This window comes from Octopus sinensis, unplaced genomic scaffold (assembly GCF_006345805.1).
Source record: "Octopus sinensis unplaced genomic scaffold, ASM634580v1 Contig15467, whole genome shotgun sequence".
NCBI classification, from domain to species: domain Eukaryota; kingdom Metazoa; phylum Mollusca; class Cephalopoda; order Octopoda; family Octopodidae; genus Octopus; species Octopus sinensis.
The window spans coordinates 71,477-143,217 of NW_021833744.1; the positions used below are offsets into that span (position 1 = coordinate 71,477).

Consider the following 71,741-nt stretch of genomic DNA (forward strand, 5'->3'; position numbering starts at 1 on the left):
GGGTGACCATTTGCCTGATTTTTCTTCTGGAAAAGTTATTTCGAGTAGTTATTCGAAGTATGATACATTGTCTGACGATGTATATGTCCCTCAGTCGAAACGCTGTGGGTATTAGTTTGTTTTCATGTGAGACTGAGTGCGTGTGTAATAATTGTGGATCTTTAATATTTTGTTCTTTATTGTTTCTGTAGTACTGTTGAGTTTTGGGGGTAGGATTCTACTCGTCAAATCGATCTAAATTATGTCTAGTTTTTTTCTTATCGAACTTTAAGTTTATTAGTCGATATAGTCTGATTGTTTGTTACTTTAATTATATATATTAGAGTGGTACGTGTTTTTGATTATGTTATGGATGGGCGTCAATGATTTTAAGAGATTTTTAATAATTTATGCAGCAAATTATAACTTACAAAAATATCTTATTCATCCAAATTTGATTAAGATTTTTTAGGTTGTCTAATTGAATTTTTTATGGCATTTTTTAAACGTGTTCTGATCCTAAGTTTGTGATCATTCAAGAATATTTCCAGCAAAATTGATTAGATATTTAAAGTACCTAAATATGCTTTCTAAATAATGGATTTTTAAAATAAGATTTGCACTTTAAATTATTTTTATTAGTAGGTTTTATTGTAAGCAGTCAGCGAAAGGAAAACGCTGAAACAGCCAACAGGACTATCTGGGGCCGCACGTTCATTTTGAGATAAGATAACCGACAAAAAATTATTCACATGCTTTCACTCTAAAAATACCGCTGATTTTTGATTTCTCGGCGCATTCCGCGAAATTAGTTATTGTTTATTAGGTTAGATTTTCCAAAGAAGTCTACATAGGTGACATCCCAGAAAATGAAAAGTGACCCACAAACTCGAGAATCCCGTCGGGACGTTTCCTATCTCTGTGATCGAGGCACATAGCCTTTAAAATAAAACGAAAGCCTGTTGAGTCTATGGCTTTCCTTACAATGTCGTAATAATAAATTTAAAGTGTCAATTGTGTGGCTAAATATGACGAAAGCCATGTTATTCAAAATTTTCAACATCATTTTAATTTCGACAATTCATTAAATTTAAGCATATTTAAAGTTTTTAAAGCATGGAATTTAGTCTTAGCTCATTTATTGAGGTTATATTACCAAAACGGTTTGCCCGATGTTTTATTTTTACATTCAAGACAAAGTGCATTGTGTTCTCTCTACAGAATCTATTATTAATATACAAGCTAATGTTCATTCCATTAATTAATGTTGATCTAATTAAAATTTAGCACAATGCTTTTTCAGAATTTTCAACACATTCATTTTCTTTTCTCATTTGAGAAGTATGTTATCTACATGTGGAGAAAATAGAAATGCATATTAAGAATCATTTCTAAAATCTTCTGACTTTTTTTGAAAAATATGACGACATTGTTTGAATTCAAACCGACTTTCTTCCTTTCCAATTTTTTATTAGATGTGAAAAGGGACTTGGATTCGCAGCATTGACCCAATCTAGATTAAATTGGAGTCTTTCAGTGGCCTTCTGGATGTCCCGATTCCGTGAAGCCAATAAAATGTCATCTTCATAAAACAGTAAAACATAATTATTGTCCACAAGAGACGGAAGGTTTTTCAAAAAAAGATTGAAAAGAATAGGGGATAAGGGGGGACTCTTAGGTACTAAAAATGATTTTGTTAATAATATTAATATAAAACAAATAACAATAATAAATTACTTGTTTAAAATATTTAATATATTTAAAAAAGAATGAATGTGGATCGTCGTAAAATAATTATTTTGGGAGAAGGTTTTGTAGGGAAGACATCACTAATAACCTGCTTAATGAACAATTCATTTCAAGACCAGACAATATCGACAGTCCAAGTTATATGATTCCCTCACTTGGTTAGGCAACCTTTAACTGTAAGGAATTCCAAGTCGGTTCTCGGAATATAATTCTCGAAATCTGGGTTTATATACCCAAATAGAATAATAGGACACTGCCGGCCAAGAACGGTTTCATGCACTCGTTCCTTTGTACTACCGAAACAGTGAGGCAGCAATATGCGTTTATGACATATGCGATGTGGATTCCTGGGAGAGAGTGAGTTTGACTGTTTTTATTTTCAGGCCAAAAAGTGGGTCAGAGAACTAAGAAGTATCGTAGGGGAACATATTTTTATTTGTGTGGTTGGGAATAAGGCTGATCTTCAATCTCAGAGAACCGTCCCAGTCGATGACAAGTATTTTGTGTTACTTATAACAGTTTTTGTCAGATTAACAAACTTTCTCACTTTTATACATCTGCTAAAACTGGTTTAGGAGTACATGAGTTGTTTCAGAAAATAGCCACTGGTATGTCTCCCTCTCTTAGTTATAGAGTTGGCCAACATTCCTTCTCCCAACACTTCTACTCCCCTTCTTCCAAAATCTCAAAAACAAGGGTGTTGTCGCTCTTAACAAATTACTTTTTAAATTTCCGATATATTAAAATGCATTTCTTTTACATTTTTAGTTTTCTGATTTTAGTTTCACAATTTTAAGATTTTTGATTCTCTTGTCGGTTAGTTCAGGAGATATTGATAGTTTTAAAATCAATTAATGCTGACCTAATTTAAAAGTTTAACGTAATATGTTTTACTTAAAATTTGAATCCAAATTTGATACCAAAAGAGTGAGTCATTGAAATGCATTTACGCATTTATTTGTAATAAATTTACAATATTGAGAACGTATCAAAGTAGCAAATTTTTGCCAGTTAATCAATGGTACGATGACACGATGACGTAAAACTTTAATAGTGTACATTATCTAACCTGCAATTGCCGATTTGTTATATTTTTCATGTCACATTCAACAGTGGAAGAACTCTATAAAAGATATACTTGCAATATTCGAACGACTCGAAATGATTCCATTTCTTCTAATATTTCGCGTGCAAATGAACATATGTGTCGATCTGAAATCTTCCCTTCTCGTTGTACATCTTTTTATTCAAATCCTCTAAAAATCAAGAAACCTTCCTTCGAAAATGAAGTAAAGTTTGCTGAGAAAACTTTCTCAAAAAACACAGAAAATAATAAATTAACAACAAACAGTCATAAAGTGAACACTGAGAGTACAGTAGCGGAAATATGGAATAAATTGTTTGAAATTGTGGAGTTTATTTTGAGTATGAACTCATCCAAAAAACTAAAAGAAAACCTCAACGAACTGAAATTTTTATTAATCAGACTCCAAATAAAGTGTGGCAAAGACTTTGAGGAGACTGACGAATCCCAAAAAGTAACAAAAAGCGGTCGTAAAATAAGCGCTCTTCTTGAAACAATCAATAAACGCAAAAACATGTTTCAATCCAAAGAAAAAACGGCAACTCTAAGAAATCAAGAATCAACAAAAAAGAAATCCAAACTCCTATCCTTTGTCAGGGTATGTACATGTATGCTTGTGGTTGTTGAAATGTTATCTATATTAAACGCAGCGTTTTGATAACGTTATAAAATAAATTTTTGATGGTAATCAAATACTAGAGATTTTGTATGTTTAACTTATTCACTGTTTATGTTATGTATCCTCAGAGAACTATATTATTAGAACATATTTAATAAATTTAGAATCCAATGGACGACCACGAAATCAGTCGACATGATTTTAAGTTAACCAAAAATTGTTCATAATTAAGGAACGACACTCCACCTGAGAATGCCGAGGATGATTTTATTGTCACAAGTTCTCAACTAAACCGACCAGTTGATAACCCTCTCAAAGACGGAGGCGAAGGACAAGTCAAAGTTGTTCAGCAAATTCTCGAACAAGTAAGTTATATTTTTTTACTGTAAAGACAAATATATCGCCTCAAACTCAAAGAACCGACAGATCATCAGATTTCATATTTACTCAAAGTAGATTTTTTTATAACAACCATTTAGCCAGCCAGATTTCTGCGACAACACCAGAAACTGAGTCCCCCAGTAATCTTAAAAATATAATTTTAGATCCTTTGTATCAGATTACAAATTCTTTTGAATCTGGATATATTTCCCAGTACGAAAACTGTTCTACAAGGTACACTTTGGTCAATACTTTAAGTGAAACTAATCCACAACTCTCATTTGATGAAACCGAAAGTCTAATAAGGTTAGATTGATTAAAATAACACATTTTAGTGCCCAGGAATACGGAGAGAAGTCCCAACAGGAGGTGATTAGTTTTTAAGGTTTGAAAATTTAGAAAAATTTCCGAGACCAATTAAACAACATGGTGATAAATTCCTTGGCAAATAAATCTATCCCCCTACAAAAACAGGAGAATATAACCGAGATAACCGTCAACCAGAAACGCCAAGCCAAAATTGAAGAACTAAAGAAACGTCCATTTTGTATTTTTATTGACGGGGGAATCAAACTGGATTTTAATGACTTGGTTGATTCAGAATTGCCAGAAGAATTGGTCAAGAAGGATATCCTTACAAATGGTGAAAGCAATGAGAAGACTAAAATTCCCCCTCCTCCCCCACCACCCATCGGACTGAGACGGGACTTGAGTAATTCACAATCGAACACACTGAGACTTCATTGGAAAGAAGCAAAAAAGAAAGTGACACTTATGAATGTCAAAAAGTCAACAATTTGGAATCACGTTGCACCAGAAAGTATTTCGATTGACCGAAAAGTGATTCAGAACATGTTTAAAATCAAAGAGGTCAATTCGAAAGTAAAAAATGCCTAAAACATGCCTAGGTTGTCAAAGAACATTCAATAAGGTGTCTACTGCCTGAGAAGCGTGCACACGTGCTTAACATTGAACTGACGAGATTCCCTCGAAACGACCTTATTAAATTGGCTATTTTAGAAATGGATAACAAAATATTGACAAAAGACAACATTGAAGTATCACTTTGGTACTTCAAATTTAGCAACTTTCAAAGAAAATGTTACCAACTCCCGAAGAAGTGAAACTCGTCAGTTCGGCCAAGAAGGAACATCCGGATATTCAGTTGGGAATGGCAGAGGAGTTTGTATATTGTCTCTCAACAGTCTCCAATCTCAAAGAACGACTAAACATATGGCATTTTCTCCTGGAATATCCAATAATTAAACACGTAACTCGGTTATGATGTGATAGAAAATAGGAGTTGGCCGAGGCATTTTACGATTTCAAACTTGGAATGGTCCAGTTACAAAATTCTGAGACGTTTACAAAAATACTTACAGTCATATTATGCATCGGAAATATTCTCAACGTCAGGAAAGTATGTGGAAATTAGCAACGTTTTGATAGTCCGAAGGATTCAACCTTTTCTACTTGATTAAGGTCATTGACGTGAAGGACACACAGAATAAACAAACCCTGTTGTATCTCGTCTGCGATATTATCTATCAGCAATACGGAAAGAATCAGATAACAAATTTGTACTCAGAAATTCCGTCTCTCGTTCGATCATGTTCTGTAGTCTTCATGTTTCCGTTATTCTAGACAAAATGGGAAACAGTGTCCAATCGAATGACTGAGTTGGAAGTTAGATGTAGTAACTGCATTGAATGGGGGAGTCTGATCAAGCACAACGAACACCCTTTATCAAAACAGTAACCTCTACTGGCTAGCTCATAGAACTCGGGACACACTCGACAAATCGTATGATGAAATTATTCAACTTCAAATTGTTTATGAACGGCTTATTTTAAGGTTGGTTTAAGTTGGTCAATTTGTGAGTAGATTTGAGAATTTTTTAAATTATTTTACTTTTTATGGGGAAGATTCAACTCACATTATGCTGGATAAGTTTTGTAAAATTATCACCGATTTTTCTTTGGAGTTTAAAAACGCGTGGGAATTGCTTTTGATTTCAAAATTAAAAAAAACCCGACCTACCATAAATGAAACAAAAAAAATAGTCATAGAACAAAAAAATTGTAAATCTAATGAAGAGACTGAGTTGATGCGCATTCTTAACGAAGAAACGAGAAATAATCCAGCCAGAATCAAAAGAAGGAGATTCAGTATTAAAAGTAATCCAAACTCAATTTATTTGCGTAGTGGACAGTACTGATACTATCAAAAAATTGGACACTCAAGTGCGAAAATTTAATTCGAAAAGTTTAATTTCTAGGTCTTTTGACATTGAATACTCTAAAGGTACCAAATATGGTTTTTTTATTTTAATAGATAATAAGATGAATAGATAGATCAATAAAAAAACTTTGATAAGCTGGAAAATGTGGATAACACTTGCACTATTTTCATATCAATAATAAATAATATTTACATTTCTATTACTATAAGTGAGAACTAGTGGGTTTTTTCTAAAAATCTTTGCTACTTTTTTACTTAATAGTCACAAAATGAATTTGTGCCACTGACTAAATAAGCGAAAGTCTTTTTGTCTTTATTTTTCTGGAAGGGTTTTTTAACAAAATTATTTACAATGGGCTCAAAAAGTCTTTGTTCCAGTTAATAAATTTTGATATTCTGCATGTTTAACCATAAATATGAAATATTTTTATCTTTAATTATTTTTTACAAAATTAGAAAATTTCAAGATATAGAAAATAATTTTAAATCTCTAAAATGTTGATAATTGGTCAAGAAAGGACAATTTTTTAATTTATTAAATAATGTTTGAATATTATTTTAAAAACCTGAAATACCTTATTAGACAATTTTTAATCAGATATTTTAAACCTATTTAATCAGTTCAGATAAAATTAACAGTAATATATCTAACCCTAACGATTCTTTAAGTCGGAATATCGAAAAATTAATCAGTCCAAATTAAATGAAATTTAATTGGAATCAATAAAAAAATATTTTGTTTAATGTGAAGTAATATTTTGAAACGAAAGAAATTGTTTTGTTTAAAATACTAGTAAATGATAACTTTACCAGATTTTTTTTGGAAATTTAAAACTTGCAGACAATAGAGAAGTTAACTAAATTAGATGAGTCGCCGAGCGGATGGACAGGCAATTTCCACGTAATATTTTGTGTAATAAAAAAGTTTATTTCGAATTGAAATATCAAATTTTTTTAAACAGCCTGTGATGCGTTTCGGCTTTTTCCGAATAATATTGTCAGTATATTCTCACGTATTCGTAATAGATTGTATTATATTTGCGATTATTGAAACAAGATTTTGCGAAAAACGATTTTCAACAGAACTAAATACCTTCTTGATGAGCTATTCATATCTCTTGAACGCCGCTAATCAATGTTTTCAAAACAACCTAAAATCTTTTAGCGGTCACGGAACAGAGAAAAATACGCTATGTATCCCACGTGGTATATGAAACAAATATGACTCGTAAACAATATAACCTTTGTGAAGATTTAATCTTATTTTTTTGAAGTCCAAATACCTGCTTTCTTCCTTTGCTGACTAATTCTAAACTACAAAATTAATAAAAGCTATTTTAATTATTTGCACTTCCCCATGTATTAAGGATTAGTATCTAAGAATATAGTTTTCCATCGTTTTATTAAAGGAGCAGGGTTTAATTCTAAAAAATAAATTATAATTGAAATATTCGGAACAAAGATTATTGGCACGACCCCTCTTGATCCAGACAGATGGAAATCCTTAGAATGCGATATTATGTTTTGATTAAAAATAAATGTAAAACGCCACGATATTTTAACATGTGAAATAAAATGTTATCATTTGAGAGTTTAACAAGGATTTACTTCTTCAATCGTGCTATTCCCTCCTATCTTCAATTCATGAGAAAAAAACTAGATAATTTACGTAATTTTTATTTGATTTTTGAACGTGGTATTTTCAACACAGAGTCAGTGCAATGAAGATTAATGAAGTAAATAAGAAAAACACCCATCCGTGCGAAAAATGCAACATAATTAACACGAGAAAGGAGTTTCTAAGAAGGCCCTTACTAACATCTCCCATTGGCACTGTCATCTATGTCTTCCAGCTGGCACTGCTCCCTTCAATCAAACTGCTTGCACTGTCGAACGCCTACTTGACACGATTTCTAAATGGTCATCCTCAAGACACATCCCCATAAGGATCCCCAGAGGAGCTCGTTTAACCGTTGCCAACTGCCTTTTAGCCAGCATTGAAAGCGCGTTATCACCCAACGACATCAGTTACTGGATCCGCCTGCTTTGTTTTGCCCTTTGTGTTTTGGGCTTATCTTCTGGTTCTACAATTCGTGGTAGATCTTTGTCATCGTCCGTCAAAAAAAACATACGCCTGTTCGATTCCGGACTTACGGTGATTGATCCCCCATTACAACCGGCTACTGTGAAGAGTCATCGAAAGATACCAAAGGATACACTTTCTGAAGAGGACTATTCATTCTAAATTATTGGAAGGGGGAATACGCTCGGCTTTGAGAGTGCTCTTCAGTGATAGTCCATTCCTGAAGCTTTCAATTGAGAGTCATGAAGCTCTCCTGGATCGACATCCAACCGCTCCAAGCGACTCACGAAATCCACCTCTCCCAGGGATTCTTCAGCCATTGTCTGTTTCGGACGACGACATTAAAGCCGGAATTTTATTTTTCGATCCAAGCAGCGGGGCGGGTCTAGACGGGCTGCGACCAGGACATCTTAAGGACCTAATCTCGCCGGACACTGGAAACTCGGGATCACGGCTTCTTTCGTCGATCCGTTCTTTTATCAACAGAATGTTTTCGGGAGATCTTCCAGAGCTAGTCCGTCACTTTTTCTTCTCTGCAAAACTGATCGCGCTAGAAAAGAAAGGAGGGGGTGTTTTACCCAATTGCAGTTGGATTTGTCTTCCGTCTGCTAGCTTCAAAGATGGCTGTTATCCCAACATTAACCCCGCTAATGTGCCCTATTCAACTTGGAGTTGGTACCCCAGGAGGTTGTGAAGCTGCAATACACGAAATCCGTGCATTCAACCACATAAACAACAATACCCCCATATTATTGTTAAATTGGACATCCGTAATGCATTCAACACCATTCGCCGCGACTCTATATTGAAAAACTGTCTTTAATTTTGTCCCGAAATATACAACTATGTACTCAACTCATACGCGAAACCATCCACCCTCGTCCATGGCCCTTACCATATTTCCTCGTACTCGGGGGTTCAACAAGGAGACCCGTTGGGTCCTGTTCTCTTTTGCCTTGGAATTAATCACATTGTTAAGAGCTGCACCCTCGGAGGTCATTCCGAAACTGTCTTCAAGACGCTCGTTGACCTAATTCCGAAACTTGAATGCGTTGGTCTTATATTGAACACTTCAAAAAGTGAAATCATTAATTTTGGGTTCCGTCGTGATGGATTCGAGGTTATTGTTTCCTTTTTCAGTGAGATAATTCCCGGAGCGTCCATCACGCCTAGTATCAGTCTGGAGATATTAGGCTGCCCATTGACAGATGTTGGAATCAAGGACGCTCTTGAAACTAAGGAAATGCTACTGGAAAAGACTTTGTTCGTCTTAATTTGTTGACCCACATACAGCCTTCTTCCTGCTCAAAATGCCCTTGGCATCCAAAAATTAAATCATGTGCTACGAGGGTCACCCTGCTTTTTTTCCGGAAGACAACCGAACGCATCATAAACATCAAATTGGAAACAAGTTTCCCTTCCTGTCTCCTTTGGAGGTCTTGGCATAAATCCGAAATCCTATCGATTTGTCTCGCCCCGCATTCCTGTCTTCACTGTACAGCAGTCAAACTCTGGTTCAGAAGATTCTCCATCTCCTCCCCGAATCTTCAATACCTAAGATGACTGCCTACTTTGACAGTTGGAGCGCAAACGAATCGAAGCTGCCGTCGGACTTCTCACTACAGAAGAGTTATGACAAGATTGTGTGCGAAAATCGGTTCGAGAGTCTCCTAAAGACATCGAATCAACATCGTAGAGCATGCTTGCTTGCCGGGAGGTCCACGGAGAGTGGAAAATGGTTGGAAGCCTTCCCGATCGGAAGCTTGGGGACTCTCTTGGATTCTGACACACTGCGAGTTGGTATCTGTCTACGTATCGGTCTCAAAGTTTGTGAACCACACAAATGCCGCTGTGGTGCATCGATTGATCAATTTGGACTTCACCCTCTTTCCTGTAGAAAAAGCGCTGGTAGATTCCCAAGGCATTCAGCTCTCAACGACGTTATAAAAAGAGCTCTCGATTCAATCGGATTCCCATCAGTGCTGGAACCACCTGGATTGGACCGAGGAGATGGAAAACGCCCAGACGGGATGACCATCTTTCCGTTTTTGGAAGGAAAGCCTCTCGTATGGGATTCAACATGTCCCGATTCCTTGTCCAAGACAGACATGTTGGAAAGTGCCTGCAATGCCGGCACAGCTGAACGTGTCCCAAGCAATAGTGAGGGGAAACAGGATCGCCATCAGTTCTTCTTCTCTACATACATTAGATTAATTGAAGTACTAATTCAGCGGTTCTCAACCTTTTTTAGACTGGGGACCACTTTTGCACTATAAAATTTTGTGGGGACCACCTTAAATAAAATAAACATTTTTTGGTATTAGCGCACAATTTTTGGCCTCGTCAGGGCCAGGTTTAGACATGTTCGAATATTTATTATAAAAATAACATTAACATTATGAAAATAACAGAAAATTTAATAGTAATTTAGTGAGATTTCTGATCTTGTTTGCTCAGAATAATTTTACTTATATCAGGCTCTATGTTCGACAAAGCTACTCGCATATCATCTTGTACCCGTAGTCTATTTCTATATTTTGTTTTTAGAAAAGTCAGACACGACATCGCCATTTCACAGTGATAAGTAGTGGGGAATGCAAGTATTGATTCCAATGCAGTTTTACTCAAAATGGGGAAATTGAATCGTTGGATAATGGTATGTCCTTAAGTTTGGTAACTGCATCCGGACCAAACAAAATTCGAGCCATTTCAAGAGCCGCTGGTTTGATTAACTTTTCACCAGAATTGTGTGCAGCTTTGTTTTTTGCGATAATCATTGAGACCTATTTGTTTTAGATATAAATTAAAATTACAGCATATGATGCTTCTAATCCCGGTTTATCTTGAGATTTATTGTCACCGGCTGGATAATGCCCTGGGTTGGATAATGCCCACTCAACGTTATTTTAAAAAAATAAATATTTTTTCAAATTAATTTTGATTAGATTTTTTGATTTTCTTAATTATTTTAGTAATTTATCAAAGTTTTTTTTCAAATTAATCTACCGTGCAAATTTATTTTGGTTATCTAAGTTTTCCAATTTGAAAAAATAATAAGTATAATTGATCAAATCTATATTTTAGAAATGGTTTTACTCAACCTTACTAAAGATGAACTTGAAGTAATCAAAAATATTCAAATAGATGTTTTTTATATGGACCGATTGCAGATTTAGTGGATTTAAGAAGGTATGCTAGCCTTAATAGCGATAATGGATGGGTATTTCTTTTTGTATAAATTGTAGTTGGTTGTGGTTATAGACTCATTTTTTAAATTCGCAGTTGCCAGGCGGAAATCAGGGGAGGAAATTACTAGAAAATTAAAGAATATTTTTTACATGATTGGTCCCCCATTTATTCTAAAGACGGATAATGGGAAAGAATTTAAGAACAAATGTATGGAAACAATGTGTACTGATCTGAAAATCATACATATAAGTGGACGCCCTAAAGCACCATGGATTCAGGGTCATGTAGAAAGGTAAGTTATATGTAAATTTATCTTTAGATTCAATCAATCGATCAAAAGGTGGATTAGCTCAACTAGTGCCTCAAATGGGTCTTTTGGAAGCTATAAAGACTTCTATCAAGAAATCGTTTATAAATATAACATGGCGAAGCATGAAACGACCAAGAGGACACCTTTCGAAATTTTTATGGTAGGAAATAATTTAATCCCGGAGGAAATAAGATTGGCGTTATTGTCATTCGATGAAAATGAAGCGGTTGAATCAAGTCAATCGGAGATAATTGGATCTGATTATTTCGAAAACGAGGACGATTGTTTGAATCAACAAAGTGTGTATGAAAGCCATGTTTTCGCCGGAGAAAAAATGGAAAAAAGGCGGAAATGGAAATTTAATGAAGATTTAGCCGTAGGAGAGAATGTCCTACTGAGGCATGATATTGATGCAAATCCAAATAATTTTTTATATAATAAAAATTCATGAATTTTTAATATTTGTTTTTAAATGGTAGACCTAAAAAACTGTATAATTATAATAAAAAACGTTATTGATTCGGAAAAATTGGTGATGTCGGTTTTTGCCGACTCTTGGAAAAATTCATTTAATCAAAAAATTGATAAAAAAATTGAATAAATCGACTTAATTTCATTATCAAGTTATTTTTAATTAATTATCAGGTTATTTTCGTTTGATTTTAATAAAATTTTTAAGGGGGTATTATCCAACCCAGGGCATTATCCAGCCTGTGACATTTATTAAACCACTCAAGCTTTGGCTGTGAATCAAACTTCGTTCTTTTGACTTTAAAATATTCATGTGAGGAAGAATTTTCTGGGTGTACAGACTCTTTGTGGCGCCTAAGTTGAGAAGGTTTCAGTGAATTGTTTCCCAAAATTTTATGGCAAATCATGCATTTTGCCTTTATTTCATTATTTGGGGCAATGAATTTAGTGAATCCAAATTGTACGTAAGAATCCGACCAAAGACGACGATTCTTGTTAACCATAACTAAGAATGATAAACCACGCTAATCAAATCAGATTAATTTCAATGTTTTTGATTTATACTTAATTGTACAATTAGTTTTAAATTTAATATATTGTTATTTTTCGAAAATTCCTGGGGACCACTAAAAATTTTCTGGGAATCACGGTTGAGAACCGCTGTACTAATTGATACAGTTATCAAGAAAATAATTAATATTATAAAAAATTTATAATTTGTCTTGCTTAAAAAATTTTGTTTTGTTTAAAAAAAAAATTTTTTTTAAAGTAAACCTTTTTCTTAAAAAAATCAAGTTGATTTAAAAAAATTATTGGTAAATTAATTTAAGTCTGGAAATATGTATTCCATCATCTCTATTTTTGGAATACAGAAAAATATTGCTAACACACTAAATATGGTTAACATAAAATTTTAAACAAAGAATTTTCTTGTGTTAATCCCATTTAATTTGCTATTATTCCCATATTGTTTGGTATTAATTCCTTTTAGTTTGATGTTAATCCCACTTAGTTTGGTGTTAATCCCATTTAGTATGGAAAATAGTATAGACCATCATATAGTGGATATCTTCGAAGATTGGCATCATTATCTGTTCTAAAAGTTTAAATAATTTAAAAAGTACCTTAATATAACGTAATTTCCAATTTTAATATCTATCATATCTTCATTCACTTCGATTAGCTATTTTTCCACCGGAAATTATTAAATTCATGTAAGCTTCGTCAAGAGCATTTAATTAACCGTTTTCGTCACAAAGCATGAAAGCATTCATCTTCTTACCTGTAATGGTAGGCGGATAATTAGCCCCCATAAAAACATATTAGGGATTTTTCTTTGTTTTTTAATGAAGAGTGTTATGGGGGTTTAGATAAATTGGTTAAAAAGTTAGAAATGCGAGAATTACCAGATCAATATCCTCAAACTTTGTATTTGCACGACTTTTGATTCTTACTTTTACGTTGCACGAAATTGTTCTCAATATCTAGATTTACTTGATTTTGCTATCTTTGTCGTCAACACTTCCAGGAAACGATCCCAACGCAGCCACCCATACATCTTGAAACATTCATCGACATCCTCCATCATTTTAAGACCACTGTATTCTTTCACAGTAATTATTTTCAGCTCGGCAATAAAAAACAGATGTTTTGTTGAGTATGAAGCCGCAAAAGAAAAAAAATAATAATTTTAGTATGTAAAAAATTGTTAAAAACAGATTTATGGAAGAGCAAAATTTTTGAACCTTTACTCTTTAATAAATTAAAAAACTAAAATTATTATTATTTAATTAATCCACTTTACATAATAAAATATTTATACACTAAATTATATTTCCGATCTTACATGCTCCTTCTGAACTGGATATTAATTTCAACTGTTTTATCTAATTTTCAATTCCAGTATCAATCAGGATTATCAATGAACACCAAATTATTCGACCAGTAGTTTTTTATATGCAATTATATTATTAGAAATTCCGAACTTGAACCAATCCTTGAATCTCGATTTCCTTGTAAAAATTCAGGTTATTTAAATTCTCTGATGAAATAGAACTAAGAACCTCACACAGTCATTGTGGAAAAATTAAAAATAAAGTCATTGAACTGGATAACACAAATTTTACAAAATTAGTATTAAATGGAACAAATTACTGGTTTGTCGAATTTTATGCAGACTGGTGTCCTTACTGTAAAATGTTCACTCAATACTGGGAAACTGTATCGTTGAGGTTGGCAGGAAAAATACTAGTCGCACGAATTAATTATTTAAATAGAGAAATTATGAGAGAATTTAAGGTTTGAAATTATATAAATAGTTTAAATTCAGATTAAAAAGTTTCCAACTTTGATATTTTTTCCAAAGATCAACAAATCCGAAGAGTCAATAAAATAAAAAGGAACAAAAGACATTAAAATTTTGGTCGAATGGGCAATCAAGCACATTTTTGAAATATATTAAATAGTTCACATCAAATGTCATAACTAAATCTGGTTAATAACATAATTAACTGCAAATATGAGAACAACCCTTCTGATCGGGGAGAGTTATTCCCATATTTCAGCCACGTTGATGACGACGATACGTCAATGTGCGGGTTGTCCAGGCTGCTAAAGAGAGTCTTGCGAAGGACTTTTAAGTTGATCTTTTTAATTAGCGACTCCTTTTGAAGTTTGATCAACTCCTGTCTGAATGTAATGCTGACCGAGTTTTGCATAACATTTCCGCCCTACTACGCACTACACACTTTTTCGTTTCGAGTGTGATTAATATACCCGTGTTGCCTCCTCAAGACTTTGACTAGGTCACCCCAAGTAAGTCAACTAACTACGACTAAAAGGTGTATCAAGAGCCTAAGGGTTGCGTACAGAATCGCAGTTTCCGCGAGGTACACGAACAGAGAGTCGGTAAAAAAGCCAGCTCGTCTCCCTCCGGTCGTTTTTTTCAACGAGATCTTCGATCCTACCAACAATAGGAGCTGGTCGCCACCAAGAAACAGATCTCTCAAACTTTTCAGTCCTAAATTTTAAATCGGTCGATGACGAAATAAAACACTCAACATTTGCATAATTTCTGCAGACCGAAAATAAATTCCCAAAGGATTCATTCGTTCAAAGTTATTTGTTTCTTTCTTTACTCCTTATTATGCATAGCAAGATAATTTTATATAAAAAAGTCTCCTGATTAGATATCCGACCCGTTTTATCACGTCTTTGTTTAATTTGTAGAGACTTCTCCAGTTTCCGGATCGCCTCTCTCTGTAATTCAAGCATATCACTCTCCATCTTGGCAATGGTCTGCCACGATTGTTCCATACAAACAAACTATAACCTCAATACGAGAGAAATGAGAGACAATATGCGGATTGGCTCCATCTTATTCTCGGACAAAATAGTGCATTTAGCAGTATCTTAGGATTAAGACAAGTCTTGTGAGACAATGTGGTTGATCTACGACTGGCAATAATTTTGTCATGTACCAATTCCGCTCAAAGAAATAGCAGGAATAAGAGAGAGCAACAACAATGAGAGAAGTGGTCACCATTTGCAGTAAGACAGGATGTTTGTTGAACAATTTGGTATTCCTTAGACCTTCCATTGTTCTGACAAATTAAGAATACTCAGTGAACTGAACGTACAGGTACAAACAGTTTAGTAAAGTCGACCATTCTCACAACGAGATATCTCATTCCCTGTGTCCACGTCTATTCAATTAGTTTTTGTGTGCCGTATTCCTTTCGTTTAAGGATCATTCCTCTTATTAAGAAGAGGGAAAGACACTTTAATGACATATGTAACTGACTGTGGCAAAACCGATGGCTACAAAAGATACTCCGGAAATTATGTCAAATTCAAAAGAACTTTGATTATTTTTGAAAAAAGTAAATTTATTGTTTGTTTCTCTGTAAATTGTATAAATTATTACCATAACAAATAGTTTGGGAAAAAATGCATTTTGATGAGAATCCCGAGCACAAATTCTTCTCTCATTGATGTTCGATAATTGAGTAATTGGTTAAAATTCGTCAACAAAAAGTCCAAATCAAACCTATTTTTACTAATAAAGATAACTCTGTTTTGGATTTTTTGAATTTCCAGAATTTCAGTCGGCATTCCTTAACTATATGTGATAACTCAGAAGTGATCGAACTTGTTTTGTAGTCAATAATGAGCTAAGAGTAGTACTTTCCTCAAAACTGTGTTTCAAAATGGGAAAAAACTTACCTCAGAAACTTTTTTGTGTTAAAAATTGTTCTCTTAAAAATAATACCTGTATTATATCATGGAATATGACGGAAGTCTCAAGATGGGAATAAAGTCGACCTGTCAAAGCGTTTTCCGTCCCCCCGGTCTAGTCCTATCGGTTCTAACAGATATTCTGGCGATTAGTTAAAGAAAATGATTTATAGTCTCCATTATTAACATTAATTTTAGACAGAATTTTGAAAATGTGAAAATTGTTTTAAAAACTTGCTGATTTTTTTAACAATTATTTTTGCGCACAATCAGAATGATTTGGCTTGTTTTAGAAGTTCAAGACAATCTTAAAATATTTAGTGGATAAAAAGATCTTTTATTTATTTTTAAAAAATAAATCAGGTAGAAATTTCCAACAATGTCTGCTTTAAAATAAACCACAGTCATTGACATCCAATAAATCACTATCGTGCTCGAATTCTTTTAATTTTTATTTTTGAATATAACTAGTTATTTTACTAATAAAAAAATGAGCGATACTGCCAAATCAAAAAAATGAAATGCAATTGGTAAAATCAACAAAAATTGTTCAAATATTGCTAAAATAATCCTTAAAATACTTTAACAATAACTATCGAGTAGCAGTGTCATGACAATAATTTACATGGAAACGAAATTGTGAAAGAATTATTAAACAAGAATTATATGATTAGTAAAACCGAAAGGAAAACGAACAATGAATTAATATTCCTCCCCCTCATCTTCTCCCTCGTTGTCGACGGAATCAACACCGACCTCCTCATAGTCCTTCTCCAATGCAGCCAAGTCCTCTCTCGCCTCACTGAACTCGCCCTCCTCCATTCCTTCCCCGACGTACCAATGAACGAATGCTCTCTTGGCGTACATCAAGTCGAATTTGTGATCAAGTCTGCCCCACGCCTCGGCAATGGCAGTGGTGTTGCTCAACATGCACACAGCCCTCTGAACTTTGGCCAAGTCACCTCCGGGGACGACAGTGGGGGGTTGGTAGTTAATGCCGACTTTGAAGCCGGTGGGACACCAGTCGACGAACTGGATGGTCCTCTTGGTCTTGATGGTGGCAATGGCAGCATTGACGTCCTTGGGCACCACGTCCCCCCGGTAGAGCATGCAGCAGGCCATGTACTTGCCATGTCGGGGATCACACTTGACCATCTGACTGGCTGGCTCGAAACAGGCGTTGGTTATCTCGGCCACGGACAGTTGCTCGTGGTAGGCCTTCTCAGCCGACACAATGGGGGCATAGGTGGCCAACGGAAAGTGTATTCGCGGGTAGGGGACCAGGTTGGTTTGGAACTCAGTCAAGTCCACGTTGAGTGCCCCGTCGAATCGGAGGGAGGCAGTGATCGAACTCACCACCTGAGCCACCAGCCTGTTCAAATTGGTGTAAGTCGGTCGTTCAATGTCCAAGTTGCGTCGACAAATGTCGTAGATGGCCTCGTTGTCCACCATGAAGGCACAGTCCGAATGCTCCAAGGTCGTGTGGGTCGTCAGGATCGAGTTGTACGGCTCAACCACCGCCGTCGCAATCTGCGGGGCCGGGTACACTGCAAACTCCAGCTTTGACTTTTTCCCGTAGTCAACCGACAGTCTCTCCATTAGCAACGAAGTGAAACCAGACCCAGTCCCCCCGCCGAAGCTGTTGTTATGCCAATGCCTTGGAAACCTGTGGAAAATGAGGAATCCCTGCAGTCCTGTGCACTGGTCAGCCAACTTGCGGATTCTGTCCAACACCAAGTCAATCACTTCTTTCCCCACTGTGTAGTGTCCTCGCGCGTAGTTGTTGGCCGCGTCCTCCTTCCCTGTTATCAGCTGTTCTGGGTGGAACAGTTGCCGGTATGTCCCTGTTCGCACCTCGTCTAACCAATCAGCCACATTCCTTCACTCACCCACCACTGTTGGCTCAAGGTCCACAAACACTGCTCGAGGAACGTGCTTTCCTGCACCTGTTTCCGCAAAGAATGTGTTGAATGAGTCGTCCCCACCTCCGATCGTTTTGTCCGATGGCATCTGTCCATCTGGCTGGATTCCATGCTCCAGGCAGTACAGTTCCCAGCAGGCATTGCCAATTTGTACTCCAGCTTGTCCAATGTGAATTGAAATGCACTCCCTCTATATGTCTATTAGCAACAAGCAGCCACTAACCATTTAGTACTGTGTTACTATGTGCGCGAAATTTTATTTATTATGATTTTATGGCTTGCCACTCAATATCTATTCATGATTTATTTCCTTTATTATAATTAAACATTTTAGGAAAATAGCATCTTATTATCATTATTTACAGAGAAATTTAATTTACATTATTTTTATATCCTTATATTATCTGGCCTAAATGTCAAGATACGAATGGAAACTTCAATATTGAAAGTACCCAAATTTGTTATTCAGTCTACGTCGTGTTCTGACTTCGCGTCCCACCGGCCGAGTAAACCAATTGAAGGAAATATGCGTTCTTTCCTGACGCATACAACTTCGTTCTAGTTTCAGTGGAGAAAAGTCATGTGATTGAGCCAACTGGGAAGAAGATACTGTCTATAATTGGAAAATCGATCGGAAATAAGACCTTTGACGTGCCGGGAAATTAGCTTGCTGTACCAGATAATATCTATAGCAATCTTGCGAAATAACTCGTTTGTTATTCGCAATGCAGCCCCTTCTATACTTGAAATGGGAATTACGTCGCAGGAGAAACTCAAACAAATCAAAGTGAAAAATTTACATAAATACGATTTTCTAGCTAGAGAACTAATGATACTTTACGCTGAATGAACTTTTAGTTTTAAAATGAATAATTTTGTACAGTATTTGGAGGTTTGTTAGGCTGTCAAATGTCCCCATTTCAAAACTGGTTAATAAATTATTATTCAAATTCCTTCGATTAGAAAAAATGACTACAATGATGTTAAATTTTGGAGTTTGTCGAATGTTCTGCGTGTAATTGATTTTATCGAGTTGTGTTCTAAATTTCTAGAAAATACCAAAAAATTGTTACAAATCAATAAGCTGTGGCATTTCAGTAAAAGAATTATCATCGAGAAGACGAATGTTGTTGTAAGAAACATCTCTAACAATTAATATAAACAGTATCAACAAAATTTGAACTGTCGGAGCATCATCAAGGAGAGGAATGTTCAAAAGTTGGCAATTTTTGTAAACTCTATCATTCAAATTAATTTCTAGACTTTTGAGATGGATTAAATGACGGAGATGGGCACTCATTTTCAGTCTGGGAAATTAATGATAGCAAAAGAATTAGCATCGGGAACATTACGGGAAAAGATTTTAAATAGACGAATTTAACGAGGCATTAATTAGCGTCCCAGCATTCCTGATCCTCGAACAAAGGTCCTCGATTTTGGTGAAGGTAAAAGCTCCATCATTGATGAGTGGGACGATGGTGTTCTCCGAATCTCCACACACACTCGTGCTAGTTACTGCAGAGGGCTCAATTCTCTACAATACAAATAAACCAAAAGTAATGAACCAAAGTCTCAGAAACAAACGTGACAGTTCTTTGAACATCCAAAGTCGTGACCCCGAATTTCCGCCGTTATGCATCTATTCCCAGACGATCCATCAGTTTGACTGCCATGGGGACTAATGAATTGACCTGCAGAAGTCATTGACCGGAGTACTGGATTGGTAATAATTCCGACAATTGCAGAGGGGCAGTAAAGTGATATTCCAGTGATTAGAAATTCCATTATTTTAGAGTTGGGCACAAATAAATCAGCTCTTTCAGCTACTAATAAATAGAATTAATGAATCAAACCAGGATATCTCTTCCCTGCAACACAAATAACTAAATCTATTCCTGTAAGGGTTCCTTCTAATTCTTCTGATCCTTTAAACGATTTTACTAAACAGTTTTTCGGAATATGAGACAAATCTTCCGCAACTCCGGAGGGGTCAATAACATCAAATAAGTTCAGTTGACTTATTAGATCACATTGAAGTTTAAAGAGAAGACTCAGAGCTTGTCCGATTCCTCCATTAGCACCAAGAATAGCAACTTTAAACTATTAAATGCCGAACCATGATTATCTATTTTAGGAATTGAATAATATTAATGAATTGGTCGATTTTATGGCAATAAATTAACTAAATTGTAAAATCAAAATGAAATTAAAGAAAATCGCAAAAAAGTTGCAACAAAATTAATTCCATTCTAAAAACGGTATGATGATTATTCAGGCCTAAAAATAAATTGATACAAAAAATTGGAAATCTGAAGCAGACCATATAAAAAAATGTCGAGAGATTTTTCAATCAACATTTTCCTTTTAGAAAGATTATTTTTTTAAGTGAAAACTGTTTTTAAAGTAAATTAATAAGAAATGGAGAATTCTTGCATTCAAAAAATTAAAGTCCAAATGGCTAGGATAAGCACAAATTCTAACACATGTGAAAGTGCGTTTATACAACGCAATTGTTATGCCTATACTACAATACAATTGGAAAACGTGAAACCTGAACGGAAAATGCACGATGAGTCTGAATTTATTTGCACAGACAACAACAAAAATCCCTATTGGAAATATGTTATCCAAACAAGATCAGGGACAAGAACCTATATGCTACATGTAAATCTGAATGCTTAAAGACCACTATAAGAAAAGCTCGTTGGGGTCACACTTTTTAACTGCTTTCGAGGCAGATCACGCACAGGCTTGCTACTATCCATACAAAATGACCTATAAATGCTGGAGTGCGAATATAAATGCCAGTGACCTAGATGACTTTCCAAAAATTACAATCATCCAGACTGCGACAAGATACAAACTTGACGTGTATAATAATGCTCAAAAAGCAGTATTTTCATTTTGTGGCCATTAAAGTAGATGAATAGGGCGATATACGCAATCCTAGACGTAAAAGAACTCAAGTCTCAGAGTGAAAGTCAATAAGGAGTAGCTGGACTAAAATTTGGAATAAAATGGTGCCGTTTGTTTTATTAGAGTGTCCAAACTTGATACTTTTTATGAATAAGCAAGTAGGTAAGTGTATTCAAGACAGTTTGTAGACATTAAATTCCTACTGTAGAATGATTGTCATTTTCCTAAAATACTTTCAGTTACCTGAGCTGACTGTTTACCTCTCTATAGTAAAGACTTTCAGCTCTTTCGAAAACTAAACGGTTGCCTTTAAGACCAACAATAAATAACAAAAATATCTATTCGTAATAAGAAGATACTATTTTAATTATTTGCATCTGACTTTTGTACGGACTCCTCTGGTCCGTTATTGCTGACAAGAGAGTATGGATCAAAGTAGACCAAGTCTGTAAAATAAGGACAAAATCCATTTGTAGGGAAGTAGTTTACAAAAAGAGGGTTTTGTCCGATAGAGCATGGGTCGATGTACGGTGCTGTTCCAAAATACATTGTGGGCAACGAAGAGACCGAAGACTTTGAATAAATTGCAGGATTTGTCTGATCGTGGGAATTGGAGCGTCCTTAAATAAATAAGTCAGAAAAACACCAAGATAATTTTTGGACTCGTCGCGATAAGTCCCATTCAAAATGGCAAGTTCAATCAATTGGTTCTTTTTGAGTTCGTCTTGTCCCTCTGGCTACAGGAAAAATAAAAAAAGTTCAAAAATCTATATTAAACGCGCCTATCGACTCGTGTAGCATTTCTATAGTAGCAGAGGAACCAAATGGCAGCAAATAATGCCCCAAGTAACCATGGAGTTTGGAGTGTGTGCATACCGATGGCAAAAGTAGTTTTTTAATTTCATTTGTGGCCTTTTTCAACTTTTTTTCCGCCTTTTCCAATATGTCCTCGACGGTGATCAAAACGTGGAGTTCTTCGTTCAAATGTTCCCAATTCGGTTTTCCACGGTTCTGCTCTTCCTTGAATGTAACGAACGTGAAATTGACGTTTTCTAACCTTAGTTTTATCTCTCATAGACCCCCTTCCTCGAATCATTATTTTGCAGCCTGTGTTGTACTCGATTTGCTTGGCAGTCATACCCCGAGGTCCGAGAATTCTCCCGACAAAATTGAACTAACGGAAGCCATTAGAGCACCACATACGTCGGGATATTTCTTTATAGGCACAAAAAGTTTTTCGGACAAAGTGACCAAACATTCCTGAGCTTCTTCCAATGAAAATTTGTCTTTGATGTTTCCGAATTTACTTCTCACTCTGTTGATCTCTAAGTTTATTACAAAAAAGGTTAGGACCATCCGTTAATATTCTAATTACATGATTGAAGGCAACCGGCAAGTAAGTGACGTTTTGAAGGTCATTAAGCAACTGTGCGAGATATTCGTTATAATTCTGATCCCAAAAACAAAGCTGTGAACAGGCGGAATCACTGTTCTCCTTAGAATTTGGTGACTCCTCTGTCATTTATTGCGCCTATTAAACTAAAAATGTTTTATAAGTACTTGTTTCAATCAATAATGTTACCTAAGTGACGATTACGGACCAGTTTAAATCTAACAAAATATTCTAAATAAATATTCTATCTTTATTTATATATACTTTTCATGTTAATTTTGACTCATTTACAAAGCTTAATGTTCTATTTACTAATAGAAAATAGAAAATTTTATTTTAACCAATAATTTTTGCTGATAATTTGCAAATGCAATTTGTGTATTTTAATTCGTTCAAACTTTAAATTTTTGTATCGAATATTTTTTTTTTTGGAGAGACTTAATTGTTGGACAATCAAATTTATAATATGTTGATCCTATTTATCATTCCGATGTTTCAAAGGAGACCACATAAACCACGTAGCCTAGAAACATGGAAAGTTTGGAGTCTTAAAAGTGCCAATATAAATTTTTAGGAACATTGATTTATTAATGTGATATACATTAATTAGAAAATTTTTTTATTTCAATTCAATATTTTTATTAATCAGCTAACATTTATTTGAATTTGAAAATTCAATTTTTGGACTAGTTACTAATCTATCATTTCCGAACAATATTGTATCCAAGAAACAATTTACAGTAAAATCTCTTGAATCCGCCGATTTTGGGACCGGCCAGAAAATCTAAATAATTTTAAATAATTCATTCTAATTTGAAAGTTACAATCTTTAAAATCTATACAATCTTTAGAACTTCATTTATTTTTATCTTTTTTATTTGATTTATTTTCTAAGCAGTTCGCCAATTTTCATAATATTTTCGTGATCATCAATATTTGAATTTTTGATTTGAGAAATGTAAGTTTTAATGGTCTCTAGTGCTCTGAAAGCTTCCAAAGCTCAACTTTTTTTTCAACATAATCCTCCTCGCTACTTGTTTTCTAAATTTAGTCATTAAATAAAATCAAGTACTGGTTGAGGTTTTTCATCTTCTCGAGATTGCCCTTCCAATAATTCAATTAGTTCTTCATTTTCAATATAGCCATATTCAAGAAATCCATCCTAAGAAACTGCATCATTGATTTCACATTTTTTAATTAATTATTCATAACTATTCTCATAATCTTTGTTAATTTTACCTATTTTTCAATTTTTGTTGTATTAAACCTCAGTCTGTATGAAATGTGGCCAGCCGCCCGGTGTGATCTTGTGTGGGCTCATGGAAAGATCACCGAGCAAGTATGAGGTCCCTGGTTGAGTGCACGCGGATCACGTGACGTTTGTTCGGCTTTTGAAGTGGTCTTGGTGATTAAATAAATAAGTATCTGTACATGTTTTTTTGTAACATACATGGATTTTTATATTTTCAAATAAGCTGAACATCAATTGTTTCGCGACTTGGTCTTTATGATCCTGACGTCAACTATAAAGAGAATGAAACAAATCTAAAAAGTAGATCTTATGTGCCAAATGAGAAGTTCGAAAAGGGAAAATATAAAAAGGCCATTAGGAGTAGTCTGAATTGAGTTACAGCGAGTGTTATGTACATCGGACTGCACAGCCCGGTCACACCATTTCAATCCAACATTCACAGAGTGAAAGAGCACTTTCTGGTCGGTGTGTACGAATCAAAACGTCAACCACATGCGTTGATTACACCCCGTTCTCAGACCTTCCCGAGAGAAATTATAGCGACTGACGCTAGTAGTGTCTCCCCGTACATACTCTAACGGCCTTTTTTATTAATTTACTAACTATTTATAGACCAAATTAATATTTATTTTAAAAATAATGTCTTTAGTTATGCTACAGTATATTTTTTCTTTTTAATATAAATTAATAAATGGATAATTTGTTAATTTTCTTGATTTTAACAAAATATAAACAAATTAATCATTTGGAGTATTTAAAAAAAACACAAATAAAGATGCAATACATAGATAATCTATTTTGAAAAGAACACCAATCAACTTCTATCATCTTGTTTATAAAGGAGTTCTTGAATCTCTTTTTTAACTTGAGTTTTTCTGTTTATTCGAATGACACTTTTAAAAATAATCAAATACAGCCAATTCATAACATTTACAAGAGCTACAATGCCTCCAGGGGACGTTAAAAATAGTTTTATTGCAGTATTAATTATAGAAGAATAGGTTTTTAGTGAAGAATATTTTTTTAGCATTTGCCAGTCCTCAGTAGATAGATAAGGGAAATGCTATCAGATTATTTATTGACATAAATTTCCGATATCGGATTTTCGTTTTTTTAATTTGAAACAATAGTTTAAATTAGATAGTACCATTATACTCCACAATAATGTTTCCTCGTTATTCATTTTATTCAATAACCGCACTCTATTGATTATTGTGATTAATGTTTGATTTAACTATAGGAAAAATGTTTAAAAATGTCACTGATTCTGTGTGATAGCAGGTTTAGAACGATCGTACTAAATCTATTTACGTCGCTTGCCGTAGCACCTAAAGTTGACGGTATGCAATATTTGGATTTGTATATTTTCAAATAGGCTCGCATCGATACCTTCTCGACCTGCAATATAGATTAATTGATTGATTTAGTTTTCACATTCAACAAGGTCAATTGCACGCCTCAATGAATGCTCGATTATATATCGTTGATAACATGACTAAAAATGAAAAGTAAAATAAGTGACCATAAAATAAAACCTCTTTTATATTTTTAAAATTTCACCACAAATAAAATTGACTGTTTATCAACAAGAATATATTTTTTAGTATCTTAATACTCATATTAGACAGATTTAATGTTAAAAAAGTTTCAAAATCGACAGATCAAATATAAATCATGTAAAACCCAAAACTATTCTCTGACATCGGAGAAATCACTTTTAAGGACTCTCCGAAAATTCTTATAAATCAACTAAAAATAGTTGTCACTAGGAATTTAACCCACAGCCAATAGAAATGCATAAGTGCAAGAATACCCAGCAACGTGGCAATGACATGGAAGGCAGATCGAACGTGGAAAGACCACGAATGGACGACAGTGGCACTGAAGCAGTGCAACACGAAACGAGGGAACAGAATATTCCTGAAGGCCACCCTAGACTACTGGGAACAAGAAAAACCAGATTATGATAAAGAGACCATAACATGCCCATTGCATGAAGAAAAACGCAGAACTGAACTTATTCTCCATTTTATTCAAATATAAAAAGATTTTTGACATACCGAGCAGAATGTCTGTAAGATCGTGGAGAAAGAGTACGACAAGTCCCATCCCATGAAGTCTAAGACTATCAAAAAACAAGGACCTGCCCACGTCGGATATGTAGAGAAGGGATATAGTGCACATATGATGAACAACCATCAGAAAACAGTCCGAACGAATAGTCTCAACAAAGAAGGACATCCAGCAAGAACTGAGACAGTAGGACAGACGTATCAAATAGAGCAGAGACGTGGCAGAAGATACAGGATAGAGAGAACGAGAATAGTCTGGAATGTGTTATTCACATGACCAGATAATGCGCTTAGTGGGTGGTAGAAGTATGGAGAGTTGTCTGAATTGAACACAAGAAAAGTCGTAGAAACGAACATGGCGAACATCATTAGTGCTTTTGAGATATTTTCGGCCACTTTTTTGGCAATTTTCGGGTCCAAATATTTCTTCAGGATGCCCTGAATTGACATAAACGTGGATAAGTACAGTTAATCGAATTAGGAGTACAATTCGCAGGATAGTCCAGGCAATTAACAAAGAAATTAAGCTAATGATTTTTATCTGTGTATATTTATTGTTTTTCAAATCGATAAGGTGAGTTATGCTGCTGCACACCACGGATAGGGAAAAGTGCCCATTTCTCCACATGTCTACAAAACTCATTCCTGCGTTCTGAAGTAATTGCAGGATTGTTTGTGGGTTTTTAATAATTGCTTCAGTTATCATTAGGGCAACCAAAAGTCAATAAAGTCAACTCAACAATAAATAATTATTCTTTCATAAAAATACTAGAAATACAATTTTTATTTTAAAAAAACTTTTATTTTGAAAATTTTTTAGGTCAACTTTGTTAATTTTTCATGTTTTAGGTCAACTTTGTCAATTTTTTCATTTTTTAGGTCAACTTTGTCAATTTTTGTGTCATTTTCAGCCACGCTGACTATTATTTCATTGTTGTTGTGATGCCTAAGTCGAAAAAATCTATCTACTCGAAAGCCTTGAGAATTATCCAAGAATTTCCCAATGAATTTTCAATTACTCCGGGTGGAGCATTATATTGTAATTTATGCGATATTTGTGTAACATGCCATAAAAAATGGTTTGTTGAAAAACACAGATTTACACAGAAACATATTTCACATATAAACGAATCTAAAAAGACGATTCAAACGTTTCTTCCCACCACTGTTAATACGAATGATTTTTCACTAAATCTGACTGAAGCATTTGTTTCAGCAAATATTCCTTTATATAAACTAAGGAATCCTGCATTAATCAATTTTTTCAATACTATCGGATTCGAGTTACCCTCAGAATCCAAATGCCGAAATAATGTCAAAATTTTGGCCGAAAAACGTGTCGATGAGATAATCAGCTTGTTAATTAATGAAAAAATTTTTTAATCGTGGATGAGACTGACGCTGGTAATGAAAAATATGTAAATATTCTTATTGGGAAAATAACGGATCCCCAAATCAGCTATCTTATTGGTTGTGTACCATTAAATTCTTCGCTTAATGCATCAATTCTATGTCAGATTGTGGATGATACGATTCGATGTGCAAATGTTGAGAGAAAAAATTTTTATTTGTTATTAACCGACGCGGCAAAGTATATGATTTCAGCCGGAAAAACACTAAAAAATTTGTATCCTAATTTATTCCACGTAACATGTATTGCACATTTAATTCACAATTGTGCATTAAGGATAAAACTAAATTATCTTGTAGTGGATAACTTAATTGCCTCTATAAAAGGACTTGTTTTGAAAAATAATAGTCGAAGGCAACTATTTGCTGAAATAGGCAACTATTTGCTGAAATAGGCAACTATTTGCTGAAATGATAACTTATCATTCAAATGACGTGCTATAAATCCTTTTATACTTTTTATTAATACTCAAAGTATTTATTAATAGAACATACATAGATTAATTAAGTTAATATTACTTTTCTCACACTCTCCATATTATATTCGTACCTATGACTTGCTTCAATTTAGAGGCTACTGCTTATTATCTCCTTATCAGTGATTCTGATCTCGTGCCTGTGCTCATACTCTCCAGTTAATATCCAATATAATATATAGTTATTATTTTTTAGCCATTAAATAATTGGAAGACTTTCCAGCCTGTCAAATCAAGCGGTGGAAGCATACATCTGTATTTATCAATGTAAAAGAGTGAAGGAATCTCCAAGTAGTATTGGAGTCCTCATTAGTTTATTATGTGTCCTTATTGCACTCATGTGATCCACAATTTTTAATCAATATTGGAGTATCAGATCACTATTAAAGTGGTGATATCGTTCCGACAGACAAGGTGAACTCCGGTTATTTCAACTTGTGAAATTCAATGTCTTAAAGCTTAATTAAAATTGTTCTTATTTATCAAAGTCAAAACATTGTGAGTCATTGTTGTAAAAAGTATGGTTTGAGACAAAAATCTTATTTAATTTTTGTTTATTTCTTTTATAATGCATATAGATTTATTGAAAACTGAAATCTAAACATGCGATAGACTATTTGATCAAATGAATAAATTATTTGCAACCATAACATATCCATGGACACCTCAAATATTAAGGCTGTTATAACCCTACAGGCCTTCTTGAAAGGACTGACCATAAGGTAATCAGTTCGTTATTCCATCCACAGAAAAAAAACAATGCATATCTATAGACCCGAGATAAGAGGACTGGCCAAATTGTACGTTCTGTATTTGCGACGTCAAAAAAGACGGGAAATATCTCTCTATACGCGACATACAATGAGGTATAGTCAACAATAATTGTAGTTTCGTCACTATGGCTGTTGTATTGATACAAAAGTGGGCAAGGAAAATAATCAAAAGGAAAAAAAGGGAGAAGAGTGCCATGATAATTCTCCGAGCTTGGCGACGTTACACGGTCTCTAAAATATAAACAAGTCCCAGGACTTGCAAGTTTTTGAATTTTACAAAAAACTCTTAAATTTGGTAAATAAAGGGGAAGCCCGAGATTTACTGAGGTCTATCAACCCACAGGAAGCTCAGCTAATGGACAAGGCTTTCGGAGGATTTGTCCGAGTCAGACTTGGAGGGGTAAGAACAACTCAAATATTAAACAGGAGACCTTTCCTCCGACAGTTCTTTACAAAATCTACACATATCGTCCTGTGGAAGACATTGGAAACAACTCCCCTCGGGACTACACAGCCACATGTAATAAACTCTGCGATATGCGACTGACCAACACGAAAGGCTGGGGTCTGTCTATCAGCTTTCCTGAACTGCAGAGCTCAGACAAAGTCCCCAGCAGTGGTATACCAGAGAAGAACACAATGAGTGGAGACGAGTCACTGATAACAGTATTTGGACTCTCTACAACGAAGGACAACCAGCAGTGAAGGTTTCAGTCATTTAATGAGAGGAATAGAAAAGGCAGCCCAATGTGAACAGGAGAGTGAAATCAGTTGATACTTTCTAGTCCAACTTAGATGGGTACAAGGGACGAATCAAGCGAGTTAATAAAGTGGACGACCGAGCTTGACTTTGATGAGTATTTTTGGAGTTGACTGAATTCAGGTATTACAATAAGTGGGCTATATCCGCTACCAGTGACCTTCAGCAAATTTTTCTGAACAAATTAAATTTTTAAAGAAATAAATAAAAATAATTTTTTTAACATTTTTTGAAACTTTTATTCATTAGTATTTGATTAATATAATTAAATGGTTGCTCTTTGTTGTGTACATTATTTAGTCCGATTTGAGTGAAAAACAGATTTCAGGTGTTAAATAAAGACAATAATTAAACAGACATAAAAGAAGCGTTTTCTCTATTCGACAAGCATGGAAACGGGACAATTACAACCAAAGAATTGGGCACTCTAATGAGGTCATTGGGACAGAACCCGACCGAGTCAGAACTGAACGAAATGGCAACCCAACTAGACAAGAATGGTAGTCAGGACTAATCACAAAGGCGACGAAAACATCGAAATGGACACATTCATAGAAATGATGCGAACAAAATCACAATTCACAGACACCGAAGAAGACATTCGGGAAGCCTTCCAAATATTCGACCAAAATGGGGTCATCAAAATGAACGAACTGAGATGTATTCTCACCAACCTGGGCGATGTCCTCACCGACTCAGAACTGGACGACATGATCAAGGACGCCGAAATAGACGCAGATGGCAATATCAACTACGAAGGTCAGTTCTCTACACATTTCTAGATTTCATGTGTCTAATGACTGGGAAGTAATTATATTTCCTTATTAACAAAGATGCTTAAACTTCATTTTTGAGAAGAAACAGACATTCGGCCAACACCCGGCCACAGTCACACCCACGGAATATCAAATCCACCAACATATCCTCGTATGGACGGATTAGACTAGCAATATACAACACACCCACTTTAGAGCAGTACAACATGTGCGACACATTGATAATATTATCATCCCCGATGTTATCCGAATGTGTCTAACCAGCGGGTCCTCGATCTCGGTCTGTCCTTGGAAGTCGTTGATGGAGGAATATGACCGGGATATTCCCCACCCACTACTCCCATTCCCGTACTCTGCCTGTCCTCCACTGTCTGAACACAGTCCAGTACAGTGATTGGTCTGGACATGAAGGAGGGACATACAAGGATGTGGGAGATCAATGACCACTTTTTGTGGGGGGTCAGACTGCAGTCATTCCAGGGACAACACCCACCACTCTCCGGGAGTTGGTTGATGTGGTCATTCACTACGTGGCCACTCAGACCATCCGAATTGTCGAATTTACTGGACTATCAGCACAACACAAACATTCCACATTTATCCCACGGGCATTCCAGAGGGGGAGACGTGTCGATCCGTCCATTGGAGGACACGACGTTGATTACTCTCTTTATTGGCACTTGTCTCTGACTGATATGTTCGGCCAATAACGTGTCCAACAACTCAGGCCGCCCCACTTTGAGTGGACAGTCCGAACTGAGTCCAACAAACACGGAATTGGACATGGGGAGGTGGGGGAAGAGTGACCAAAGGAAGGCAATGAACAGGGAATAGGACATTCCTCCCTCGCAGTTCTCCTGATATGACTTGAACAAGTCCAGTCCATTCGTAGAACAACCCTCCTTCTCCCGACAAACCGACAGAATCCTGAATTCATGACATATTTGTACCACAAACGAGTCATCTTGACACAGGCCACCATGTCATACCCCTGAAATGCCCCTTCAAAGCGGACTTGGGCTTCACTAAACTTTATGTTCCCAAAGTCACAGGAGGACAGAGCCGCCTTGCCAGTCTTCAAAAAATCGAAAAAAATATCTAAAATAAGCGAGAATTCAGAAATGACCAAATGGACTGTCAAGCTGAGTAAAAATATGAACAAAATGGGGAAAGAGGGCAGAGAGTTGGTTGATGAGTTCCAATGCATTGATAAGCACAGCCACATTGTGTTTGTGTAATGAAAGATTAGAGAAAAGTGTGCCCACAAAGGAGGGGGTTATCAGTTTAGTAATGAACTCCCTGTTGTGACTACCAGTGCATAGTCCGCCCACAATTTGCATTGCTGGAGTATAAATAGTGAGAATACACTTGACTGAAGTGAACAGACTGCATTCTTCCTTGGCGAGAAGTGCACTCAGAACAGTACAAATAGAGTGGGAACAGGCAGGGAGGACAATCTGGGGTGAGTGAGGACTATACGTAACGGGAGAGTGTTTCCAGTGAGTTTAAAGCTGCTTTCTGAATGCAGCTGTGCTTATTGAAGGCAGCAAAGAGGAGTAGTCTCACAGCCGAGTCGTGTTTACTCACAAATTGTGCATTCCACTCATCGAAAATAGCATTGTTGATTATCGTCAGTATCTACACTCATTTAGACAGTCCACCTTCTCAGTCAGTCCCACCTGCTCGTCCACACACACAGCAGTTCTCACACCACCACGTCGTTCAACCAGACATTCCACATGTCCATACTCGACTGTGCTCATTTCCCAGAACTACCAATCCGGGTGATGGACAGACCTGAGGATATGAGACAAATGACAGTCTTTTCCAGTGATAGTCCAACACTCTGTCATAAGAACGGTCTTTATTGAAGCCAACCCAAGCCAGAAGGAGTTCAAAGAGATGAGGACATTTCCAAAAGTCAATTCTTGGGAGAGGCACTTCTGAAGTCATCACCAAAACACATTTGATGGCAAAATTGACACACGAAGGGATCCCCGAAAGCAAAGACATTTCCAAGTGGCAGGTTGGGTTATAAATACTCGCTGATTCTGGGAATGTCGACAGTTATGATACCCTTTCTGGAGTGGCAGTGCATTGGAAGGGTAAAAAACATGTCGACTTCCCGTTTTGTTTGAGATTCGAATAATTTGTTATCGCGGTTGCCTCTTTGCTCGAATGGTTCCAAATATCGGTTGTAGATTTGCCTGAGGTGGTTGGGAAAGGCGAGGGAATGGCCGAGGAGTCCGATTGAATTGGCCACGTCGTTCCATTTATTTGAGGATGACACTGCTCTGTATCCTCCAAGACTGGTCACTTGGTTGTACAATGCAAACAAGTTTATTGACACTCCATTTACTGTCGGGAAATTCACTATTTCACTTCTACAATTTATTATTTTTCGATTAATAAAAAATAATTTATTGATTTAGTGTGGAATTTACTTTAGAGACTTGTTGAAGGCGATGAGATCGCTGTAAAATCGACTTGGATTGAGTTTTGTAGCACCTTCCATAAAGGGCCACAAGAGTGTGATTGTGAGAGTAATTCAATTATTACATTAATTATTTATAGTGCAACTATTAATAATAAATTTATAGTAGTAAATTTTACATCATCACTTTTACACATTTACAATTTATTACATTAATTAGAATCTTTGCGTTTTTTCCTGCCTTTTAGTTTTGATAAATTCTACGAAATATGGTTTTTTGTTTTCTAGTAATTCTGAGATTGTTTTCGGGGTTAAGAGCGTAGTTATTTTTTTTATATATTTTAGAGATGAAAATGTTGCAAATAGACGAGAACTTTTGGAGTTTTTTGAAAGTCGGCAACCCAAAAAATCTCAAAAATTGAATTTTACAACATTTTCAAATGTAAACATTTGCATTTCAATCAGATTGTATTTAACGTTTTCTCTATCAACCATCTTCTCTATTCTGAGAGCAAATAGGTTAACAATCCAAGTATTAGATTGATTTGAAACAATCTAGTAGCTCAGAGTTTTACCTAAATAAAAAATCTTTTCAAAACATGGCCTTTTGACAGCCAATATAAATATTCTCCTGATATTTACACATATAAACAAGTAATCACTATTTAGAAGAACATGAAAGAACTGTTTGATAAAATAAATTAGTATCTGTTGAAAAAGCCAACTTGTGACTCCTCCTAGAAATGGCTGAACCAATCTCTGAGAGAGTTTGAGCGCTTTGGGTCCAATTACCCCACTGGTCTCAAAAACCATAGGGATGAAGCAGCAGGTATCCAACGAGGCATATTTTTCAGTTTTCCTAGATTCGGAGAGGGCAGATGCAAATAAAGGCCACGGTCCAGTCCAAACAATTTTAATATTGAGAAGAATCCAGCGGCGTTAAGCACGCACTTCACAACATTATTCGAAGAGACGTGTCTGGCGATCCTGCTGGCACTGAGGAAACAAGAGAGAGACTATAACCCCCTCAGTTTGATGAGTTTTCTAGATCTACAATGATGCGGTTTCTCAATATAAAAATTCAAATGTGGACTGATTTGTTGTCCAGGAACATACCGGCTGACGAAATCGGCAACACATTAAACCAATCAGCCGAATGTGGTTGGCAAGCATAATTAACACTTGTCAACTGAAACTGGTCGTCGTGTAAGCGGATATCTTCAATTGGGAGTTCACAGTTCTTTTGAACAGATGAAATGTCCGGGATTTTAAGCTCCCGAGAAACCCACTTGTTGACTCCAGCCACATATTTCTTACATGCAGTATATCGCCAGATTTGAACTTGATATTTACCAATAACTCAAGGGTTTTCGAAACCAGATTATCAAGAAGAGAAAGAGATAGTTTTTTAGTAGGAACATTCGAGCTTGCAGAAACGCGAAATGAGGATTTCTATCTCGTCCTCCTTGTTAGCGAGAGCCTTCCTAATACTTTTCCAAATGATCGGGGATCCGAGGATAAAAAGCTCGAAAGAGGTGATTCTCAAATGCTCGAGCTAAAGTTGAGAAGATAGATTTTGTTCTTTTTTATTCAAAAAAAATTTCAACAAAAAAAGTAATCATGATTTGTAAATTATTTCTCATATTCCCTAAACTGTCACTATAACAATAAAACAGAGCGAAACGTCTTGGTTAGTGCTCTCAGTCATTTCTTATTGGGAAAATTCATTTGGAAATGGACACTAAAAAGACAAATTCCCATTATCTATATTTGCCTATTTGCCCATTTTTCAGTTTGGTGGGTTGAAGTGACGACGTATGTATTTCGCTTCAAAATATATCTTGTATGTGCATGACAAAGTGATAGATTATTACAAAATATTAAAAATACATAAATAAGCCAGTGACAAGTATAAAATTCGTATAAGAATAACGCGAAGAATATTTTTCAAGTTTTGCTTCAATAAACAAATTTTTCGACAAAACAAAAGCAGAGTTGTCGAGGAATTGATAAGTAGTGAGACACCCAACAAGTCCACTGATCGATTTTGGGAGAACTATAAAGGACGAAACAATATATTTATTCTGCTTGATATAAGTCGAATAACTTGTAGTCAGTCAATAAACGTACTTTTTATTATCATGATGGTTGATCTGCCAGTTAAAGGCAATTGAAGTGACGTCCTCGTATAGGAATGCCTCACAGCGAAAAAGTGTCTCAGTGCTCGATGTTTGTTTTATTTTTATGTCTAAAATAAAGATTCATTAGAAACGCAATGTTAATAATTTTGCCATTCTCTGGGCAATTCCGAACTTGTTTTCGGCACTGCATACAAAATAGTCATTTTCCTTGATTCTGTCAACAAAAACAGAACTGCACTAAAAAAAGTCAAAAATAAACACATACAATGCACAACCTTTCCTTCTTTCCGTATTCCAGTCTCCACCAGCTGACGATCGGGGACGGACTTCCCTGCTCGACTTGACAGTGAAAAGTGTTGTTTTCTCCCGAAACAATAACTTTCTTTGCAGTAAATGTGCTTATTTTTGGTGGTTCTATATAACTCTAAAAACATACTTGCGAGTTTTAGATTGAATATATGTGAGATTAACCGCTTGTTTGTTGATTGTCCGACACACTGGTATGTCCCTTCGTCACCTTTGCCAAACGAAGTAATCACAAGTCGATAATTCCCATTTTTATGATCAATTTCATGTTGGGAGTCAATCACGTAGTCATTGAAGGTTAGTTTGACAGTCCCGTCCTTAATCCAGCTCCACTAACATACGACTAAATGACAACATTAGTCCTTGAAAGAGTGTCATGGACAGTACAGTCGAGACTCACAGCCTTATTTAAAAGCACATAAATCACACGAGTTTGTTTATAATCTTCCAAGTACGATTGATTGAAACACTCGAGCATGCCAAGTATACAAACTAAGAAGAAACGCTTCATTCTAATTTTACGCCACTCTTTCATTACATAAATTTGATTACTTCGTGCGTGTAAACTGTTGCTAATAAGAATCGTGTCGATACATAAAAGTACATCATCAAAGAAAGTCTACCCTCAGGCCATCACTAATTAACATTTCCAATACAGTCACCCTTTTAGCCTACTTAGCAAATAACAGATTACTAATTGTAATAATAAACTTGGTCAATAAATGTCTTTACTAATAAAATAACAAATTATTCCAATACAACCACCCTTTTAGCCTACTTATCAAATAACAGATCACTAATAGTAATAATAAACTTGGTCAATAAATGTCTTTACTTATGAAATAACAAATTATTTCAATACAACCACGCTTTTAGCCTACTTAGCAAATAACAGATTACTAATTGTAATACTAAACTTGGTGCTTTGGTCAATAAATGTCTTTACTAATGAAATAACAGATTATTAAGAGTAATAGTAAACTGACTTCCTAGACAAGAAAAGAGGAAATCCCGTACAAAGAAACACGAGAACGAGATATATCACCCACTCGGTCTAAGATAATGATAGAAAAGAGTTACAAAGTGACTAACAACATATCTTTGGTAGTCCAAAACAGTCAGCACATACAAACGGCTTGGAAGAGAAGACAAATGAGTCTACAATAAGGAGATAGACCCTCACTCTTGACACATCTTCTCCAAACAGGCGGAATGTTATCACAGCGGACTCCATTTGGTGGTACCCCGAGTGGCTGAAGGATGATTTGACTCTCCCCACCACCGAGGAGGCACTGAGGGTAATGAATATGACCAAATACGGGGCAATTGACTCCCATTGTAATACAAATTGGTGCTGAGGGTCGGTTAATTGGATATTCGTGATCGTTCTGGCATGATTATGACATTATGTACTCGTTTCCAGTGTTGTATAGAATGTATTCAAACTCAAATTCCATTCCTACATGAATTGTGTCATTCAGGACGGTTTTTGAAACCAAGAGTTGCGAATTTGTAAGTAACGTTACACAAAAAAGTAAGTAAATATATTTTATTTGCATCTGTCGCATTAAAACATGATAAAACCACAGAAGACTATACAACACACAGTATACTATTTAATATTTAAAATTGGAGTTTAAATTTAATAATATTTAGAATAAAATGAATATCATTTAATTAAATAGAATTAAAATTTAATAGATAAATTTGTATATTTTCATTATGTCACTTAAAGGACATTATTTATTAGATTAAAGGTTTGAAAATCCATAATAAGTTTACTATTTTAAAAAATAACAATAAAAATAATTAAAATTAATTTTTAAATATTTAATCGATGTGACCTATCAATGTTAATTAATTTTATTTTAATCAATCAGCCAAATGTCCGGATTCCAATCGCTTCTAATTTCTTGCATTTTTTGAGGGACTAGAAAATGAATTTTTCAAATATCTTTTTTATTTGTTATGACTCAAAGAATCAGACGGACTTCTGGAGGTGCCGAGAGTCACTTTAGAATTGGAGTACCAATATTTGACTATGTCGGAGACGGAATAATGTTTGTAGTCATATTTTCAAATACTGACGATTTTTTTTTCTCATGAGAAATCTAAAAGACTGAGAAATACAGAGGATTCATGGTTAAATGGCAACCTTTTTGTTTTTAGTGAATTTAAAATAATTTATTAACTAATAGAATTTACGAATTTGTCGGTTAAATACTCAAAATGATTAATTTGTTTATATTTTGTTCAATTTCAGAAAATTAACAAATTATCCATTTATTAATTTATATTAAAAAGAAAAAATATACTGTAGCATAACTAAAGACATTATTTTTAAAATAAATATTAATTTGGTCTATAAATAGTTAGTAAATTAATGAAAAAGGCCGTTAGAGTATGTACGGGGAGACACTACTAGCGTCAGTCGCTATAATTTCTCTCGGGAAGGTCTGAGAACGGGGTGTAATCAACGCATGTGGTTGACGTTTTGATTCGTACACACCGACCAGAAAATGCTCTTTCACTCTGTGAATGTTGGATTGAAATGGTGTGACCGGGCTGTGCAGTCCGATGTACATAACACTCGCTGTAACTCAATTCAGACTACTCCTAATGGCCTTTTTATATTTAATTTATAAGAAAAAAACAAATCATGTAAACCGAGATGTTTCCTAAACCCTCCGACAAGTTGCTTTTTTAAGTTTAAGCATTCAGAAATAGAAAACACTGACAACGATTATTTTAAACTGCCGACGATAGGATGGCCTGGCATTGCCTTGTGATCTATTTAGCTAATTTGTAATTTTTTAATAACAACCAGAACTTGAATAACTCGCCATTAATATTAACTGCCTATATTTTTAATGGATTTATTAATAAAAGGTACCTAACTGCCTATATTGTTTATAACAAAATTACCACACAATCCACACAATACATTTTTTATATTGCACGTTTAGAATATCACCATTTAGAATAATTTTGATGAAATTTTTTAAAGCCCCCAAATCTATTATTCTTTGACAGCCCATTACAGGAGACTCGCCAGATTTCTCAGAATGAGGCATAGGGTTCTTATACACTTAAATTTCCATTTATTGTTGAATGTCAAACACGTATAACTACACTTGTGACTTTATAATGCATATTCAAAGGTATACGTGTCGCCTAATCATCCTAATGACTGCTTATTTTATTATTAAAATAAAAAAATAATGTTTTTAGTATTAATTTATACTAAATATAAATTTGTTCCGTTTCTCTCTACTAGAAGTACACATGTCGAGGATCAAAATAAATATATCCTGACGGAAAACACACGTTCACATTCTGAAATGCATATCTATGACATATATTTGCATATTACTCCGGATTTTGGCCCAAATCAGTGGCTTTATCAGACTGGACTGGGGTGTCTTGCTCGTAGTACAGGGGGACATAAGGGTAAACCCACGTGTAGTATTCAGGGGAGTAGTACATCGGGTAGCAGTAGTGCGATCTAAAATAGAAGCAGCAGTTGGACTGGTCGTAGAGTTGAGATGAGAAGACTTTCTAAAACAATAAGCTCACTCAAACACATTTACAACCGACTTGCCTTGACTGTTCTTGTCAGCGAACTTGACTATCAAAGGCTTTCCATTGTCTGGAGTGTTACAAGACCTGCCACCCTCCAGGACTTTGCCGTTGAATTTCTTGATGATCAAATTGCATGCTTCGTTGGACTTCATTCGGGCCAGCCCCACGCACTTGCTTTTTCCGTTTTCGTCGATAAGAATCCTCGAAGACGACGGTTTCTGAATGCTTTCTAACAGATTATCCAAGTCGATTTTTGTGAAGTTGACGGGCAATCCAGAAAAGTAGAGATTCGTCAAGTCTTTCTCTTGTTTCTTGTTTTTATAAAAGTAATAAAAACAGCAGCAATTTGGACGTCGTATCCCTTCTTTCGCAAATCCGTGATGGCCTTTTTGGCTGAGGAATCGGAAGTGTAGTCGATGAAGCCATACCCTGCAGGCGGTCGGGAAGAAATGGGACCTTTGCATAAATCAGTGTTCTTGTCCATGATAGCCTTGCACGAAGATATTTTGCCGAATCTAGAAAAATATATTTATAATCATATTTGCTGGTCATTATCAATGCAGATATTGCAGACAGACCACAAATTTATTGTTATAAAAACTATGTTCACATTTAACTTACTTTGCTCCCAAACGATACAGTTTGTCGTCGTCAAAATACGTGTCTAGTCCTTTGACGTATATATTGGTGGCATTGATGTATGTATTGGTTTGGTTTGACTGTTCCATTCTAGTATTGCATGAAGATTCCGACGATTTTTAATTTAAAAGCGCAGTTCATCTTTTAAATATGGCGCCGACTCCGCTTTGAATTTATTTAGGTCATCAAAGATATTTGACTTACTTAACAGACATATTTCCTCAAAACAGACTTAAACAAACTTTTTGATTTCCTCATTTCCCAGACTCACCAATTCCCAGCAGCCTGCCTGTTTCGTGCCTGTCGATGCTTTTAACCAACGGACAGATAATAATGATAATCATTGCTAAGTTTGTTAGAAATAAGTCAATGGAGTTTTCGTTCAGGATCTAACCCCATAATCCTGAAAAATTCAGCTTTACAAATATGGGCTATGCTACATGTAATTCGATTTGATCACAAATTAATTGTGGTAAAGCAAAACCTCAAAACATAAGTATAATTCTCGAGAAGATTAGATTTGTATGTATCGACATATCTTGATAATTCTGAAATCAATTTCGCTCTAAATTAAAAAACTGGAGAATATATTCATCTCTCGCTTCCCTATCTGGTTAATAGACCGCTTGAGTCTGGTCAAATACCAATTTACACTTATTATTTGTGACTCTAAAGTCGCTTTGTATACATCCTTACATTGTTGTGTCCAGGAACTATTCCCTGTGTAGAAGAATGAGCACAGTGATCATACATTTTTAGCGTGATTTGTCTATAATTCAAACTGTGATGCTTTTCTGTTGCTCTATTCCATCGAGTGTTCAATGAAGAGTATTATTTAATCTATTAACATTGGTTTTATATGCCCGAATGACATTAAATGTCATAGTTTCCGGGAACTTCATTTCCGTTACGTAGATCACTTGGAAAGGAATAAAGAATCTCTAAACCTAGATTACAGTTTTACTATGACTAAGTCGAAATAGCCATAAGTTAGCTTTATTAATTCATTGGGAATATGCAAATTGTAAAATTAGTTTTATTCACAGTTGGGTGATAATTTTGCTTTTAATTCTTAAGTTACAGTCAGACATGACACAAGTCATTTATCGAATAATTGAATTGCTTCAGTTAAATCACTTTATAACAAAAATCAATCTAAAATCGAAATTTCAAGTTTATGTACAAATAGACCTTCGAAGACAACTAAATGAACATGCTTTGGTCAGCTACTTATACTAACTGCGAACCTGGAATATGTCAAATTAATTTGCGAGATAAAAGGCAATGTAATTTGTGATACTTTCGGTGATTCTGACACATATTATGATAATTTACTACGTCATTTTTAGAAGCCTGCAAATTCTTAACACCCTTGTAAAAATCAACACCATCAAAATGCCATTGTGACCACAACACATTCTAAATAAAATTTTTGTTTTCAATTAAATCAAAAACCAATGTTTCAGGCTTAACAACATCCCGTAAAACGAGGTTACTCAAAAAACAGACTCGACTGTTCTTAAACCGACAAAAGGACAAACTCAAAATAAAGAACAATTCTTTTTTACAGAACACGAAAGGTAATCAAATCTGGCTAATATCATAAAACAATCTCACAAACACTCGAATTAGAAATAAATCACCCAAATTTATCAAAATAAGCACTCCTGACACTGCAGATAATAAGCTTGGTCGTAAACCTGTTCAATTGATCAGCATATTCCCGATGGACCAAATATTTTGTCCGTGTGATCAAATCCTCCTTCGAAATCTACATTTATCCTCTCGTAAGTCACCTTCTGGACACAATTCCTCACCCTGATGAGCACATTCCCATTTTCGTCCTCATAAATCGGCGGGAGACGACATTTGGTGAGACTCAGACAAGTCTCTGAGGGAGAAGTCCACGGTTTGATATATATTCTCACCAAATAACGGAATGTACACTAAAACACTCACCAATCACACAAACCGGCATTTTCCTGCAAAAACATGGCTGTCCTCGCAAAACGTGATGTTTTGGCTGGTCAGTCACAGCTCTGACATTATGAGGAGGACAAATACGTTTTTTTAAGAAACGGAAACTGTTTTAAATGCTGGTTGGGGGACAGAACAGGACAGAATTCGACAGAATACATGTTTGGGGACACATGGGGCTTGTATTGTAGGCACATGTCGTTTATTTCGAGAAGGATGTGATCGGCCTGGATATATTAGAGAAAGATAACTCTGTCCTCGTTGAGATCCACGCCCAAGACCTTTCCGTGTTCGGATATTCCTAAATGGATTGTTCCTCCTTCCCCCTGGTTTAGGAAAGTAATGAATGATCTTTTTTATAAATTTATGAAATTGGACTGGGAAATGGGTGTTCGAGATGCTTTTGAAACTTCTGCTGAACCAAAGGTTTGATGGGATTCAAATTTGTTGTGATCGTCCTCTTCAATGTCAGCATCGCTGTTGAATATATAATACTTTGTAGACATCCACCTCGACCGTTTTGTGAATGATGTACATTTATTTAAAATTATTATTAAATATTTACTTATTTAAACATATAAAAATATAATTTTAAACGACCTTTAATATCACAAACCATTATTAAAATAAAACTGAAAGCAAGAGACACGCAGTCTCAAAAAATAGCTATGATAAATAATTCCCGTTATGTTTATCACGGATATGCATATCAAACGAAAGTCCCGACAAAAACGTTTTTTTGCAAAGTTGGCATTCGAGTTTTTGTTCAGAATGAAGTGACATATGTAAGTGGTACATTTCCTCGCTCCTGTACAGAATTCCGCACGTGTAACACTCATGCAGACCATCTTCTGTTTTTTCGGAGACAACTTTATGTTCTTCTTTGCTGAGAAACGTTTCTTGTAGGTCGGATGTCAGTTTCACGTTTTCTTCCTCTTCTCCAATGGAAGGACAGACTTCGGCTTCCCTCACAGTGGTGAAAGTCGGTTCCAGAAAGCAGGGGATTCTTCTAGAAATGAGGGACTGACACAACTGGGGAATGGTGGAAACATAAGGAAAGTTTGTATATGGCTGGAATACCATCGACTAGGACGTTAATAGACAACCTGACCATATATTGGTGCATCATTACTTGCCTAGTACTAAGATTGAAAGAAATACATTTTGCTTGCGTCGGAAATGAAGGGAATGTCGAATGTAGACCTCAGACTAACATTATTATTCGTCGAAGGTTGTTTCATTGGTCTTATCTTTGAACATTTGCATCTACCCAATCGAGAGAAATAACAACTTAGTGACTCCACATCTCGAACATGGGGGCAAATGAGAACGCATGTGACTATTAAGCATTGACCTGTTGATGCACTTGTACTCGCATTTGTCACAAGAAAAGGGTTTTTCTCCACTATTGTGTCTTGACAAATTGTGGTAGTCCAAATGATGTTTCATTCGAGTCACAAAACTGCACAACTCACATCGATAGGCCGCCCCACCGTCCAAATGTTTGTCTTCTTTATGGCGGTAAAAGTCTTCCTGAAAGTAAATTGAATCACTCACTTCTTTGGCAGTGGAATAGTCGCAGTGTCTACATTTGAAGAGTTTTCGTTTTCGTTTTCTTTTACCATCCTCGTAGCTGGGACATTTGTCGGTGGGAGAGTTCTCATCGGAACTGTTGTGCTGTGAAGGCAGGTCAGGATGACATGCATTTTTGGGAGGAGATCTATTTGACATTAAACAAAAACAAAAGCGCCGAAATGACTAATAAATCGCGACAAAATAGCACGGACACATCAAAGAAAGGTCACTTTATTAGTTTCTTTGCTTATCAAGGAATTAATTTGCTGGAAAATGAGAATTACCCTTTTTCTTCAATTTGTTCCATTTCTCAAAAATAGTAAAATAATGCCAATCAATGATTAAGTTGGAATTTCAAAACAAAAATAGGAGACCTTCAGAATTCTTGTCTGTTGACAGTTGGAGCGCTAATGCTAATTAAAAATATTTATGGAAGTAAAAAAGTTTCGTAAAAATGCGATTGATTTAATATTTTATTGAACACAAGTATTAGACAAGCCCGTTCGAACGTTACTCATGTCGAGCAGCTGTTTTTGAAAAGTGATCAATAATAAAAACCCCATTTTTTGCCGAGATGCGTTTGTTTGACATTAATCCATCGAATATGACTTTGAGATCAATCAAATTTGTTTGGCAAATTAATATTTTTTAATCCATTAATAGAAGACTTCGATTGTTTGTGTAATGGAATATTGATTTCGGATTACCCTATCGAACGAATTCCATTTTTATTTTGACGATGCGATTCTTTTAATTTGTTTATTTTTCCCTTGTTTTCTATCGGCAGCAATCAATATCAAGTTTTAAATCATATTTCTATAATTACTCAACCAATCTACACACTTATTTACTGTTATTTTCGCAAAAATGAAATAATTAATCATTCCCTTTGTTTTCTATTGTGAATACTTTAATATATTAACAAATTTTTCTCAACCAGAGTAGTAAGTCTGGTTACGTTAAACCTAAACCCCAAAAGTAAGGATTTTTACTGCCACGGAAAATAATCAAATTACTCAAGTTGGCCATTTAAACTTTTCTTTGAATTATCATGGTTAGGGATTATCAAGATTAAATCCTCTCCGCGTAAAAACCTTCAATATTTAGGATAGAATTCATCTGAATGAATTTATTGTCAAATTTTCAGGATTAGCAACTTTTATATTTTTCAGGATTAGCAACTTTTTATATTTTGAAATGTTAAATATTATTCAGATCCAGTAATTGAAACTGGAGGATTAATTTAATCTTTGATAAAGAATTATTAATCAACTTCAAAGTGCAGCACATCCGAATCATAAATACGTTTTAAAAAATGTCAATTCACCACCTCCGAATTATAACTACGTTTTAAAGAATGTCAATAAGTAGTAATTGTTTATTTAATTTGAAAATTTAATCTGTTATTTTTAAAAAATATGTTTATCTCAGTCAACATCTTTTTATTAACTCAAATCTTACAGTTTATACCTTTCCCTAATTTTTTCAAAATTATAAAAAATGATTTTTGTCTAAAAAATGTATACAGTCAAACCTCTCTAAACCGATTCCTTTTGGGACCGAGAGAATTATCCGGTATAGAGGGGATGCCGGTATTTTGAACAAGTCATTAAATTTACTTATAACGAAAAAGTGAAACAGTAAAATCAATAGAAATATGTATTTAGATTCAGGAATTGCTTTATTGTTTAGATAAATCAGATTAAACATGTACTTATTGGATCTCCCGATGCCAAAAGCTGAAGATGTAATTGTTTTATCATATGCAGATGATATTGTGTTTGTCTCTCGCAACAGAGAAGTCGCAACAGCAGCGGTAAAGCTGCAAAATTACCTCTACGGTCTTGAAGGGTAAATACTAGTAAATCGACTATCAACAAGTCCAGGAAAGTCGATTACTTCTCTCCTTACCTCAGCAAAGAGACAGTAAAGCTGTGTTTAAACGATGCGGAGATACCATTTCAAAAATCGCAAAATATTTTGGAAGTAACATAAGACGTCAATATGTCTTTCTCGCACCAAGTGAATGATTTGATTACAAGATGTATAAAGAAACTCAACATACTCTGAATTTTTCTGCAAAAATGCAGGCAGTGGACTAGCCTCGCAATTCGCCAAACCGTTTGTAAGCAGTCCATGGAACCCACAATTAGTTACGCAGCGTGGGAAAATACGACCAACTATACCAATCGGAAAAAAAATTTGAAAATTCAATCAAGAGTCTGCAAATCTCTAGAAGAACCAAACGAGCAGCTAAATGTTACCACTTTTGAACGGATCTTGCAAAGAAACGGGGAACGACATACCCAATGATATGCCCGCCGCGCCCCTAAAGAAAATGTGCGGGAACAAGTTAAGTACGTATGGAAAATGAGGACCGTCCTCAGGAAAGCTGGGATCACCTGATTAGTTATTTTGTGTTTTTAGACGGTGGTCTTGGTTGAATAATAATAATAGATTATTCTATTGTCGGAATCGAGTAATATAGGATTTTGATTGCAAGCAAAGTGGCAGATTCGGTCGAGCATTTGTTTATCATTTTTCGTGTTAATTTCTCTATATATTTTGGCTTTGTTTGCTTATCAAAACTCGAGACTATTTTGTTTTGCTCAACTAGAGATCATTCCCAATTTTTGGGATTTTCAATAAATAGTTATATGTTTAAGTCGACAAATTATTCTTCTCTCATTGGATTATCGACTAATCTATTTATGAGATGAATGAGCAGTAAATTGTTTTAGGGATTGTCGTTAATATAATATATTTTGACTGTAATTTACACTTATTAAAGCAGGGGAGGACTGTGTTTAATTTTACGTAAACCTTAGCTGTATTAATCGACTAGATCAGGGGTGTCAAACTCATTTCGCTTTGAGGGCCGCATTTTGTAACAATTTCGCTTCGAGGGCCGCATTTATAATAATTTCTCATTAAGGGAAGATTAGTTCTGATATTTATTATTAAGAGAAACTAAATTATTGAATTATCGCCCTTTAATTTTGGTGAGAGCTGCTTCCAGAGGATTGACATCTTTTTTTAGATACAATTTTTGATATGTCAGGCTGAGCTATTCGTGTAGTTCCGACTTTTATTAAAGAGGATAAATTTTCATCAGTTAGTCGTGTTCTTTGAGCAGTTTTTGTCATTTTCATAAATGAAAAAAGCTGTTCACACACATATGTCGAACCAAACATAGCAATGATTTTTGTTGAAAACTTTTTAAGAATTTTTAAACTTTCCAGGAAGATATGAAAAGAAAGCAGGTATTCCAACCTCCAAATATTTAGCTTTAAATATAGAATCTGATTGGATTTCCAATAGTTCCATTTGTAAACTTTCATCTGCATTGAAAACATTAAAAGAGAATGGTGATGCGAATAATGAAAATTGTTGTTCAAAAGACGAAAAATCATTAAATCTTTCTTGAAATTCCTTTAACAACGATTCTAGTTGTCTTTCATACTGAGAAAAATTCATTACATTATGTGCATCAACAGTATTCCTGAGCTCTTTGCACGTAAATCTTCATTTAATAGCTGAAACTTCCATAATTTTATTTTCGAAATAAAAAACTTGATATGATCTGACAACTAAGTTATGAGCTTGTCTTTGCCCTGCAATTCTAAATTAAGGTCGTTCATATGTGTGGTAATATCCACTGCAAATGCCAAATGTTTGATTCAAGATTGATTTTCATTTCGTCTGTGTTTTGCACTTTCATCTCCATAAATAAAATTATTTAAATCTTTTACCAACTTTGTGAAGTGATAACCAGCGGACTGGAGTATAAAAAGGAATGTCGCTGAACTGATTATTAATATCTGTCAGCAGTTTACTAAACTACCGGTGGTTGAGGGGATGACCTCTGATATAGTCTACTGTTTTCGTGACCAAACTAACGGTATTTTCCACTTTTAATATCTTTGAGCACAAATATTTCTGATGAATAATACAATTAAAATGAGCATGCTAAATGAAATATTCGAATTTTAACAAATCAGACTTTAATTGGTGTTTCAAATTTCATGCCATTTCATTAATGTGTTCGGCAACAGTGTTTCTTGTTAATGAAATATCTTTAAACAAGATAAATTTTTTCAAGAGCATGAAATAATTGTATGATAGATGATTAGATTGATAATGCCTCTTTAGGTTGTATTCTTTCAGTATAGCGATAAACTTGTTACATATCAAAAAATGTATTTTTCCATCAACCATTGTGCAAAAATAGAAAAGTTCCCATTTATCTTGAAACACTCTCCGTTCATCTTTCAAGGAGCATTTCTTTTTTATTCAAGAAGAAGCACGTGACATTAACAAACACGATTTAAAAATACAATTAAAAATTTTAATTAAATGTAAAAAAATAAAAAATAATTTTTTGCATTTTATAGCCATTAAATCAGACCGCACTTATGTTTGGCAAAGTACGCTGAGGGCCGCACCTATGTCTTTCGAGGGCCACATGCGGCCCGCGGGCCGCATGTTTGACACCCCTGGACTAGATAGTATCCAAGAGGAAAATTTTTAGAAACTATCGAGTTATTTATTATTTTAAGACAATTGGCGACGTAATCATTTTCTTTGCATGTTATCATCTTCTAGTTTTTGGTTTTCTCTTGAGTTGTTCGCAATATATATATCTATCATTGTTTGCAATTCAATATTTAGAATAACGGAGATCCAGTATATTAAAAATTTAAATAGCAGTTATGGCATATGAGGTGAATCGGGACCAGAATTTTGGTCTGGTTTTGACAGAATTCCGGTATACCGAGGAGTCGGTTTAGAGGGGTTTGACTGTAGTGATTTACCGTTTATTACATAAGTTTTGTTCAACATCTTAACTTTTCCCTCTATAAAATTCAATTTAAATAATAAATCGTTAATTTTTTTAATCACTCTAGTGGATTGGGATCGAAAAACAATGCCTATATAATAAAGAATTTATAAAATTTGAGAATTTTATTACAAAATATTTGCAGAAATTATCGAATTTTTAAGAATTTTCTCCCTTCATATTAATTTTTTTTAATCATTCTAATTCAAAAAGCATTTAGACAAATTCAGTAGTTTAACCAAAGTAAAAAAAACAATTAAGCCTAATAAATGAACAAAAATATATCTCAAAAAACCGAAAATTTAAATAAATATAAATAAATTCTGATTATTTCGGACTGTTGCCTGGCAGGTAAATATAGAAAAATCAGAAAAAAATTATTTAAGACTTGATTTAAAGCTTTAATTAGATAATTTTATTAATGACTTTCTTTTTTCAAGTGAATAAATCTTTTATGAACAAAAAATCTTTTGGATCTAATGACTATTAAATTTTTTTATAAAAATTTCCAAAATGAAAAGCGGGTGACTGGATTAGGTAAAGTCACATATTATCTGATTAGTGGCAATCAAATAGTACACTTTGGACAGCATAGATAAATTTTTTATCAGTGAACCGCGAAATGATGTACAATGCCCAACAAAAATGTTGAACCATCAATTTCTGCTATGTCTTTTCTGAAATTGCCAAAACCAATTTTAATTTTGACGTGTTACCCAAAACAATTGGTCAAATACTAAATTCATTTAGGCCCTTGCCATAATTCGCGAGTAGTTAAAAAAAACATGAGAGATATTAAATATAAAATTCATGATTAAGCATCTCAATCATCTGACTTCAATCAAATTGAGCATGCTTCCAAATTTTTTGATTGTTTTTTGAAATTTCTTTATTAAACAAAAAAGAAATTCTTTCGGCCAAATGCTGACAAGAAAACTGAGAATTCTCCTCTTTATAAGATAAAATTTCTATTTTCTGATTAAAATTCAGACGAGTATAATTATAACGAGAAGACATGTGGGACAAATTTTATTAATAAAATTCAAATTTATTAAACAGAATTTTTGAAAAATACAAATTATAGTACCAAAAAATCACAATTTGTGACCAATTTGAGAGGGTTAAGTGTATGTTCAAAATGAGTCAAAACTGGTCAAATCTGTCGAGGTTACATTGCGGACTGTTCGAATTAAGTAGCCCTCAGAATGCTTTATATAAATAAAATATAGAAACAAATATGCATTTAAATAATAATGAAGGTGGTGATGGTATTTTGTGGGTCATTTAATCCAATAACGATTGCTCACCTTCGAATTATTGGTACGTCCAATGTGCATTCCTTCAGAACTCGCTCGGCATAGACTTGCCAGGGAAAATTTGACTGCAGTGGCCTGTATTATATCTCCAGTCCATCAAAAATATTCCAAACCAGGACTCTGTCAGGCACAACATCGGCTGAAAATGTGCAAACTGGCTGCCGAGTCCTCAAAATCCTTCATAAAGCAAGATGTCTATTTTTGACACCGCAGAGTAAGTGACTGGGAAATGACTCGGGAAGACTGGACTCCAACCAGAGTGACCTTTGACCACTTTCAAACTATGTTTGAGGAGGGTACAGGTAAGAACAAAAAAGTTATCAGACCCGTTTGGATTATTTTTGGAACACGGCCCTCTGCGTGTAATTGGAGTTGCAGGAGCTGATATCCTCCTGTCATTCTCCCTTCCTAATTTGTGGCTTCCTGATGATGTAGTGTTTCTTGCATAAAACAGGTCTGTCGGTTGATCTCCCATTATGGATTTGCGGTCTCTTCCGGGATGGGCACGACACGAATAAAATTGTGGAGGAAAATCATATCCTCTCTGAGAATAAGTCGAAACTGTACTTTTTTGAGGATTTTTGTAAGAACAATATTTCTGCGTCGCTGATCAGGTTGTATTATCGAAATATGACAGACATGCATTGGCTACGGGGGCTCCGATTGACCATTTGGTTACTCACTCTGTCAAACAGTATATTTACACTAACAAACTTTTCTGAAATTGCCATTTTCTTAATTCCCCAATTTTATTTCTTGCACTTTGAAACTAAAATGTCATTTTGTAGCAATGGTAATAAAACAGTTCGTAGATTAATGTCAGTATAGACAATGAACAGTCCCAACGTATTCAGACACGATATTTAATAATTAATTTCATTGACATCTGGTAGTGCTGGGCGACTAACTGAGTTAATGATAGTCGTCATTATATAATCACATCTTCTTTATAAATAGTGTCCAAAAATGATTATAAGAAAATAAAAGGATTTTGAACGGTCGAATATTTCAAATATTCAACCAGAAATAAAATCTTCAAACAACTATTCGGTAAAAACCAGAGAAATTTGAATGTATTAATTCTTAAAACTCAAACCACAAATATATATTAGTTATTTAGGAACCAAACTCATTATTAATGTCTGGTAATTTGGTTAATCTAATTTTTAATTCGGCAAAATCTGAAAAGACCTAGATCTAAAATCAGATGAGTAAAGCAGAGGACGATGGAGACGACTAGTGAATCAGATTATGCAACGTGTGGCAAAACCTTAGTTAATATAATTTTTTGGTTCTGTGAAAGTGCTTCTTAAAAATAATAAAATAAATCTGAAAACAGAATTTCTTAACTAATATTTCTGGAATAATGCGTGGTCTTTATAGAACCGAATCATTTAAAGTTGCTTGGCAACACTCTATTAGTCCTGAAAACTTATATTTTGAACCACCCAAATTTAAGTAATCGACGATAATTAATTATGCACATATTTATAGAACAGGTATTAGGAAGAAAGTTTGGCAGATTTGAATGTGATGGAAACAATAAATCTTGTTCAAATAATAGCTGAACATAAAAAATATTGATAATTAATGCCTGTTGGTCAAGATGACATTGATTATCATCAATTTAATGGGAATGGCAGTTGAGACGGTTTGAATTGGCAATGAACATAAATTGAGGTCGATGCTATCCGGATGTAGCTCGACGTGGTATCACCCAAGTTAACATTATTTTAATGTGAAACCGCAAGGTTCATTTATTTGAAAAGTAATAAAAATCAGCATAATGTAAATACATCAATTAATAAAGGACATTAATGATCTATGTTAATTAGGCAGCTTCCGAAAATACCAGGAAATCAATGGAAAATAAATTGCATTCTCAACTGCCTGTTCATATTGATTCGAATTAGCTTTATAGTGAGCTAAGCCACTCAGTCGTCGATCAGGTTACTATGCAACATGTCCCATTTATTTGCTAAACAATTACTTTTATGCACTCAAATCCCACGTCAGGGGGTTGTTTTAGTTAGTCCTTAATTTTTTATAAATTCGGAAATAATTAAGTTGGAAATTACTTCCATGTCCGTTTTCGACTGTCGAAATCCTAAGTAAAAATGTTTAACAAATTGTTTCAAGAAATTAAAATTTTTTGTTTGAGACTCAAATTTTCATATTTTATTAATAATTGACAGCTTTCAAATACTGTCACGAATATATGTATTTAATGATATTTTGGATGTAGAAAACCACCAAAAGTGAAAATAAACAAGGACGGAATGATATAGTCCACAACATATCCAATCCAGATGTTTAATCAGAATTGGTGCACTCTAACAGTGTCGATTTTCATCGTCGATTACGAAAATATTTGAAATGATTAAAATTATATAAATTGAGCTGTGTCGAATTGCGCTTAAATTCTGCTTAGACAGTCCTTTTGCACTCTACTGCTGAAACAGAATGGAAGGAGTTATTTCAAAAGATCTGTTCAAGGTGAGGCAAGCACCAAAATTTTCCCCATACGAAAGGAACATGAATCCTATCCAAAAAGGGACAGAACGTGGAAAGGTATTTGCTAATACTGGAATATAATTTGCTGTAAGAATTATGTAAGCGATTAAAGTATAATACCAGGAATAAACAAGTAAAAAAATTATATACAGCAGTGCATATTGATCGAGAGGAACATGCTAATCTGATTGCTTTATACGAGTAGGAATGCACTAATATTCCGCTTATTCAATCATTTTAGAATCATCGGGTGCCCTCACACCGAGTTTTCCTGGGCAACGAGGGAACTAAATCCTCAAATTCGATAAAGGTTTGTCGATAATCTGATTTGGTCAGCCAATACACAATCAAATTAAATTAGAAAATTATAATTTATCTGAACCATTTTGCCACAATAAATTCATTGGTAATCAGAACTGCGTAGATGATTATCGCCTAATCAAATTTGAAGTAATTGTTTTGGGAAATATTGCAGGATATTTACTCTGGTCTGTTCCATTACACTGTCCTCGGATATTTGGGCAGAGGCACCTTCGGACAGGTCGCAGTGGCCTTGCAACACGAGAAAAAGAGATACGTGGCCATCAAAGTGCTCAGAAAGCAGGCATCGTATAGAAGACAGGGAATGCTCGAGGTATTGCCCATTCCTATATTATTTTTGAAAATACATTTCAACCACAAATAGATATCGTTTCTAAAAATGTTCCAATCAACCGACCCATTAAACGGAAATGGGCACTTAATTTCGCTTTTGGACGACTTTGAGCACCAGGGACACATCTTCATTGTCTGTGAATTGCTCTCGCAAAATCTGTACGAGTTTATGAATGCGTTCAAATCGGTGCCTCTTTACGGAATCAGAGCAATCACATTCCAAGTAGACATTTTGCCAAATATTTTAGATTCTCAAAGCTCTAATTACACTGTCCAGTTGTGGAATTGTCCACGCCGATCTAAAACCGGAGAATATAATGATCGTCAACCACCAGAAGTATCCTTTTTGGGTGAAGATCATTGACTTTGGTTCCGCCATTTCAAGGTCCCAGAACGAAATTCCGTCGTACCTCCAATCACGATACTACAGGTTCTCTGGAGTCCTCAGTTTTATAAATAGAGCCCCGGAAGTGATTATTGGGTGCAAGTACGGGAACGCGATTGACATGTGGTCACTTGGGTGCATTATGGGAGAGCTCGTGACTAACTGGGCAATCTTTCCGGGCTCCAATCAGTATGAACAGGTACTAGAGAGTACTTGGACATTCCAGATTCGGTACATTTGCAAGTCGGTCGGGTACCCGAGCGAAGAAATGTTTAACTCAGGGATCAGAACTGCCGAATTCTTTGAAAAAAAAGAAACATGGAAACTTCGTGTGAGTTCTTGGTTTTGATTTTTAGGACCCCAAGGAGTATTCCTCCAAAACTGGATTTCGTGTCAAAAATCCAATAAAATATTCGATAAAGAAATTAGAAGTTATACAACTATTGGTTTCCTGACCCATTTTAATTTGCAGTTATTAAAATCGGCGGAGACACAGGATCCCCTCTCAGCGAGTGCCTACTCCTCCGACGTGGCAAATTTTATGCACGCACTGAGACAAATATTGTGCACTGACTGCTCTCAGAGGGCAACCTCAGAGATGGCAGTTCACTTCCCGTTCTGGAACTTTCCATATTATTTGTCCCCTAATACATCATGGTTGTATGTTTAAATTACATGTAGGTTTGCCCAAAGTTGTATGGCTATGTATTCTTCCACTGCCTGGACACACGCATGCCAGTCTCCGTACGTCTATCCGATCGAACATGTTCCACCAATTCGCCCTCCTTCCATAAAGTCGTGTTGTCAGTCCCAAAGGAACAATCCGTACTGGCAAATGTCATCAATGTGTGCTAAATCCTCTGTTTGTTGTTGGCACCCCAGTAGACTTAATTATTCGTATAGCTATCCTGTCACAGAATCGGGGTAGTCTTTTTTATTTCATGTTTGCAGATACGATCACAACACTTTCTGTCCAAATGACCCCTCAAAAGAACAGTGCATCGAACAATGTAAACCATTCACGAACAAATCGTATCTTTTCACGTGATTGAGCTTACATTATATATAACCTTATACTTGATTAATTACAAAAATGAAGCACTTTTGTGCAGTTAAAATACAATTATAATCTTTTTCTTTCTCATAATTCTGATTATTAGTCATTCAGAGACTGGGGTCACGTATATTTGGAATGGTCATAGGCACGTGTTTTACTCAAGACATGCACAATCACGTTAGAAATTTGTGTTATGACAGATTAAGTAAACCACAAATCTGGTAAAGATTTATCAGTTTTCATAAATTTGTGTGTTTGACTTTAAGATCGTGATTAGACTTGTAGATTTGAAAAAGTAACTTGAAGAATTATATGCAAGGATAAAACTTATGAATTTATTGACTAAACCCCAAACGAAAATGATAAAAAATTAACCAATTCATTGATCCTAATCTTCGGAAATTTTTTTCTTTTTGGGAAAACTATCACCAATTTACTGTTTGAACCACTTTCTCCGCGGAAACTAGGAAGAAGTTGTATGCGTGAAGAAGGGACGGGTACTTTTTCCGTTTAGTTTCTTCAACCGATCGACGCGAAGCCAGGACACGACGTAGACTGAATAACGAATTTGGGTACTTTCAATATTGATGTTTCCTACAAGGATATAAAAATAATGTTAATTAAATTTCTCTGTAAATAATGATAATAAGATGCTATTTTCCTAAAAATGTTTAATTATAATAAAGGAAATAAATCATGAATAGATATGGACTGGCAAGCCATAAAATCATGATAAATAAAATTTCGCGCACATAGTAACACAGTACTGAATGGTTTGTGGCTGCTTGTTGCTAATAGACATATAGAGGGAGTGCATTTCAATTCACATTGGACAAGCTGGAGTACAAATTGGCAATGCCTGCTGGGAACTGTACTGCCTGGAGCATGGAATCCAGCCAGATGGACAGATGCCATCGGACAAAACGATCGGAGGTGGGGACGACTCATTCAACACATTCTTTGCGGAAACAGGTGCAGGAAAGCACGTTCCTCGAGCAGTGTTTGTGGACCTTGAGCCAACAGTGGTGGGTGAGTGAAGGAATGTGGCTGATTGGTTAGACGAGGTGCGAACAGGGACATACCGGCAACTGTTCCACCCAGAACAGCTGATAACAGGGAAGGAGGACGCGGCCAACAACTACGCGCGAGGACACTACACAGTGGGGAAAGAAGTGATTGACTTGGTGTTGGACAGAATCCGCAAGTTGGCTGACCAGTGCACAGGACTGCAGGGATTCCTCATTTTCCACAGGTTTCCAAGGCATTGGCATAACAACAGCTTCGGCGGGGGGACTGGGTCTGGTTTCACTTCGTTGCTAATGGAGAGACTGTCGGTTGACTACGGGAAAAAGTCAAAGCTGGAGTTTGCAGTGTACCCGGCCCCCCAGATTGCGACGGCGGTGGTTGAGCCGTACAACTCGATCCTGACGACCCACACGACCTTGGAGCACTCGGACTGTGCCTTCATGGTGGACAACGAGGCCATCTACGACATTTGTCGACGCAACTTGGACATTGAACGACCGACTTACACCAATTTGAACAGGCTGGTGGCTCAGGTGGTGAGTTCGATCACTGCCTCCCTCCGATTCGACGGGGCACTCAACGTGGACTTGACTGAGTTCCAAACCAACCTGGTCCCTTATCCCCGAATACACTTTCCGTTGGCCACCTATGCCCCCATTGTGTCGGCTGAGAAGGCCTACCACGAGCAGCTGTCCGTGGCCGAGATAACCAACGCCTGTTTCGAGCCAGCCAGTCAGATGGTCAAGTGTGATCCCCGACATGGCAAGTACATGGCCTGCTGCATGCTCTACCGGGGGGACGTGGTGCCCAAGGACGTCAATGCTGCCATTGCCACCATCAAGACCAAGAGGACCATCCAGTTCGTCGACTGGTGTCCCACCGGCTTCAAAGTCGGCATCAACTACCAACCCCCCACTGTCGTCCCCGGAGGAGACTTGGCCAAAGTTCAGAGGGCTGTGTGCATGTTGAGCAACACTACTGCCATTGCCGAGGCGTGGGGCAGGCTTGATCACAAATTCGATTTGATGTACGCCAAGAGAGCATTCGTTCATTGGTACGTCGGGGAAGGAATGGAGGAGGGCGAGTTCAGTGAGGCGAGAGAGGACTTGGCTGCATTGGAGAAGGACTATGAGGAGGTCGGTGTCGATTCCGTCGACAACGAGGGAGAAGATGAGGGGGAGGAATATTAATTCATTTTAGTTCTTGTTACTAATTTCTAACTATTTGTTCGTTTAAATCTTCTAAAAATTTTTTCTTTTTCAACTGATATTTGTACAAAATTTAGTAGTTTAATATATTTTTTTTAATATGTCTTCCTGTCGCTGTAATTTAAGCTTCATCAAGCATGAATTTACTCTTTTGTTTCATCAATAGAATAAAATTTATTATTTTTCAGGTACTACACATGTCAACAACAATTTTTAAATTATTTAACATTCATAACAATTTTGATCAACTTTATCTTAAAGGAGCATTTAGGTTGATGGTAATTTCAACATTTATAATGTTCATTCTCCTACAGCAACGAAATATTTAAAGAATTAAAATTATTCATCAATACAAAACAAAAAGATCGATAGTTAATTGACACTTTTTGATGCTTGCATGAATAGGAGATTGTAATTTGGTCTGTTTCTGTTTTTATATTATGAACAATTTTATTATAAAAGATTAAAAAACTCTGAGTGGATATGGAATTACAAATTAAATGCCTCTAAATAAATTTCCGAGTAAATTCTCAGAACTTAAATTTTATTGAATAATGTACGAGTTTAAAAGAAAAGATTAAATTCTAGCAATATAATCTTGAACACTAAAGAATGCCTTATTGTCATATCTTATCGAACTGGTCAACTATAGAACAATGCACAAATATTTGCTGCAATCGGTTTAGTGCAAGGAAAGAAAAAAACAACAATACATGTCACGGATGAAAACGGGAAGCTTATTTCAAGGCCAGAAGAACAAGTCGAATTGATCATTTCCCACTTCGAAAGACTACTCGATACGAAAAGTCATGATCTCGATCCTTTTATCGGAGAATTACGGACTTTGGAAACGTGGACTCCCGAAAAGTCAATACGCGTGCAGTAAGCTGAAGAATCGCAGGACCGGACACCATTGGGAGTCATTGTGAAATGAAATATGTGCCAATGTGCTTTTTCGAAACCATTGCAGGATTACTTAACGGAGTTGGTTCTACCACTGGAAAATGAAACATTGATATATATACAAAATACCTATACAACGGAATTGATACCTATACAAAAGCCTAACGTGATAAAATGACGCCGACTAAATCTATGAAAAAGTACATCCGAGTACTGCTTTCCAATACTGAAATCTCAGTCTGGATTAGAAAAACTCTGTCTAGTTTAAAACCACAATCTGCACCACTCAGGGAGATTCCCTTTTTTCCTTGCTATTTCTGATTTACTTCGAAGCTGCACTACATGATCTAAGATCAAAGAATAATATATAAAGTCGTTTATGCAGATGACATGAACTTTATATCCGAAGATACAGAAGCCCTCACGGATTTGATGAGAAATTCATTGATAAATTGGGGAATGGTTCCTTTTCGTTATAGGACCAAAACAGAAAACACGGAAATCAAAAGAATGGACAATATCCGCAATAAACGCTGGCGACAAATACTCAAAAAGGGATGGCTGAAAGAATCGGTGTCAATATACGGATGCATATGTACAATATATTTATGAAGTCGATACTGTTATACTATATTTGCACTTGGACCTGTACAAGTGTCGAATCAACTGCTCTCGACACGTTTCACAGAAAACAGCTTAAACTGTTATTTGGTGTGAATTGGTCTGCCAGAATATCGAATTCTGGAATCAACAACAAATACAGGAGTAGGCCTTTAAGTCGAGATATCACTGACTATTTATTTCGGAATACTTCTCGGTGGCTATGAACGCTATTTGCCGATATTCTGAGTATGGATCTTGCTGCTCCGGCCAACATGGAGATGGAAGATTATTTCACGTTCGAAGGGGAATGTTTTCGTGGTCGACCGAAGATGACACTATCGGTCCCATTGCACAATGACCTCCAAAAAGTGAGGAAGTCTTTAAAGTCTGGTGAAGATCTGGATCAATTGTTCATGCTGGAAGTGGTTAATATTATCGAGAATTTTCAATAGTAGTCTGTCGACTCTGTACACAACCTTCTTCTCTTAAAGCCATCCAGAGAGAACATAAATTGTCTTCGGTTATCAATTTGTTATTCTCCAGTTTTACTTCATTAGGCTTATTTTCTTTGTAGAGTAGTATGGACAATCCTTGTTTATTATCCACTTTATGCTCTCCAATGTCTTCCTGAACATGAATATAAATATAGTTTCTCTTTGTATTCCAAGGTTGTCGAGGTGGCTCTTGCAATATGTAGACGCAATATTGTAAGGACGACGGGGGATAATCTTAAAAATGTCGTATGTGTGTATTTTCTCCACTTGGACCTCTTTCAAGAAACCTTGGGACGTTACCTCGATAATGGTAATCGTATTTGTGATCTTGCTATGGATAAAAATATCGTATTTTTTGTATTCCACACAGTATCGGTTCTGGTCGTTTTATTTACGTTTATTTTGGCAAACTCGTCGGCCGCAACTGATTAAACTAAATCAGCCTTTTTGTTTTCTTGATTCCAAACTTTTGCATAAATCTGGATGCAAGCAAATTGCTATATAAATTAATAATTGCTAAAGTTATTTATTTTTCAAATAAAATATAAATTAACAGTCTCCAATGCCTCCACGTGGTACTTCTGGGTTTGACCGTTACATAACTGTATTTTCACCTCAGGGGAAATTGTACCAAGTCGGTAATATCCATCTCAATATTAAAAAGAATATTCCTTCAAGTCCATATCGAATGCCGGATGTACAACAGTGGCCGTAAAGGGAAAGGACGCCGTCGTCGCCGTAACTCAGAAAAAAGTACCCGACAAGCTGATCGACCCATCGAGCTGGACTAACGTCTACCCAATAAATGAACGTGTTGGTTGTGTGATGACTGGAATGCACGGTACACGTGTGTTGGCTTACTTGCAGCCGACAGTCTGCGAATGGCTACGAGGGCTGAACAGGAGGCAGTCAGTTTCCAATATAAGTACGGATATCCCATAACTGCGGACAATCTATGTGAACGGATGGCCGACATAAACCAAGTTTATACGCAATCTGCCCAAATGCGGCCATTGGGATGCTGTGATGAGTTTAATTGAGTTTATAGCGATGATTGTGATTGGACTTGACGTGGATGGGGCTCCTCAAATCTACAAGACTGACCCCACGGGGTTTTGCTGTGGGTACAACGCCACTGCTTCGGGGGCCAAGATGTCGGAGGCTGTGCAGGAGTTGGAGAAGATGATCGAGGCAGCCACGGAAATGGGACTCAATGAAATACTATTTGTATATTTGTTCATAAAAGTCAGATCGCAATCACTGCTCTCAGCAAGGCTGTCGGCAGTGAGTTGAAGGCTGACCAAATGGAGATTGCCCTCATCACCCAACAAGACCCTGTGTTTAGGTTGAACTGCGGTAGGACTGTTTTAGATTGTGGGGATTGGAGCAGATTGACCAGACGTTGACGGAAGTGATGGAGTCCGAGTACTTTTGATTCTCTCTGTTTTTTGATTTATTAATAATTGTGGTTATGGAGTAGTGAGTATAGTTAGGCAATGTACATTCCTCCCATTCTTGTGTTGTAGTGCGGGTAAAAGTTATTTCGGTGTTTGTTTTTGGGGTTTCTCTTGCAGCGAACACACCGTCTGTATTTGTCGCATTGTTCTAACAAAAGTCGGTCTTCTTGTGTCCTGACCCTCCCAAGTTGGTCGGTCTGATGTTTTTTGTGTGCTTGGTTAGTCCATTCCTTTGCGTTGTGTTCTTTCATTGCTCTGTCTCGAAGGCATTGAGTCAGCAAATCATTTTTCAAACTAACCCATTTTGATTTGTGTTTTACCTTTCCTTTGCCTCGTCCACGATTGTCTTTTCTTGCATTTGTGCTTCTCTCTTTGTTCGAGCTGCCTCTTCGGCCGCGGCTTTGACTTTGTCCATATTTTCCTTGGCGTTTCTCTCTGCTATTTTCTTGTCGTAGAACTGAGGGCGTTTCTGTTGAAGGTAGGCCACACACGACTGGATTTCATCCCGACTGTTTTGTGCACTCACTCGCCAGTCCAGCTATGAGTGATATTAAACATTACTTGGGCTTTCTTCACTATTTGGTTGTCCAGTTCTTGACGATAGGCCTCCATTCTTTTTTGTCGTTCTCTCTCCTCTTTCTCGTTGAATTCTCGCACTCTGCCGAGCTTGTAACAAAACTTTACTCTTTTGCTAACTTCACCAGGTTTGTCTGAGCCTCCTCAAATGCTTTCTTTTCCTCCTCCTTTTTTCTGTCGGAGTTTTGGGCAATCTAATTAAGATCACATGGCTACTTGTCTGCTCAGATCAAAAATGTGTTTATCATTCCTACGAGAAACGTCTGGCAGAAGACACTTTTCTGATGATTCTTGTATTGGGCGCTGCATTTTTAGTGCTTTTGTGGCCTCCGCAATCCCCAAATTGAAGCCCGCCACTTGTTGACATGCCATCTTCCTCAGTGCACGCATTTTCTTATATTTTAGATTTCATTTGAACTTGCTCGTTTTGCTCAAAGTCCCTTTTTTGGTTCATTATAAACTCGTAGTAATTTTCGTCCTGTTCTTTGCGACGTCGCTCTCTCTCGACTCGGAGGGACTCGTCGTCTGGTGTGAGTGCCTTCTGAATGCAGGAGTCACACATTTCTCTTTCCACAGGAGGAGTGATTTCTAGACTTTGCTTTTTTTCTGCTTCCTTGTCGGGAAATTGGTTGATTTGAGTGGGTGACTGGGAATGGGGACAAGTCCTGTCTAACACAGACGAGCAACCAATGGACAATTCCCCACAACTGGAATGACCAGCACTTCTAAGAAATAGTTGTGGTGAGTACTCGACAATCCGAACATGCTCATTTACAGTTGAGTGACCAGTCGTTACCGAATTGGGCGTGTTCAGTCGCTAATTGGTAAATGTTGTCAAAATACGTTTTTGAGTGTATTTATTTGGTGGTTTCCAATACCCAGCTCGAGCATGAAGGATGTGAAAAATTTCATTTTACTCTTGTTTTCACGAATAGTCAATTTCCCAATTCGACTAAAAATCAAATCAACATTTTTTGATTTGGCCAATGATTGATAGAATTTTTTGACAATTCTCTGAATCTCTTCCTCCACCTCACTCCTATTGAACCCAGAGTCACTGGCCAGAGAGGACAGACTGACCTTGACCAAGGGAATTGTTTCTACCATTCAAGTCGACCGACAACCCGCCAAGTAATAGTTCGGGGTCTCGATTTTAAAGTTGTGACAAATTTTTTCTGAAAGTAAGAATATTGGACGCTGTTCCATTTGGCCTGCCATTTCAGGGGATTTTGCGAAGGTGAAAGTCCCCAGGTTGGGAATGATGACCCCCTAATCAAATAAGCCACGGAATCACTTTGTTTTCTTTCATTCTACCGAGAATGAAGGCCGAGATGCATTTCCATAATGTTTCTAGTGACTTGACTTGTAATTTATCACCCTTTATGACACCGTTCTCGTCTGACATAAATCGCTAGGCAACTTTTATAAAATTTAAAGTAACTTGAAAGTCAAAATAAAATGCGCCCGATAACAAATTAGGATCAATTTAATTTTAAAAACAAAGACGTGTTTCTCTAAATGATGTCAACACATTTTAGGCAACAAAAATTGCAGACTTTGCTAAGGTTTTAAATTGAAATGATCATAAAATAGAATCATAAAAGTGAAGTACAAATCTTGTTTGGGGTAAAACGATGTCTACAAATATAACACGGTAAATGAAGGATCACCAAATCATGTCAGAATTGTCCATGTGAAGTATTGGCAGATAAAATGAGAATTTCTTGAATCAAGGATGGAATTGAGGAAATAATATATTTAATCACACAAATATGTGTAGGAATAAAAAAGCAGTGTTTCCAGGCGACGAAAAGTGATGAGTGTTTCTCAGAGTCGACCGAGTGCCAGCACAATAACACAGTCATCTCGAGGACGAACATACAAAACAGTTTTTGGCCAGTCGCACGTGGATGAACTTCTTTTTGGAGTTCCTAATCATGTGAAAAAAAGAAACGAGCGCATGAATGAGCCCACTCAGCCACAGAACGTGATCACAGTCCTGACGAAGGATTTGGTCAGGAATTTAATGTAGAGGATATTGATAACCACGAGAGTGCCACGGGACGCCAAGACTGATGAGTCGGTGGTGGTGCGTCGGGCGGAGTTTGAGAGAATAAAATCGGCCGCCCGAGTGCTGACCAAGAAAGAGAAGGAGGAACTCGAAGACACCAGGAAGGCCGAGATCGCTGGACTGGAAGTATAAGGGTGTCTCATTGGGCAGGAACAAGTCAATCGACGGAGGCAAATCCTGAAGGAATTGGACGAAGAGCGATTGTTGGCAGAAAACGAGAATAGTCTGGCCAACATTGAACAGAGGGAGATGAACTCACTGCTCGAAAGGGTGAATAAGCAAAGAATAGAGCAGATCGACGAGATCCGGGTAGGGATGTTATATATGGAAGAAAATAAATGAAATGATCGAGAATGCCAAGTGTCAGACTATCCGAGATCTTCAGATTATGGAAAAGAGGCAAATCAACAAAGAAATGAAAGATGAGATCAGAAGACTCGACAAAATGATGGAGGAAGAACGACTCAATAAAATCAAAATCCAAGAAAGAATCGAAGAAAAAAGAATGATCGAGAAGAAGCTTGGAGCGGCGGCCATAATCGAGCAAATAAAGGAAAACCAGACTCAGAAGTAGGACTGAGTGCCTCACATAGACTGCTCGAACTGGAAACTAAGGACCAGGAAAACCAAATGATCAAGGAAAGGAGTCGGCAACTCATTAATGAAGAAATATCGACGTTGCAGAAGAAGGCGATTGAAAAACAGCAGCATATTGTTGGTGGTGATATTTAATTGGTTCAGGACGAACTAAACAAGGCAAACAAGGAACTAATTGAGAAAAGAAAGTTGCTCAAAGAGTTGGACAAGGTCGAGGATCAGAAGATGATTCAATACCAAAAGAAAAAGGCCGCAGAAGAAGCAGAAAAGCAAGCACAAGCCGAGAAACTGCGGTTTGAGAAAGAGCAGGAGATTGCTCGGTAATGAGGAGCATATCAGTCGTAGTCTCCGTGGAATGCAAGAAAGAGCAATCGATGAGCAGGCCAATCGAGACTACCTACGAGCCAAAAGAGCTCAAGAAGAAAACGAACGGCGGTGGAGACGGAAAGAATTGGAGGACGCCATTCGGAGTAAGCAGGTGCAAGAGGATTTGTCCCGTGCACGGTGCATTCAGAACAGGCAAAAAGAACGTCAGTTGGCCATTGAGGCGCAGAAGGAGCGCAATCAATTTGAGACAACTCTTCGGTCTGCTTGAATGACTTACAGACAGAAAGCAGACAGAACTAATGGAAAAGGAACGACAGGAGTGCGAGGAGAGGAGAAAGAACAACCAGAAGTATGCCGCGGACCTGCGACACCAAATCCGTCAGAAGGAGACAGAGCTGATAAACGCACGATGTGACTACTTCAAGGAAGGAAAGCGACTGATGGAGGACAAAAAGAATCACCAAGAGAGGGTCAACAAAATAAAAATGGAGAAGCTTGAAGAATTAAAGTTGATGAACTAAAGTTAATGTCAGGGCGTTGGGACTGCCGGACAAGTACGTGGCACAAATCATGCGCAAGTCGAACAAGCTCGCCTGTTAGACAATTAACAGATAATACTACTAATACAACATTAAGCCAACAAGCCTAGTTGTCAAACCAGTTGTATCTCGCACGCGGACGCAATTTGTACTTTTTCTGAGAATTGTCTTCTTTAGTGGTGGAAAATGTCTTATTTTGCAGGAAATCGTGATCGTCTTCTTCCTACAGTCCATGATTCCAAAACCCTCACGTCGAACGAGAAAACATCGTGCGAGGCTTTCACCGCTTTGGGTTTGGACGCGATTACTTTTTTCTTGCGTCTCGAGCCCAATTTAATATCAGACTTGTCGATGGGAGTGCTCGTGAGAATAACCTAAACCATCACGCACTGCTTTCCCAGACGGGGTGACGAGTCCTTTCCGGTTGCAGTCCTCTCTCCATTTGCTCTATCTTCTGGTCCCTCAGAGCTAGTTCGTCCTCCTTCTGCTTGAGTTGGTTGAGGTGATTCTGAATTTCCACTGACTAGCCCGTTAGACAGGACAGTACATGCCGAGTCTTCACTTTCTCCAGGTCTGCCTCAATACTTGTGTTCTTTCTGAGGACAGAGTTGTACTCCTCCTTGTGTCGACTGGCCAGAAGGACTGCTTCTCTCTTCTCTGCTTCCAGTTTTTGTGTCATCTCCCTCAACTGAGCCACCACCAGGGCAGTCTCTGACTCACTTTCTCTCAACTTGGTTATCTCCGAGTCTTTCTCCTCCCTCATTTGTTCAATCCGTCGATCGTATTTGGCCAACTCCTCGCGAGACATTCTCAGCTCGTTATCCACACGGACATAGTTCTTCTGCTGTGTTTTCACCACCAACTTTGCGTCTCTTTTTTCGTTGTGTTCCATCTCAATTCGACGTTTGAGTGTGTCCACTTCCAGCAACAGCGAATTATTGTCCTCCACACATCTCTCCACGTCGTTCTTCAACTCGACAATTGTCTTTGCGTCCTGTTCCCCCATTTGGCGAGACTCCCTCAACTGCTGCTGACATATCCTCAGTTCATCCCGCACACTCTCCACTTCTGCCCTGCTGTTCTGCAATCCCGCAATGATCTCTTCCATCTCCTCCAACTTTTCCTCTCTTTTTGTCATGACTGCACTCTCTGCTGCGCTTTCCGCCCGGAGACGGTCTATCTCGTGCTGGAGACTGTCCCTTTCAACCATTCCGTCAGTCACCGTCTCCCTCAGTCGGGTTATTTCCTTAGCATTCCAATTTTTGAGTTGAGACAGTTCCTCACTGATTGCATTTTCACGAGTCCGCAATTCCTCGATAATCTTCTCCCTTTCTTTTAAGGCCATTTGGAGTGAAACACATTCGTTGGTTGTTCCTTTACTCGTCGATCTCAAAATTGATATTTCCTGGTCTTTGTGTCCCATTTCTATTCTTTGACTGTCGTTTATAGCTCGGAGGTCGTCAATTTGGAGACCAGTTGCGTGTCCCTCTCTTTGTAGATCTCCGACCTGTTCATTCGCACGACTCAGTCTTTCCTTGCAATGGGCCAACTGAGTCAACAAATCTTTATTGGCATGTTGTAGTTGAGATAATTGACTGTTGGCCAATTCCACATCTCTGTTGAGTGTGTTTATGTGTGTGCTCAACTCGTCGATGGTCCTTTCCTTCCCATTACAATTACTCCTCATCTCATTTATTGTCAATTTCTGGTCGTCGATCATTGTCCTTAGTCCACCCAACTCTTCAGTGAACTGGACAATTCTCTCCTCTTTCTCATGCAGTTCATTGACTTGAGTATCCACCACCAATTGAAGTTGTTGGTTCGCCAAAGTTACACTTTCGACAGTCGCTTCCGTTTTTTGAACCAATTTGGTGAGCTTTTGACACTCTCGTTGTACGGACTGGGCATCCAATCGCTCTGATTCTCTCAAAGTGGACATTTCCTTGTTTGAGAGTCTTTGCTCATTCAAAAGATCGTTAATCATTCCCAACTCATCTCTGAGTGAACTGAGTTGATCTGTCAATGATTGCTTCTCAGTATTGGACGTCTCCAGTGATGCTTCTAATGCTTCCCCTCTGATTGTCTGCTCGACCACCCTGGCAGTGCTCTTCTCGAGTTCTGCCTGTGCATGGCTGAGGTCCTGAAGTATCTGTCCAATCTCATTTTTTGAAGTTTCCAGCGCCAAAGTCAATTCTTGGGTCATTTTATTCTGGCTTGACAGGTCTTTCTGACATTTTCGTAGTTTTTTCTTGTTTGATAGCAATTGAGAAGACACAGTCTCCACCTCTGCTTTTCCAAGTCCCAACAGTCTTTGCAAATTGTCATTCTCTTCAGATTTCTGTTCCACCTTTTGGGAAGTAATGTTGAGTTGGTGACTCAGCTGGTCGACTTGATTTGTCACTTTTTGTATCTCCGCTCTACTTTCCTCCAATCGGGTCATCAACACTCCACTCTCGTTTTCTCGAGTCTCCAACCTGAGGAGAGTGTCATCCAGTCTGGATTGGAGTGAGGCAGACTGTTCTCTCAATCTGAGTGTCTCTTCCTCATGATTTACAAGCAGTGAATTAATATTGTCCTTCTGATTGGCACAAAATTGTTTCTGTGTCTCCAAAGCATTCTCAAGTTCCGAAATCAAGTCGCGTTGGGTCAGAATTTCGGTTGCAGCTGTGTCCAGTTGAGAATGGACAAGAATAACTTCCTCGCGTGTATTCTGCAACTGAAGGGACACTTGCTTGTACTGCAAGTCCAGTTGTGTCCACTTTTGAGTGATGTGGTCTAAAGTGGAGGACACCACTCCACCTATTTCCCTGATCACACGTGTGTTCAGCATCCCCTGGTGTGCTATATAAGCGAGGAACCTCACGTGACAGTACTAACAATACTTGGATATAATAGTCGTGATATCTTTTTGTATTTCACTCATCAAACAAACGTCGGCCACTTTGATGTCCCTGATCTTCCTGAGCGAATGTCCAAAGCGTAGAGATAACAAAGAAAGGACAGCAATTATCAATTTACGTGACTTTCTTTCAACAGAAGTCTACAAAATAATCAGTTTGATGACAATATTGGAATGTATTAGACGTTGTTGACAATCAAACGAGTCTGCCAACCCAACACTCCACAGGCGGACATTGCTCAGGAAAGGAAGGACATGTTCTACCACTCAATACATTTCGACAACCAGAAATGCAGATTTGTGTGGTTTCGATTGTTTTTTGGTGGCTGCGAAGAGAGCACTCCAAACTGCTGATTAAATTAAGCGAATCGGCGTGTTGGACAGTCAGACCCTCCAGACGAAAGTCGAGTTGTGCATTTTCACTTTTCACAGCCTGAAGGTCAAGTCGAGACCGTTCTTTGTGGTCCTCGACTGAATAAATGTGAACAGAAATGTCTACTGGTTGTGTGGACGTCCTCGATGACAGTCTCAGCACGCAAAGTCAGGCAGTCAAAACGACCAGCCAACTCCTAAGACTCACATCTCCTGGCCATACGTTTAGAGACAGTTCGTTGTAGGCGGTTATTTCACGGAGAGAAGTCTTGTCCTCCTCGACTACATGATTAATGTATTCTGTACATCTCTTCATTGAGGCTTCTATGGAGGCGGTGTGCTGGGATAGTAGACTGCACATGTCCCGGGCTTTGTTGACTCTGGGAATTATCACTCGACCCCACCTATCCTCCATTCTTTCAAATTGCTCAGTGTTTATAGACATTTTTGTTTCTAAGGATTCATTTCTGGCCTGGGAAGATGCTTCAATTGAGAATAACCTTGTATTCTAGGTTGCTCTCTTTCAATTGCTCGTTTTGCTTGATGTAGCTGTTTATTTCCATGTCCTATGGCTGATTAAAGTCGATTTGAACTTTGTTGTTCAATTCTAGCAAGGTCTGTTGTCTTTCTTTAGTCAACTTTTCTCCATCCTTTAACAACTTTTCACAAATCTGCTTTATTTTATTGCAGTTCAAATTTTCTTGGAGCATCAAAAGAAACACAACAAAATATTTTGTCAGTTAAAAGGCGGCAAAAATCAAACTCTTTCTGACATTTTATTGTTAAAAATAAACATATATTTAACAAAATTAAAAAACATATAAACTAAATTAATTAAAAAAGTTCAATTTCGAAAAATGTAGGAGCTGATTACGACTGTAGACTGGGAATGTTGGTAAGCAAATTAAGCCAGAACTGAAGAATGGTGAACATGGACATACCTTGGTGAGTTGTGGCATTCCGTAGTCCGTGAATGCGTAGTACCACTTGTGGACACCCAAACGAGAGAGAAGCCCCCGATAGTACCCCATGAATGAACCAGACATGAAATGCCACCGAAATGTCCTATCCAAATAAAATATCCCCCGACTCTCTCCCTTTTCTAAAAAAGGACAACACAGAGTACCCTTATCCACCAGCAGACATATTTTCCCGTCTCCGTGACAGTGGTGGAGTGCATAGGCAGTGCACAGTCCGTCCACCACTCCACCTAAATGAGTCGATTCCCCCTCAATTTGAATTTCCATCAATTTATCAATTGGACTGACATAAATTGTCCCCGTCGGCACTGAGGAGACTGTCCAGGAAATGTCCAGCCCGTCGGAAAAGAGATAAAAGTTGGTCAAGTCAGAGGGAAGGACATATTTGTTGATCTCGAGTGAGTAAGGACAGTACCACATTCCACTCCTCGATTGAGTAATGGACACTCCATACCCCCCAGATTTATCATCGACTGTCACGAAGGGCAGTCTGTCTGAGAAAAGTCACAGAAAATGTACTCAGGTGGGTTAGTGCGCTCTCCAGGAGTGATTCACTAGACTGCATGTCGGTCACTATGGGCTGTTATTATTTGTCTATTAATATGCAGCAAGAATAGACGAGTTTAGTAAATCAGATCACCCTAAAGAGAATTAATTTGGTCGATAAAATGGACAGTTGTGGAATATGTCTGTTAATTGGCAAGACAGATGGTGGAGATAACAAGGTCGATTGGGAAAGTGATTATTGATTGCTGTAAATTAATGGAATAAACATTAATTATTTTTTTGTATTTTTAAATATTAATTATGAAATCTTAATTGATTAAATTATATCATTATTTTTTAAATTAAGTAATAGTACAATTTAATATTTAAATTTACTCGCTTATCTGTGGCAAAATTTAGAGTAATGTTTGTACATCCTTCCTTTAATTAAGCAATACTTATAACCACTTTAGATGCCCAAGTCCCCCTTCCTTCGCAAACAGAAAAAGAACAGACCCACCCGTGACTCCCCACTTCCTGTCGTGGTACTCCTCCCCTTCACTGTTTAGGAGAACTATTCGGGCTCCCCCGACAGGATGAGATACTCCCCTCACAACTCAGAGGATGAACACTTTTGTTCAGATTGTTCCATCAATGGGGCAGAAAAACTGCGAGGACTTGTCCAAAAGATCTCTCCTTTCTCTCCTTCCAAGTACACCTCCTTGGTCATTAAAGTGCCTGCAATGATTTGTGTAAATACACCACATTCTTCAAAGTACTCATTTTTATTGATTTAGAACATTCTGGAAGGCGACCAACTTCCCTCCATTTCCCAACTCAAGACTGACCCAACATTCGTGGTGGAGGCGATCCACAACCAGCAGTTCCCCATCCTCCACTTGTTGGTCGATTATGGCTTCACTACGTCTGGTCGGTCTCTGGGTACTCCTTCAGGCATATTCCAGTCTCGGGGGCCACTGCTCTTATTGCTGCGGGCCAGTTCTACGAGATCACTGAGATGCTGTTGGCCAAGGACTCGGATCCGAACGAATTCGACTTGCACTACTGCACTCCCCTCATGTACGCAGTCAGGGAGAACAACACAGCACTCGTCCGACTACTCCTCCGATATGGAGCCTCCTCCAAAGTGCCTCCCAAGCCGGAAAAGTCGTCGGAGAGTGGGTGGTTGGTGGTTAGTTGTAGTCTCTCCGTGTGTTTGCAAGTGTGGGGCAGTGCAGAAGGGGACACCCATTCACGTATGCCCTCTCTCCATTGATAGGAGGACGCCTATGAGAATCCCATCATTCTCAGTATTCGTAAAAAGAACGTCGAGTTGCTTAAATTATTGATGGAGTATAAGCCATACACTCTCCACAGTGTTGTCAATGGCTATAGTGCTCTCATTGAGGCAGTCAAGTACCGGTCGGATCAGATCATCGACGTGCTGTTGGAGATGCCTGGTTGTCCACCCAGACTGACTGCGTTTAGATGTGGTGAGTGGAATTAATGATGTCTGTGGGTCTGGTCTAAAGACGGCTCTGTCCATGGCGTGCAAACACGGGCATTCAGACATTGCAGAACGACTGATCGGACTGGAGGCGAATGTGGAGTTGGGTGGACGGACTGCCCTGATGGAAGCATGTCGATGGGGGCATGCCGAGACAGTCACTCTACTGTTGGACAATGGGGCTAATCCTTGTGCCCAGACACACCTATCTCAGACTACAGTCATGTTTGCTGCGGAAACTGATTCCGTGTTGGTCATGTCCACTCTCCATGCAGCACTCGCCCGCCGACTGACTGGGCCGAGCATTCGGGAGTATTTCTCGCAGGCCGATCAGTATGGGATGACTGCTCTGCTAATTGCCTGTTATAAGGGAAACTCCCATGTGGCCTACCATTTATTAGAAAACTGTTTCCCTCTTTGGACTAATCGACAGGCCTTTCGTTTAATTGTTTGAATGCGAGTATGGCCGAGACTGGTCACACTCCCTTCACATTGGCTGCCAGTTCGGGGAATATTGAACTCATTTCGTATTTGTACAGAAAGGGGGCGGATCCTCTCCATCAACTCAACGATGGTTCCACTGCACTCAACGAGGCTGCCAAGTCTGGGAAACCCAATATTATTCCACTCATCTACGAACACATCTACGAATATCAAACTCGGCAACATGAGGTGTGAATTATTTTATATTGTAGCCACCCGACTCGCCCTCATTGTCTGGTGTGTGTCCTCTCCTCACACCTAGATGAGGCAGACGACGGCACTCCCTACAATCTACGCAAGTCAAGGAAAGCGGTATTGAGTGGTGTTGATTGTGCAGTTGTCTGACGGACTGTCCTCTATCAACAACTACGCCAATCCTCTATTCGAGTCGTTGTATGGCATTTCTCACTCATTTAGATTCGACACATTTCAAGACAACGGAACTGACCAGGAAGTGAATTGTTTGGCATTGCTTTCATTTTGTTAGCCCAATGTCACGACGTGACTGATTCCCTCGACTCTACATTTGCTAATTTGGCTGAGGAAATTGACTTTTTGGGGGAGACTGGGGATATCTGCCAACTCCCGTCTTCCTTCATAGTTGTCCCTGTTGGTTATGTTAGCGTCACTGCAACCGTTCGTGTGCCAACTCGAGTGTCTGGGGACAAGGAAGGACGCCCGACATATTCGGCCGACTCCTCCACCAGCGGGACAAGAAAGGTGGAGAGTGTGAGTGAATGTGTAGGACATACCCCCCTCATGTCGGCCGCCCTCGCCAATAATGTCGAAATCATAAAAGAACTGGTGTACTATGGAGCAGCCCTGGAGGAAGTGACTGATCGGCGGGACACAGCCCTGGGTCTGGCTTGTGCGGCCGGGAATGTGGAGGTTGGGAGTGGTGGTCATGTCAGGTCGTGATATTCCTCATCCAAGTGGGGGCGAATGTGAACCACCGGAATGCCAACAACCACACTCCCCTCGCGATTGCAGCATCGGGGGGACATATGGACACAATTATGGCCATTGTGGGTGCCGGGGTGGACATTGACTCACGGTGGGGATGTGGGAGTGATGTGTAGGGATGCTCTCAAGTGTGGGGGGACTACGCCCTGCATGTTGGCGGTGTTGGGGGGGCACTATGATGTGGTGGCCTTGTTGATCGAACAAAACTGCGACGTCAACTGCTATCTCGAGTCCACCCGTAACTCCGCCCTCACTCTGGCTTGTCTCCACGGGAAGGTCGAACTAGTCGATTTGCTGTTGCGGAATGGGGCCAATGTGGAGCATAGATCGAAGGTGTGTGTGTGCTGTATATTGCCAGAATGGATACACTCCTCTGATGGAGGCTGCCTCATTTGGACTATATAAAGTGGCTGCCACTCTGATCAAGCATGGGGCAGATGTGAATGCTCCCCCCGCCCCACAAAACAAGGAGACTGCTCTCACTCTCTCCATCGACCGTGGAAAGATGTCGTTGGTTGAACTACTCCTCAGCAAGTAAGGACTGTTCTCTCATTCCAGCAATGCACATATCGAGGTCAAAAACAGACGAGGCTGCACTGCTTTGTGGCTGGCTTGCAATGGTAATGCTCACTCAATGAATGCAGTCGGCCATGTCCAGATTGTCCAACTGCTGGTCAATGCAGGAGCTGATGTGCATGCTTGTGATCCCCGAGGAATATCCTGTCTCCATGCGGCCTT

General features: G+C 37.2%; 6 protein-coding genes, 1 long non-coding RNA gene and 1 pseudogene across 8 annotated transcripts; 3 read left to right on the forward strand and 5 right to left on the reverse strand.

The window, feature by feature from the left end:
• Positions 1–4,029: 4,029 nt before the first annotated feature.
• Positions 4,030–18,449, reverse strand: LOC115230392 (tubulin alpha-1 chain-like). Of its 2 annotated transcripts, none has more exons than XM_029800592.2 (3): positions 18,232–18,449; positions 17,035–18,201; positions 4,030–4,039 (listed from the first exon to the last, which is right to left on the reverse strand). In XM_029800592.2, the coding sequence occupies exons 1-2, from the start codon at positions 18,350–18,352 to the stop codon at positions 17,045–17,047; spliced, it is 1,278 nt and encodes a 425-aa protein (XP_029656452.1). In that variant the 5' UTR covers positions 18,353–18,449; the 3' UTR covers positions 4,030–4,039; positions 17,035–17,044. The 2 variants fall into 2 exon arrangements, with proteins under 2 accessions (XP_029656452.1, XP_036355540.1); XM_036499647.1 differs by lacking the exon at positions 4,030–4,039 and adding an exon at positions 9,796–9,806 and having other exon boundaries at positions 17,039–18,201.
• Positions 18,450–21,543: 3,094 nt separating this feature from the next.
• Positions 21,544–27,844, reverse strand: LOC115230396 (KH domain-containing, RNA-binding, signal transduction-associated protein 1-like). The gene is made up of 7 exons (XM_029800597.1): positions 27,827–27,844; positions 26,171–26,335; positions 25,137–25,223; positions 22,238–22,354; positions 22,057–22,200; positions 21,728–21,917; positions 21,544–21,626 (listed from the first exon to the last, which is right to left on the reverse strand). The coding sequence occupies exons 1-7, from the start codon at positions 27,842–27,844 to the stop codon at positions 21,544–21,546; spliced, it is 804 nt and encodes a 267-aa protein (XP_029656457.1).
• A 15-nt stretch (positions 27,845–27,859) lies between these two features.
• LOC115230397 lies at positions 27,860–30,161 on the forward strand (annotated as a pseudogene).
• Positions 30,162–31,895: 1,734 nt separating this feature from the next.
• Positions 31,896–32,625, reverse strand: LOC118761590 (SWI/SNF nucleosome remodeling complex component-like). The gene is made up of 2 exons (XM_036499642.1): positions 32,537–32,625; positions 31,896–32,476 (listed from the first exon to the last, which is right to left on the reverse strand). The coding sequence occupies exons 1-2, from the start codon at positions 32,605–32,607 to the stop codon at positions 32,125–32,127; spliced, it is 423 nt and encodes a 140-aa protein (XP_036355535.1). The 5' UTR covers positions 32,608–32,625; the 3' UTR covers positions 31,896–32,124.
• A 9,740-nt stretch (positions 32,626–42,365) lies between these two features.
• Positions 42,366–43,126, reverse strand: LOC115230400 (protein hunchback-like). Its single transcript, XM_029800599.2, has 2 exons — positions 43,031–43,126; positions 42,366–42,891 (listed from the first exon to the last, which is right to left on the reverse strand). The coding sequence occupies exons 1-2, from the start codon at positions 43,051–43,053 to the stop codon at positions 42,438–42,440; spliced, it is 477 nt and encodes a 158-aa protein (XP_029656459.2). The 5' UTR covers positions 43,054–43,126; the 3' UTR covers positions 42,366–42,437.
• An 8,701-nt stretch (positions 43,127–51,827) lies between these two features.
• Positions 51,828–52,654, forward strand: LOC118761589. The gene is made up of 3 exons (XR_004997491.1): positions 51,828–52,050; positions 52,102–52,500; positions 52,531–52,654. It is a non-coding gene; the product is annotated as an uncharacterized LOC118761589 (long non-coding RNA).
• Positions 52,655–54,312: 1,658 nt separating this feature from the next.
• Positions 54,313–55,786, forward strand: LOC115230390 (tubulin alpha-1 chain-like). Its single transcript, XM_029800591.2, has 2 exons — positions 54,313–54,541; positions 54,572–55,786. Exons 1-2 carry the CDS (start codon positions 54,421–54,423, stop codon positions 55,726–55,728), a joined length of 1,278 nt encoding a protein of 425 aa, XP_029656451.1. The 5' UTR covers positions 54,313–54,420; the 3' UTR covers positions 55,729–55,786.
• A 3,733-nt stretch (positions 55,787–59,519) lies between these two features.
• On the reverse strand, positions 59,520–66,805 carry LOC115230401 (spindle pole body component 110-like). Its single transcript, XM_036499643.1, has 6 exons — positions 66,793–66,805; positions 66,561–66,683; positions 63,861–66,154; positions 63,704–63,821; positions 61,392–61,417; positions 59,520–59,741 (listed from the first exon to the last, which is right to left on the reverse strand). Exons 1-6 carry the CDS (start codon positions 66,803–66,805, stop codon positions 59,520–59,522), a joined length of 2,796 nt encoding a protein of 931 aa, XP_036355536.1.
• Between the last annotated feature and the right edge of the window lie 4,936 nt (positions 66,806–71,741).

Bases quoted from the DNA above. Each gene is read 5' to 3' on its own strand.
- LOC115230392 (XM_029800592.2), bottom strand. From the start codon at position 18,352: ATGCCATCGGACAAAACGATCGGAGGTGGGGACGACTCATTCAACACA. The intron at 18,202-18,231 runs GTGAGTGAAGGA...CTGATTGGTTAG, and splicing joins CCTTGAGCCAACAGTGGTGG to ACGAGGTGCGAACAGGGACA.
- LOC115230396 (XM_029800597.1), bottom strand. The intron at 22,355-25,136 runs GTAAATAGATTT...GGCTTCCGTTAG, and splicing joins TAGGTGCTACGGCAAGCGAC to TTCAATTTTGTCGGGAGAAT. The intron at 21,918-22,056 runs GTATGCACACAC...TTTTTCCTGTAG, and splicing joins AAAAACTACTTTTGCCATCG to CCAGAGGGACAAGACGAACT.
- LOC118761590 (XM_036499642.1), bottom strand. From the start codon at position 32,607: ATGGAAGGTGCTACAAAACTCAATCCAAGTCGATTTTACAGCGATCTC. The intron at 32,477-32,536 runs GTAAATTCCACA...AATAAATTGTAG, and splicing joins GCCTTCAACAAGTCTCTAAA to AAGTGAAATAGTGAATTTCC.
- LOC115230400 (XM_029800599.2), bottom strand. From the start codon at position 43,053: ATGGAACAAATTGAAGAAAAAGG. The intron at 42,892-43,030 runs GTAATTCTCATT...AATGTCAAATAG, and splicing joins GAACAAATTGAAGAAAAAGG to ATCTCCTCCCAAAAATGCAT.
- LOC115230390 (XM_029800591.2), top strand. From the start codon at position 54,421: ATGCCATCGGACAAAACGATCGGAGGTGGGGACGACTCATTCAACACA. The intron at 54,542-54,571 runs GTGAGTGAAGGA...CTGATTGGTTAG, and splicing joins CCTTGAGCCAACAGTGGTGG to ACGAGGTGCGAACAGGGACA.
- LOC115230401 (XM_036499643.1), bottom strand. The intron at 66,155-66,560 runs GTTTGGAGTGCT...TCGCTTATATAG, and splicing joins TTCGCTTAATTTAATCAGCA to CACACCAGGGGATGCTGAAC. The intron at 61,418-63,703 runs GTGCGTGATGGT...TTATATTTGTAG, and splicing joins TCACCCCGTCTGGGAAAGCA to ACATCGTTTTACCCCAAACA.